Source organism: Perognathus longimembris, chromosome 7, assembly GCF_023159225.1.
Source record: "Perognathus longimembris pacificus isolate PPM17 chromosome 7, ASM2315922v1, whole genome shotgun sequence".
Taxonomy (NCBI): Eukaryota; Metazoa; Chordata; class Mammalia; order Rodentia; family Heteromyidae; genus Perognathus; species Perognathus longimembris.
In genome coordinates this window covers 68,802,561-68,873,927 of record NC_063167.1, presented here as the reverse complement: position 1 = coordinate 68,873,927, position 71,367 = coordinate 68,802,561, and the positions used below count along the sequence as shown (strand labels likewise).

General features: G+C 46.8%; 1 protein-coding gene and 1 pseudogene across 1 annotated transcript; one reads left to right on the top strand and one right to left on the bottom strand.

Moving 5' to 3' along the window:
* Positions 1-2,149: 2,149 nt before the first annotated feature.
* Positions 2,150-2,267, bottom strand: LOC125355833 (annotated as a pseudogene).
* A 9,337-nt stretch (positions 2,268-11,604) lies between these two features.
* On the top strand, positions 11,605-61,707 carry Slc6a17 (solute carrier family 6 member 17). The gene is made up of 12 exons (XM_048349967.1): positions 11,605-11,872; positions 30,028-30,400; positions 37,134-37,291; positions 38,976-39,102; positions 39,784-39,965; positions 41,744-41,854; positions 54,044-54,285; positions 54,483-54,675; positions 56,667-56,859; positions 57,540-57,699; positions 60,500-60,662; positions 61,144-61,707. Exons 2-12 carry the CDS (start codon positions 30,115-30,117, stop codon positions 61,510-61,512), a joined length of 2,184 nt encoding a protein of 727 aa, XP_048205924.1. The 5' UTR covers positions 11,605-11,872; positions 30,028-30,114; the 3' UTR covers positions 61,513-61,707.
* The last annotated feature ends 9,660 nt before the right edge of the window (positions 61,708-71,367 follow it).

Below are 71,367 nucleotides of genomic sequence, written 5' to 3'. Positions count from 1 at the left end.
TAATTTAAACTGGAAGCACTCACCTTTCCTCCTGACCTCCATATTGTAGAACTGTCCTTGCTACCGATCCTGCTGAATCATGTCCCTTCCCCTTTCCCCTGAAAAAATGCACCCAGCAATTTTAGAAGAGAGCTTTAGACCAAGGCCACATCTGATGCTGACACCTTCTATGAACACCTATGACACCTTCTATGTTGCTGTTAGACCTTGAAACTCTTCAGTCAAAATAACACTGCTCTCCCACCCTGTCTCCATTTTTCCCCACTTCCATCTGCCCCACCTGACTTCACTTTTTCAGCCTAATTTTTTAAGGGATCCTAGTTGTAAGGGTGGGGGTGGGGATATGCCATTTCCCCTTCAAATGGACTGAAGGAGTCTTGGTTGCTTTTCCTAGGCTTTTCCACTAAATAAAACCTGTGGGTCTGTTGAGTTTAACCCTTTCTGCTCTTTTCTTTTCTTACACCATCTACTCAGGAGGTTAAGATCTGAGGAAAGGGAAGAAAATTCATGAGACTCTTATCTTCAATTTAGCACCAAAGGGCCTGAAGTGGAACTGTGGCTCAAGTGGTAGAGTGTTAGCCTTGAGCAGAAAAAGCCCAAGGACACAGCAAGGCTCTGAGTTCATACCCTAAGACCAGTACACACAGACACACAGACACAGACACACACACAGACACACACACACATACACATACACACACAGAGAGAGTCTATAGCTACTCATTATTTTGGATATACTTCGGTTTGAACTCAAGACATCACATATGCTAGGCACTTGCTCTACCACCTGCTCTATCACTACCATATCTCCAGTTCCCCCTTAAAAATCTTTTTGCTCTAATTATTTTTGAGATTAGGATTTTTTTCTTGGGGCTGGGGGTGGGGGCAGAGCCTGGGCTACAATCCTACTGTTTACATTTGTTGCCATAGCTGGAATTATATGTACTTCACCATGCCCAGCTTTTTCTTTTGAGACAGGATCTTTATTCTTTTTTAACCTGGGCTGGCCTTGAACCATAATCCTCTTTATCTCTTCCTCTCATGTAGCTAGGATAATAGGCCCATGCCACTGGCACAGGGCTTCTAGTTATTTAAAATATAAGAATTAACATATTCTAAATGATTTTTTATCTGCGTTTATTTCTGGCTTCATTGGCTTGGAAAATCTTTTTCCCTCCTTTCAACCTAAGCCTATGTTTGTTTTTGTCAGTAAGATATGTTTCTTGTAGGCAACAAATGGTTGGGTCTTGCTTTTTGAAAGTTTCCATTCTGTCTTTTATAGGAAAGTTAAAATTATTTACAGTCAATGTTACTATTGAAAGGCACGTTGTATTTCCTGTAATTTTCTTGCTTTTATGATACTTTCTTTTGTTTTTTTAAGATTTTTTTTGCCAGTCCTGGGGCTTGAACTCAGGGCCTGAGTACTGTCCCTGGCTTCTTTTTGCTCAAGACTAGCACTCTACCACTTGAGCCACAGCACCACTCTGGCTTTTTCTATATATGTGGTGCTGAGGAATTGAACCCAGGGCTTCATTTATATGAGGCAAGCACTCTACCAATAGCCCATATTCCCAGCCATTTGTGATACTTTCTCTTTCCTGTTCCTATTTTGCTAATCTCATTTTTTCCTGTATTTTCCTCTTTTTGATTTTTTTCTTTGATGGGTAGGATTCCTTAAAGCATCTTTTGTTTTTAGTACTGGCTTATTTAGTCATGAATTCTATTAGCTTTTGTTTATCATAGAAGGTTTTTTATTTCTCCATCAATTATGAAGGATAGATTTGCTGGATACATTAGTCTATATTGACAATTGCCATCTTTCAGGAATTGAATTATGTCCTTCTATGTTCTCCTTGTACTTTGAGTTTGTGTTGAAAAATCTGTTATTCCACTAGGCTTGCCATTCTAAGATACTTATATCTTTTGTAGCTTTCAACATCTTTATCTGTATGTATAGTGTTTTAACTATAAGATGTCTTAGGATGTTCTTCTCTGATTTTACTTGTTTTCTGTTGGTATTCTTTAAGCCTTTTCCACATGGATGACCTCTTTTTGGAGGTTGGGAAAGTTTCCTACTATTATGTTATTGAATGTTTTTTCAATACCATTAGTTTGTATTTCTTCCCTCTTTTCTATACCTATGATTTGTAAAATATAGTTAAATGCCACAAAGTAGGTAGTGATGCCTTAACTGTATGTGTATTGTCAGGCCCCAGGAGCTCTTCCATCCATGTCCAGAGGAGTGCTAACCTCCTTCCATAAAATGCTATCTGAATTTATTTCTGAACTTTGTGTTTTGTTTCATGTGTTTCTCATGACTAGGACCACAGTAATTCAAATGTATAGCTTTGGAACACCACCTCACCTGGTGAGTTAATTCCTCACATAACAACCACTAATATCTCCATTCATAATTGACCTATTTTAGTTTCTTTTCTATGTGAGTCTCAGAATCGGCTTATCCAGTTAAAGAGAACAAAGGAAAACTTTTATTATTTTTACTGGAATTATTTGTTTATATTGTGATAGTGGCTGGGATTGTACTCAGCTCCTTACTCCAGAGTTAATTTTATTTTTGTCAGTTGTGGGACTTGAACTCAGGGCCTGGGCACTGTCCCTGAGCTTTTTTGCTCAAGGCTAGCACTCTACCACTTTGAGCCACAGCTCCACTTTCAGTTTTCTAATGATTAATTGGAGGTAAGAGTTTCATGGACTTTCCTGCCTGGGCTGGCTTTGAACCATGATCCTCAGATCTCAGCCTTCTGAGTAGTTAGGATTATAGACATGAGTCACTGGCACTAGCCAGAGTTCTTTTTCATTTCTTATTTAATGAGTGTAGGTTCTCAGAGATTAATAAGAATAATTCTTAGAAAGAATTAACATGCTGTTGTGTTTTCCACAAACAGGTCTGCCAAAGAACATGTTACTTTTACGTTAAAACTTCTTTAACATCTGGATAACATATGGAATCTTTCTTCACATCTATTTTCTACCCATCTTTTTTTCATGTGTTTAAAAATGTTGTTGTTATTGTAACTTAGTCATTTCTTGCATCTTATTGCTAATGGTTATATATTTGGAAGTTATAGACTTACGTTGATTTTTGTATCCACTTATGTCACTGAATTATCTTGCTTAGAATTTTCAGTTGTAAACTATTTTCAAGTGAAACTTGCAGCCTTTAAGGGGAGCAACTACATTATATTTTAAAGTTCCCAGGGCAGATGGCTATTTGGTGATTTAATGAGCTAATAAATGTACATCACCCAGAGCTGACTTGAGTTTATGCAATTTCATCTCACACGGTCCTTATAGCAATCACATGAGGTTAGAGAGCAGGTTCTTAGGTCCATTTCTTACATTAAGAATCTGAAGTTCAGAGATACCAAATGATCCGTCAGAGGTCACCTGTTAAGGTAGACTAGAATCAGACCCTAATTTTACCTGGCCAGGCGGCATACTGCCTTGTGTACAATGAAAGGTCACTTAAAGTCACTCCTTTGGAAGGTCTGTCTTGATTTTGGCATTGAATGTTTATCCATGGATGTGTTTAGTTTTGGGAGACCCTGACACTGCTCCAGAAGGTTCTGTAGAGTAACTTCAGGGGCCAAGTTCTTTGTCACTGAATTCCAAGGAAAAAAATAAAAAGGACATCTTTTGGAGTTTGGGCGAAGTGGGCTGATCTATATTTGTGTGGCACTTCTTGCTCCTGTGAAGAACCATATCCATTCATCTTTGTCATCACTAGGCACAATGTCCTTGTGTTGCTAAGGGAGATGAGGAACAAAGCCATTTGGAGGTTTGTGTGAGTCACAGAGGAAGCTAAGGTAGTGGTGGCAGGAAGTAATTAAGAAGCCCCTTTCAAATCTTCCAGGGACTTTCACCCCTCCCTCACTGTCTGTCTCTCTCCTCAATTCTTCTCCATTTGTTCTATCTGCTCCACCCCAACATGCTGCACCAGCCCAAGTTAATGGGGTGAGCTGAAATCTAACCTCCAATACTGAGTCAAAAAGAAACTGTCTTTGTAAATTTTTTATTCCAGGTATTTGTTATAGTGACAAAAACCCAACTAACACTATTTTAGCTGCCATGTCCCCTTGTTGCCTCATTTAAAGAAAAACTTTTAATAAAAAGTTTGGATATTTCTCATATCAATAATGATGTAACTAGGAATTATCTAAAGAGAGAGACAGACACAGGCAGAGAGAGAAAGTTAATTTTTATACCTTTTCTAAGCAGCATCATAGAGCAAGACTTGGCTTAAAAACAAACTCAAGCAAAATCCCTTTTCCACTGATTTGAGAAACATTTACCTTCTCTTATCTTTAGAGGTGTAGCTCAAGTGATCGAGTGCCAGTCTTGAGCAAAAATACTAAAAGATAGTACCCAGGCCCTGAGTTTAAGCCCTAGTACTTTCACAAAAAGAAAAAGAGCTCTAGCCTGAAGCATCTTCTCTCCAAGATCAAGCCCCCACTTCTCGCTGTAACATCATCTCCATCATCTCCTCCTTCTCTATCTTCTCCACCTCCACCGCAGTAGCCTTTCACATGTATTGAGGCCTTACTATGTGCCAGCTGCTGTAACAAATATGGTACTTGGGAAAATATCATTGACCTCTTCACATCCTATGAGTGGGAGGACAATTATGATGGTCATTTCCACAGGCAAAGACTTTCAGGCCCCTGGGCTCTCCACTCCAGGGACCAGGTTTATTGGGCTTTTTAAATTTTGTTTTGTTATAATTTTGTTTTGAGACAGGGGTTCAGTATATTTTCCTGTCTTAGTCTCCTGAATAGCTGGGACTACTATAAGTGTGCTTCCCCACGCCAGGTGTGAGGCCAAGCTTTTCAGCATGCATTTGATGTGCTGTGACACTCTGCTGGCTCCCTGAACACACCTCTGAGAGCTGAGACCCTGTGGCTTCTCCTTTACCATCCCAGGATAGTAAATATGGTTTATTTCTTTGGCAGACTCTGGCTTAGTGAGAAGAAGACGGAAGAAGGCCAAGGACGTTCTCAGTAGAAAAGCACACTAGGTCATGAGGAAAAGTGGTCATGGGCAAGAATAGAAAATGGAGGAAATGGTGGCACTAGTGATCTTGAGGTTAGCCTGGGTGACATGTGTAGCTCAAACTCAAAGTCCCAGTTTTCATTGCCCCTAGAAATTACATTAGCATTTGCCACTTCCCATAGATAAATTGATACATAGCCACAGAAAGTGTTTGTTTGTTTTTCTAATTTGCCAAGGCCACAGCATAATAGCTATCTTCCCAAGCACCATAGGAAGCCTAATATTTAGTCTACAAATACATTTACATAGTAACAATGGTGAGTAGAGATTTTCTTATCAGATGTGTTGTAGATTTTGAACCCTAATTGGGTGAGATTTGCTCATCTTCCTTGCTGATCCAGCATAAACTGGTAGAATGAGGTTCCTACGATGGCTGTGAGTAGGAAGAGGCTCCATTTAGTGTCTAAGTATGAAAAGAAGGAATTCTCCAAGTTAGTAGCAAGTGGGTACTGAAGGATCCATGTAGCTATTACTATACATACTCAGGGATTGCATGGTTCTCCTGGTTATTTATTGCTGTATAACAAATCATTCACAGAATACAGTGGATTTAAAGAACAATCCTTTTTTTCTCATGGTTTCAGTGGGCCAGGCATCTGGGAATGTATTTCTTGGGCAATTATCTCTGTTTTACGTAGCCTTAATGGTAAGTCTTGGTTGAAATCTGAAGGAGTTGCTTCCACAATGACTCACTCACCTGGCTGGCAGGTTGGGGCTGGCTGTAAGTCAGGAAATCAGTTAGGATTGGGGTTGAGACACTTAGTTTTTCTCTATGAGATCTCTCAGTAGTCTGCCAGGGGGTTCTCACAGAAAGCAGTTAGGTTCTAGAGCAAGATCTCAGGACAGACAATGGAAGCTACCATTGTTGTCTTATGGCCTGTGTACAAACACAGGTGTGATATGATGATCTCTCATATTTGATTAGCCACAGAACCCAGAGTCAAGGGGAGAGGATATAGACTTCACTTCTTACAGGAAGTGCTGTCAAAGAATTTAGGCTCCATTATTAGAATATCCACACTAGGGGTAATCAAATAATTTGCCATTCAGAACAATGGAGAGGTTATATCTTAGCATTTGTGTATTTATGCTACTCAGAAACAAGGGCTGAGGGCATGATTCAGGTTGTCAAGAGCTTACCTGAAATGCCCAAGGTCCTGGGCTTAGTTCCCAGTTATCACATATACATACAAAAAGTAACCCTCAAAAATGTGAACACAGGGCTGGGGATATAGCCTAGTGGCAAGAGTGCCTGCCTCGGATACACAAGGCCCTAGGTTCGATTCCCCAGCACCACATATACAGAAAATGGCCAGAAGCGGCGCTGTGGCTCAAGTGGCAAAGTGCTAGCCTTGAGCGGGAAGAAGTCAGGGACAGTGCTCAGGCCCTGAGTCCAAGGCCCAGGACTGGCCAAAAAAAAAAAAAAAATGTAAACACAATGTTGGCTAATTATAACTTGAGAAGTTCCATGTGTCCTGAGAAAAGCCATGGCCAACACGTCCTCCTACATCCTACTTCTTAACTTGTGTGGGAGTTGGATCCCTTATTTTTTGTTGTTGTTTTTTGTGTCAACACTGGGGCTTGAACTCATGGCTTCAAGATCTTACTTTGCTTTTTCATTCAAGGATGGCACTACTCAAGCATCACCTCCAGCTTTTTGCTGGTTAACTGGAGATAAGAGTTTCACAGACTTTTTCTGCTTGGGCTGACTTTGAACCGTCACCCTCAGATCTCAGCCTGTGGAGTAGCTAGGATTACAGGTGTGAGCCACTAATACTTAGCTCTTTTAAGTTTTGTAGACAGAAAAACAGGAGAATCACTTCAGTGTCTCCTCAGGAAGGACTAGGACTTGAACTTGGGGCCTAGGCACTGTGCCTTAGCTGCCAGTGCCTTACTTCACTACAGATCTTGACACTGTGGATTGTCTTTGCCTCTTGAAACTCTTCTGTGACTCATCCTCTCACCTCTGGATTCCTCCTCTCTATATTTTATGCTGTCCCTTCTTGCTCTTCTCATCCTACCAAGTTTCTATGGAGAGCACTGAGGCTTAAGCTCATCGAGGCCTCCCTCAGACTCTCATTAGGCCTTTTCACTCAAGGCTGGAGCTCTACCACTTGTTCACTTGCATATTTTTGTTGGTTAGTTGGAGATTGGAGTCTCTTGAATTTGTTTACCTGGGCTGCCTTTGATCTGTGATCCTCAGATCTCAGCCTCTTGAGTGGCTAGGATGACAGGTGTGAGCCACCGACACCCAGTCTTCTTTATATTTCCTCTTCAGGATCTCACCTTTTCCCACTTCTCAAATGGTCATGACTTCTGAATCTATCTCTAACCCATTTCCCTGGTTTTCTGCCCACATTTGTTTTCTCAAAAAAAAGTTTTAATTGTAATTATAAAGGTGATATACAGAGGGATTGCAGCTACATAAGTCAGGGGAGTACATTTCTTTTTGGACAATGTCACTTCTTCCCTTGCTCTCTACCCACATTTCTAAACACATTAATTATTTCAGAAAATATTTATTGTCATGTTATTGTCATGTATACCAGGTGTTGAGGATAAATATGTTCTGTGCCATTAATTATTTATTGTGAAGATGTGTCCTTTGTAGATACAAAGAGTGAGGGGAGATGTTCACTTGGGAAGCTGATCTAATTCTTCTCCAGTCAGGAGATGGATGGAGGTGAGTAGACAGGAAGTGAGGGAAGAGCAGGAGAGGACTAAATGAATTCCTGGCAGAGAAGGCCTATGGGCTGAAGCCCAAGCCAGGAAGGTGTGGGAGAAAGTGGGAAGAACTGAGAGAAGGCTGGTGGAGTGAGTGGGCAGCAGGAACGCCATGAGGAGAGGAGCGACAGACAAGGCTGGAGACGAGGACCTTGTCTTACCCACACAGGCTTACATGTGGGTAAAATGCTGCAATCTTGGGAGGTATAAATATATTTTTATTTCTTAAAGATTCCTCTTGCAGCTGTGTGGATCCAAGAGGTAGAGATTGGAGTTGGAGTTAGAAGGGAAATAGGAGAATGAGCAGGTGAGCAGTGGTATAGTTTGGATTAGATCACAGTAGCAGAATTAGAGAAGTGGCTAGTCTAGAGGCAAATAGCATTGGAACTCTGCCTCCTCCCCACCCCAGGATTTAGTGATGGACTAATGAAAGGGTGAGAGGGAGAGAGGTCTCAAGGTGATTATTGAGTTTCATTGGCTCATTCATGGAGGCAAGAACTGCTAGAGGAGGAAAGAGAAGCAAAGTGTTGAACATTTTTCAAGGTAGGTCTTTGAATGTTGAGCTTGTATTTTGAGTGACCCAAATAGAAAGGTACAGTGAGTTGAGTATGTGGAGCTCAGCAGACCATGTGGAATGGAGAGGAAGATGTAAATGCGCCAGTTCAGGAAAATTACATAGAGTCAGGAAGGGATAGGACTAAGAGAACACCAGCATGTAAAGATTAGCAGGGGAAACTGAAGGCATGCCAGAGGGCAGAAAGGAAATCAGGAGCAGTGACTCCTAGAAAAGGAGGGAAGAGAGTATTAGAAGGAAAGAGAAGTATCCAAGACAAGCACTACAGAGAGGTCAGCAAGATGAGGAGTAGAAAATGGCCCATGGATTTAGTGACACAGAGGTATTGTTGAGAGCCATTTTGGTAGCACAATCAAACAGAGTAGGCTGAAGAGTGAAATGATAGGGGCAGAGAGTTTGGGGAGAAATGAAGACTGTGGAGGAGAGAGCCTAGTGACTCTTAAAGCCTCTGAAGATGCTTAACAGCTACGGAGAAGGAGAACAGTAGAAAGGAAAGGCTAAGGGGCTGGGAATACGGCCTAGTGGCAAGAGTGCTTGCCTCGTATTCATGAAGCCCTGGGTTCGATTCCCCAGCACCACATATACAGAAAACAGCCCGAAGTGGCACTGTGGTTCAAGTGGCAGAGCACTAGCCTTGAGCAAAAAGAAGCCAGGGACAGTGCTCAGGCCCTGAGTCCAAGGCCCAGGACTGGCAAAAAAAAAAAAAAAAAAAAAGAAAGAAAGGAAAGGCTAAGGAGCCAGGAGAGCATGGAAGAGATGATATTGATTGAGATTTTAAGGCACTGTGGGCCATGGGACCCAGAGGTTAGGTGAGGAGTAGATTTGGATATTAGAAGAAACTCTGTCCTGCTCTCTCAGGAGGAAAGAGGAGAGAGTAGGTGCTCAAGGCCAGGAGATCTTCCAAATGAGTCAGGGCAGTTCCTCAGAGAGTGTAGTGAGGTTGTAAGAAGGGTGCTGGAGGACCATAGAGAAGGCTGGCATGTTCTTGGTGTAGAGAGGAAGTAAGTTGATTAGAGAGTCACAAGAAGGCATAAAGACCCCCAGGAATTTGTTGACCATGAAGGCAGAAGGAGACGATTCCTACTGGTTTTCTCTAGAGACCTTTATTCGTGGAAACTAGATATTGAATTCATTCAAGATTGAGACTTTTGGTGGAGGGACATAATTATCACCTTCCTACTTTGTGTTCCAAATCCATGCTCTCCTTACAATTTCTCCAAAAGCTGTTCTTTTTGCTAGATATCCTGTTTTGGCCAGTAATACAATCATTTAAACAATTATTAAGCACATATGATACCAGGTATTTAAAAATACTCATTTTAAAATCATCACAACAGGTAATGAGTAAATATCACTCATTTTACAGAAGTGAAAACTGAATCTTAGATTATATAACTTGTACATGATCTTCAGATAATGGCAGTCCAGATGAAAAGGTCAGTTTGTCAGATTCCAGAGTCCTTTCCCTACCCATAACTACACCACCTTCAAGTCCCCTTAAAAACTGCCTTTATCTGAGGCTGTCTTTCTTCTCCATACCATCTGAGCTGTATTTGTTCATTTCAGTTACATCTTCTGCATCCCTTGCTACTTCCTTCCTTGTACATGTCTCTGGCTCTGCTTCTCTGGTTAGGTCCACCAGATCTGTCTTTATTTCTCCCATCTTCTCAGGGATACAACAGTGTCAAGTAAACACCAGGCTTGCTAAATCCTTATTGACTGAAGGAAATGTCTAGCAAGAGATACTTTTCACTGGATATCCATCTCCATGCCTCTCATCAGAGGCATGGGCTTTTTGTTTCAGATTGTGGCAAACCATCTAGGAAATGACAGAGGTGGGCAGTTTTGTCTGCTGTCTGTATAAGAAAGATTCTGCCTGGGGCAAATAATAGGCAGATTTGCTTTGTAGCCCATTAGAAAAAAAAACAAAAACAGATTTCTTAAGCTTGCAGTTCCTCGGTGTGTATGGGTATCACCAGGGTTCTAGTCCAGTGTCCCTGGACTACAACTTGGGAATGAAGAGAAACGGATTTGAACGTGAATTGTGTGATACCTGCTGTGCTGAGATGAACAGGTCCTGTGATTCTGGCTCTGGAACCTCATGTGTTCTCCCAACATCTGTGAGGCAGGCTAATTTGGTGGTTGGTAAGAATGAGATCTCAGATCCTTAAGAGTTCTCAGAGACAGTCCTATGGCCTTTCTCTGGGGAAAATGAGACCATTTCGTCTCCCATCCCTCACCTTGGTGGGGAGACAATTCACTCCACACCTCCCAAACAGTTCTCTCAGATAAAGGCAGGGCAGGGCAGTGTCTGATGCTCTATTCAGGAACCCTACCTCAGCACAGCCATGATCCCCAGGCACATCTTCTGCATTCCCTTGTGTCTATGCCCAGGACTGCTGTCTGCCCCACAGCTCCACAAGGGCTGCCCTTCCCCTACTTCTGTCCTTTGAGGACAGCACCTGCTCAGAGCCCAGAGTTGTCCTCTACCTCACCATCCCCTACTTTACTCATATGCTCTTCAGCCTTTCTGTGAGGACCTGGGCAACTCCCCACTTCTGCCTCTCCCAGAGCTTCTCTTCTCTCTTCTGATTTCCCATAAGCCTCTGCAGCCCCTGACACCCAGTACCAACCTAATAAATAAATGATGTATTGAAGCACTGAAGAAGACTGGGGATGGCCTTGCAGGGCGGTAGAGTGAAGGGAAGTCAGCAGTGTAAAATGGCAGCCCAAGGAAAGCTAACCGAGACAACTCAGGCGTGGAGATGGAAAGGTCCAGCAATCTCTCTGGATGAGACTGAGTTCATGAAGAAGGATCGAAAGAGGGGAGCCTGTAAAGAGAGGCCTGGGGCTCGGAGGTCTTTGGCTATGGGGACCCCATTTCCTTCGGAAGACAGAGGCCCTGATGAGAGCACGAGGGTCTGGGTCCCCTTACCAAGGCCCTCAAGCGGCTGCGTCCTAGCTACCCCCTCCCGATCGCGCCCTCCGCCTGCGAGTCTGCCATCAGAGCCTCGCTCGCGGCCCGAGAGCCTCGCATTGACGCGGGCCCGCGCGTGAGTCAAGCCTGCGTCACGGCGCCCCGCCGCCAGGGTGGCCTTTCGGAAAGCGAGGGAACCGTGTGCGCCGCGCTCCGCCCAGCTCCGTTCTGTTCCGCTCCGCAGAGCCGGCGCGGCCAGGGCGCGGGGAGGTGGCACTCGGCCCCAGCCTTCGCATCGCCGCGCGTTCGCTCCGCCGTGGAACCTGGGCCTCCAGGCTATTCCCCCAGAGCCCCGGAGCGCGAAGCAGGCGGGTGCCGGGCTGAGACTGGCGGACGAGGGAGGAAGGCAGCGATCGGAGTCGCGTGCGCCAGCTTGCAGCTCTTGGGGTCCCGAGTCCCGGCCAGGCCCGGTCATCACCACTCTCGGAGTGCCTGTTGGAGGGACTGTGCGCCCGCGAGCCGTCGGGGATCACAGCTACTCGGCTGGAGTCCAGGGCCGAGTCCGCGCGACGGCCCACGCGGGACAGGTGAGTCGCTAGCTATGCCCCAGCAACTATGCCGTCCCAGCCCCGCCCTGCCCAGGGAGGCCTAAGGACGAGGTGCCAGACCACGCTCACGGGTATCAGCCCGCTCCTGCACGGGCGCGGGGCTCCTTCCACCGCTCCTCCCCTGGTTGCTTGGCGACCGAGCTATGGGGCTGTGCCAGTTAGGCACATCAAGGGTGCCCAGCAGCTCACGCACTGGCTGGATTTGGACTTCAGTTTCCGGGGGTCAGAAGAGCCCCAGAACTCCAGAGGTAGAGAGGCAGAGCTGCAGAGGCAACGCCCGCGGAGGGAGCGGGAGGAGGCCCTCCAGCTCCTCGGGTCCCGCCGCTTGGAAACGCGCGCCCAGGGCGCAGTTCCGAGGGGAGCCTTGGACGCAGCCCGGAGACCCCAGCCCCAGACACTCGGCTTCAGGCCCATGACCTTGACAGTAACATTGGCATGAGAAACAGATCGCCCAAACCCGACACGAATATTTAATCTCCAGTTCTGGGGCAGGTCCTTCTAGAATTGAGAGATAGAGTAGAACCCCTTCTCCCTGTAGGGAAGTGCATTTGGGAAGAGATGGGGACGTGCAGGAGGTGCGCTCTGAAGGGGCACCGCCGGGAGAGAAGCCGCAGCCACATTTATACCTGAGAGAGCCCAGCCGGAAAGCGACGCTGTCGGTGCTCCGAGGGGGAGGGGCGAGGCCGCCTAGCACGGGTTCGGGATGTTTCCTTTGAAGACCTAAACTGCCCTGTCAGGGGTCCAAGCTCAAAAGTTTTGAAGCCACTCACCTTACAAGGTCGAGTCGCAGTCAACTGGGCTTCTTAAATTTGATACATTATTAAATTTGATGTCTTTCACATGCAGTCTCTCTAAATATCTGTATCTCGAGATAGATACGTTTACTTATGTATGATATGTCATTCATATATATATATATATAAGCACATGTCTATATGAGTGATGTGTATCATATAGACATATGTATGACTGTATAAATGATCTATGGTCTGTAGATCATATATAATGGCTTGTTGGATTAAGACATTTCTCAGCAGAGCAACCTTTAGAGGACAGTTCGTCTGTGAATGAGAGGCAGACATGGGGCTGGGTTGGAGCAGTGGAGAGGATGAAGAGAAGGAAAATTCTTTTAAAGACATTGGCCTTGTTAATGTGACTTTGAGGAATTGAGAAGATCCTGTAATGGCTTTATACAAATTTAACCAGAATTTGTGTCTCTCTAAAGGGGCATGGAGTGTTCTGACTGACATCTGGAGAAGGTCAGAGTGTATGGAGGTTCCCATGGGGCTTCTTGTGCCTCTCCCTGTGCTTATATTATCCAGGTGGGTCCATCTGCTGGGCAGAAAGGACATTGAGGTCACACCAGGTTGTCCTTGGCCACAGCCCATCCGCGGGACTGTCAGAAGCTCTAACTCCTCTGCTGGCTTTTTCTCTAATGGAGCAGCTGTGGCTAAGTAGGTGGTTGAATTTCAGTGACTCTCTGCAGTTCAGGGTGACTCAGTGCAGGAGGCAAATTGTGCCCACCAGCTCTGATTGAAGTTTGTTTGGCCTGAGTCACATGCAGAGTCGTGTGTCAGCTATTTGTGAGTGCAACAGAGTTCTTTAGCAGGACTTGTGAACAGGAATGGCCAGAGCCCCAAGGGGTTTGGGGCTACTGGCCAGAGATGGTGAAGAATCTTCAGAGTAGAACTCAGACTGTCTGTCTTCTGGTCAAGGGCCTGGGAGCTCTGACCTCAAAGGGAAGGTGAGCAGGACCAGGTGGTAGGGGTTGAGGACGTGTTGAAGGGGAATCTAGAGAGTGTAATTGTGGTTGCAACTGGGCCCAGTGCTCTGCCATGTGCCAGCAGGGTGCCCTCAGGCAACTTACAACACTTCTGGAGCCTCTTGGTTGTAAAGTGAGGATGCCATTTCCTCAGGCTTATTTTAGGTCTAGTGTTGGGAACATAGCCAGTTTCCCTGTTTCTTTTCTTATAGGTCTTAACCAGAGACAATTCTTTTTTTTCCCTGCCCTGCTCCTGAATAGGAAAGGGGTGTTGGAGCCAATGAAGGTTTTCCATGTGATTCATCTTCTTGAAACCCTTAAGCCTCCACTGTGAGACTCTGGATGGGGAAGGTTGAGCAGGAGCAGGACTATTGTTGCTCCTTGGAATAATTTGTGACTCTAGCCTGTCCAAAGCTGTGGAACCTGCTGGATAGTTTCAGGCTCCTTTCTCTTGCAACAGGTCTTGCTATTCCCTTCCCCACTGTCCTATCTACAATAGAGTTGACAGTTGTAAGCAAGAGGTAAGGCTGGCCTTCAGGAGAGGCAAGGCTGGTCTTTTCTGGAGAAGAGTGGAGTGGGCCTTTTAATTCCCTGAGGTTCTTGAATGTCTTGTAATGTGTCTAGACTTGTGGCTGAGCTCAAATGTATGTACCTCAAGAATGAAAGAAATAAGAATATCCCTGAATGCAGCAAGGATGAGGCTAGACTGCTACTGGAAGTAAATATGTATGTGTGTGTGTGTGTGTGGTCATATTCACTCGAGTGCATGCCCTCTCCATTGGATCTGGGAGTACATTTCACAGATGATGGAGACAGAGGTGAGAGAATCCTAGAGCAGCAGCTCCCTTCTGTGGGTGCACCCCTCCTCCCATCATCCTCCGCTCCCGTCTAGCTTTGCTGCAGCGGGACAATTCATCATTAATCCTTTTAAACTGCTAAGATAAGCATCAGCAGCATTTAAGGAAAGGTAGATTGGAGCTTTTCTCCTAGACAGGGACTGAATTATCACTTGCCTCCAGGCTGGGCTGCAAGAAATCCTCAATACCAAGCATCTGGAGTGCCAGGATGGCAACAACAACACACCCTGACATCACAACCCTATGCTAGGCTCCCTGACCAATGTCCTAGGCTACCAGAGGTCAGAAGTCTAATTAGGCAGTGCTCTCAGGGAAATTCCTTATGTGTAAGCTTTTAACAGAAGAGAATGCTGTTCTGGGTTCTAAGTGCTTATGCCATGCTTGGCATACAATAATAATATCCAGCTTTTCATTGAGGCTCTTGTGCGCCACTAAGTGCTTTATTCAAAGACTGTCTTGTTTAATCTTCACTACAATCCCAGAGGACAAATACTGTAATCTGTATAGAATTTGAGGTTCAGAGAGGTCAAATAAGTTGATCATGGCCACACAGGTAAGTGAGTAGCAACTTGAGAATCAGTACCAGTTCTGTCAGATTCCAGACTTTATTATCTTCACCACATGGTGTGATATGTTTCCATAATAAATTCTTACTAAATGTTTGCCAACAATCTAGGCTTTTATAGAATGGACTTGGCTAAACCTCTCAGTTTTTCAGGCTGGTGTCCTGAGAAAGGGGAAATGGGCCTTCAGCAGTGGGAAATGGCATAGAGATTGAACAGAATCAACCTTCCAAGTTCTGGGGAATGTGCCATTTGGTTTCAAGTGGATCAGGATCCAGCCAGGGATCCCAGGCTCTGTTGTGGTGCTCTGTCACCCTGTCCTTGTCTTTTTCTTTCTGATATTTACCACCCTGGGCTTTATTCCCTTAAAGTTTGCCCAGGTAGGAGTTGTTGACTGAAGCAGGAAAAAAAGGGTCAGAGCAAGTTGGATGGTTCCTGAGGATTTCTGCGTCTGCAGAATCAGAGACAGCCAGTCACTAATGGGAGCTTTGATGTGTCAGGTTTCTCTGCTGGACAGTGTGCCAGCAATCCACAGCAGTTTCTGATGAGGCCCTAGACCCCAGACAAAAACTGCTAACACACCAAGGTTATTTACAGCAGCTGCTGGTGGGGCCGCTCAGATGAATGCTGCTTGCTTCCTGATCTTGCCCCATGGAGACCCTGATTTCCTCAGCCCTAGGGAGCCACTGTTCTGGCAAATGTGACATCTGACTCTTCTTGCTGCCTGTCTACTCCCTCTGAGAATCATTTATCTCTGGAGGGATTAGCCCATGCAGTCCTATCTCGCCTGCTACCTCTAAACCAACTGAGATCTCAGTGGATAAGTTCCTGAGAGTGAGGGTGAGTAACTGGAATAGAAGAACGAATACTCCCCACCCACAAGAGGACAAAAAGGAGTCCCCAGAAACCCTTGCTTCAGGAGCAGCCATTGTGTGGAAATCCAATTCATTGGAATTTCATTTTTCCTCCCATGAGCAAATTTTTATTAAGACATTCACATATGGGAAAATTTAGTTATTTTAAAAGACATAATTAGATATTCATTGTGTACAGAAAACTCACATGTGAGAACATAAGCTCAGATGCTGCATGAATACCTACTAAATTATTCTCATGCTCAGTCTCAGAGAACAATTCTGGGTCAAGTGAGTCTTAGGCTGCCTCAGTCCCCAACCTGGGAGTTGAGGCTTAAAGCCCTGCTGTTCAATGGCTCTTGTGGAGTGGCAGTAGGGTCCATCAAGAGCCAGAGGAGCAAATGATCTTGGGGTCATCTCAACATCTGTGCCTGTCCCCCCAGCTGCCATGCTGCCTTCTAGAGTCCCTTTACCAGTCCATCCGAAGGCAAGTAGCCTGGTGCTCTACTCCATCATTTCTAATTACTGGTTTAATTGCAATTTCTGCTGGATTCTGTATACTACAAATTTACTACTCATTCCTTTGTTTGCAAAGAGAATTCATTGGTTCACACCCCCAAATCCTGCTGGTTGCATTTTTTTTCCTCTAAGATATTTTATGTGTTTGAACTCAGGCCATGAGTACTATTCCTTAACTTTTTCATTCAAAGCTAGTACTCTACTACCTGAGCCACACCCCCCACTTCTGGCTTTTTGCTAGTTAATTGGAGAAAAGAGACTCATAAACTTTTCTTCCTGGCCTGGCTTGGAGCCATGCTCCTCAGATCTCAGCTTCCTGAGTAGCTAGGATCACAGGCACGAGCCACTGGCACCCAGCTTCTATTTATACAATTCTTGGAACCCTGTGGTTGTTAAACCCCACTTGAACTGTACACAGGGCAGGAAGTCTGCTTACAATTGCTGCTTTGTGAGAGATGTGAATGTCACCTGGCAAGGTGGTTCCAGCAGGGTAGCTGGAATTCTTTTCCCTGCATCTGAGGTAAGGAGGGCAGATGGTCCCATGCTGAGTGGCCAAGGCACTGACTCCCAGAATGGCCGATCGGTGCTGTCCATGGTCCTGCCCCAATACCCAAATGATCAGCCTGCTAGTAATTTGGGGACTCCTTAGAACAGCCAGAAGCAATCTGTTTGACCAGTGCCCCAAATTATATTATGTTATTTTTCTTAGAAAAAGCCCCATCTAACTGAAGAAACATGATCACAGGGAAGTGGTGATAGATGGGCTTGTTCTTCTGCTGACTTGTTCAGTGAGACACATTGCAGAACTTCCTACCAGTATGGGAAGGGTAGCTTGTGGTTCAGAAAATGATAGCTGGGGTGGCCTAGGGTAGTACAGCCTCCTCCACTTACTCAAGTATGCCAGACTATTTTCTGTGAGTGTTAAGATAGGCAAAAGATTGAAGAAAGAATACAGGGATGAGTGCCAGAGACTCATGCCTATAATCTTAGCTACTCAGGAGGCTGAGATCTGAGGATGGTGGTATGGAGTTAGTCTGAGCAGACAAATCTGAGAGACTTATCTCCAGTTAACCAGCAAAAGTAGAGAAGTAGAAGTGTGCCTCAAGTGGTTGAGTGCCAGCCTTGAGAGAAAAAGCTAAGGGAGAGTGCCAGGTCCTGAGTTCTAGCCCTAGTACTGACACACACACACACACACACACACACACACACACACACACACACACGAAAAAAGAAAAACTATAGATCACAGTTTGAATCTCTCCTCTTATACTTCATGTCTATGCTATCTTGACATTGGATTATCTTAGGCTAGGCTTCTTTACTCCTAACATGAGGATTACATTTTATCTCAAGTTGTTGGGAGGATAATAACATGCAGAAGGTGTTTGTGGTGTCTTGTTCCCAGGATTAGGGCTCTCCTGCCCGGCCCTTCGCAAAGCTGCATTGAGTGCTGCAATGGAAGAGACACAGCTTCGTTTGGTCCTCAGGAAAGAGACATCATGTGGGGACTGTAATGAAGGGGTTCTCAATCACTATTGCTTCAAGTGTTCTTCAGAAGCCCATTAGTAATTCAGGTAATTGGACACCCTTGGTCCCTTCTGTGATTCTCTGAGATGATAAGGGAAAAAACTAGTGGCTTTAAGAAAATCCAGGTCAGAGCATCTGTCATCAGCTTTGGCCTCTTATAAATACAGAAAGGAGTCAGGTCTTCAGATGTTTTCACATTGGATTTTATATTTTTTCTTTTTAAAAATAATTGACTCTCCTGGGTCCTCTACCTGTCTGAAACCTGAGATGCCCTTCATCACTCTGGGACCCTGTTTCTGCCTCTCTTCAAAATCCAAGCCTCATACAGGCCACCATCTTTCACCGACCCTTCCAGATTCCTGGCTTGTTGATCTGCAAGGCAGCTAGTGACACCTTTAAACTATTTGGGTCACATTCTACCTTTTGCTTGAAGACCTCTAAGAGCTTCATGTGATTCTAGAGAGAAAACCCAGATTGCTGTTCATGTTCATGAATCTTGCCTGCTCTGCCTACTGTCCATGTTTCTGTCTCAGCTCCTCTCATCTTCCAACCCTCAGGATATTCTAGGCACATAACCTTTCTGTTTCTTTCCCTCACCAAACATGCACAACCTGCCCTAGGGCCTTTGCACTTTCTGTTTCACCTTCTCTTCTTCAAATGCTTTCCTGTATAGCCATATGGCTCATTGTCTTACTCTGCTCAGATAATTGTGTCATCTTATCACCTTCTTTCTTCTTTTCCTATGGTACCATGGATTTAACCCAGAATGTTGGGAAAGCACTCTGCTATGGAATGACACCCCCAGCCCTACTGGGTGCTTTCTTAACTCCTCTCTATCTTCTCACAATCCTGCCCCACTCCATCCCTTTGACCTCTGTTATATATTATATATTTATTTTCACCTCTGCACTAGAATATAAATCCATGGGGTAGGAATCTTGTTTATTCTGCTTTCTGCTGTCCTAGAACATGGCCTATCTGGCACAGAGCATGTAGTAAATATATGTTGAAGAAAGGAAAGGAAGGTGCAGAAAGTAGAGGAGTATTTGAAATACCTTATTCTAGCAGTGCCTGTAATTTACACAAGGCTGGGTTCCATTCTGCTTTCAGCCCAAAAAAACAGCAGGAGCATTTTGAGTACCAAGCACCTGCCTCTCCCATCAGCTCACTGAGTCTTTGGGCTTCTATGTGTTTGGTCTTCATCAGTCCTGAGGCATTGTGAGAGACTGGATGGATATGCCTGGTTGAGCCCAGTCCCTCCATGTCTCACCTGAAGGGGGGCTGACACTCATAGGTTAGGAACCCTCACCCTAGCTTGTCAGCTCCAAAAACCAACAAGTTGCATGCTTTCCCAAAGGCTTGTTGCTGAAAAGTTGCAGATCACGGGGGCTCAACTTGAGGTTTTCTTGGCACGAAATCCCATGATGCCTTTCTACAATAGCACCAGGATCCAGAGGCAGGCCATGACAGTGCAGACCCAGGGCCTCTCTCTATTGAGTTCACGGACTTGTTGCATGTCAGGGATTTGAAAATACATGCTTCTATACATTGTTGCATCTTAACTAGGACATAACGTAGCATCAATGGCCATTTAAAATACCTATTAGTTTGAGGTAGGGGTGATGTTACATGAGTGAGAACCTTCCATTGATGTGACCTAAAGGGTAAGTTCAAGAAAAGTACCAACATCGAGATCTTGAGTTCAGTGAAATATAGGCAATGGATCCCTTGAAGCCTCCATTTCTTTGTTTGTAAAATGGGAATAACAGTGGCACTTACTTTCCTATTCTAATTATTGGAGTGATTGAAGGAGATTGTGGCAGTAGGGCTCTGTATAGTGGAGTGGGTGCTACAGGAAGTGCTACTCAGTGTGGCCTGTGTGCTGTTGTCATGATCATTGCTACATATTGTTTTTATGATCATAGCTGCATACTACTTAGCCCTTGGAAGTTCCCATAAGTGCTTAATTCTATCACAAGATCGAATACACTGGCGGCCGGGTTGCGGGGGGGAGGGAAAGGGGGACTGTGCAGCCCTTGTTTAGGTACTGAGCATGCATTCTCCTCTCATGAAAGAGCAACATGGAACCAAAAGATCTTGTTTGCGCTGGCCACACCCACGTTTTCCAGTGCCAGTTCCTCCCCTTCTGGACCATCTGCCCCTTCTCTGCTGCTTTTTCCTCCTGACTAAGAAAACAAAATATCAAGTGCACACAGCACACTGGGAAAAAAGACAGGAAAGTGAAAGGAGGCTGCAGAAGGTCCAGTTGGCTTGTTGGCCTGATTTGTTGTTGGGAACTGTCCCACCAGTTCCCTGGCATACTCTGAACTAGATTGTGCCCACCCAATTTATTTTTGGGGGAAGAAGATGGATCCTATCTATACGGTAAGCAAGTCAGAATACAAATATAGACTCCTTCAAAAGAGGCAGAAAGCCACTGAATTATGGCCAGATCTCTTTCTTTGTGTACCTTTTAAACGATCACTTGAGCAATCCTTAGGACATACTCTAGGAATTAGACTATTGCAAGCCAGGTGCCAGTGGCTCATGCCCGTAATCCTAACTGCTCAGAAGGCTGAGATCTGAGGATCACAGTTTGAAGCCAGCCCAAGCAGAAAAGTCCATGAGACCTTTATCTTCAATTAACCAGCAAAAAGCCAGAAGTGGCAATGTGGCCAAAGTGGTAAAATATCAAGCCAGGGCACAAGGCCCTAAGTTCAAGCCCCAGTACAAGCACAGACACACACATACAAAAATATTACATCAGAAAACAGGACAAATTAATATCTCAGATTGTGGACATTTTGAGGGCTTTAAAATGCACTAGTTTTTTTTAAAAATAGGAAGTCATTCATTTTATGAATATTATGTTCATTGAGAAATATAATCAGAATTTGTCCTTGTCCTTGACAGTTGAGAGATGAAGTGGGAGACCACAATATAAACTCAAAAGGCCTGTGAAATGGAGTACCAAAAAAAAAGATCAGTTCTGGGTATTTGAGTTTTCAATGAGCTTCTCATTCTTTCTCCTTCTACCCTTGTGGTAACCTGATGTAGTTGGTAGGTAAGCCATGATCCCTATTTTACAAACAAGTAAGGAACAGGACATTGTCTTTGAGAGGCTGGGGTCCTTCCTAAATGCATGGAGAGCTGCCCTTCACTAGAGCCCCAGCCAAGGCATGCAGAGTTCTGGTAGTCCCAGAGACTCTCTGCTCAGCTGGCTCACTTTTCTCACCTGCCTCCTGTGTCACCCATGAATATGTCAGTTGGGATTTCAGTATGGGGAAAGTATTGTTTTTTGCCAGGGCTTGAACTTAGGGTCTGGATGCTATCCCCTTAATTTTCTTGCTCAAGGATAGCACATTTGAGCCACACCTCCACTTCTGGCTTTTTGGTGGTTCATTGGTAATAAGAGTCTCAAGGACCTTTTTTCAGGATTGGCTTTGAATGGAGACCCTCAGATCTCAGTCTCCAAAGTCACCATGATTATAGGCATGAGTCACTGGCACTGGAAACTTCCAGGTTTTTTTGAACTGGACCCTTAAACCACAGTGCAAAGGTTTCTCTTTATGATGGCTAGATTACAGTGCTCTTCCCAGAGCTGCAGACCCGAGGGTGGCAGAGTTCAGCACATCTCAGAGAGGGCTGCTGTGGGGTCCTCATGGTACCTGCTTTCCCAAAGATGACAGCTTTTCCACTCATCTCCTCTGGGGAGTTTGTCCTTTGAGTGCCCTGATACAATCTTCTTGGGTACAAGATACCCTAGAATCAGAGGTGGGGTTTCAAAGGGGCTGATTTCAGCATCTCAGAATGGCTTGTTCATCTCCGGCAGCTCTGCGGTGGGGAATCCAGGCATGCCCTCTCTCAAGGTGAGAGCAGCCACCTCTCCCTCCTAAGCTATTTTTCTTTTTTGATGCTGTGCCTGAAAAAAATTGTTGTGGAGCCCTCAGCACTCTGGAGATATTTTTACCTGTCTTTCTCCTAGTCGCTCTAATTTTTTTTCTCTCTCATTTTAAGAAGATTCAGTTGACTGCTTAGTCCTGATTCTCTCCCATGAGCTATTCTGAGCTGTGAGCCGCCTGGGTTGCTAAGTGACAAGATGGCACCCAGACTCGCTCAGCACTCGAGCCCCTCTCGCCATTGTGCTTTCAGGTAATTGAGGCATTCCTTTCAGAAAGTATCATGTAACTCCATCGTCTGACACACAGCTTGTGAAAGCAAATTTACAACCCACCCCAGCTACTACAGGGGGATAATTAGACTATGACTGAGATGGCTGTCAACACCTCCCCCCAGTGGTGCCCCAGCAAGCTCTCTGCTGACAGAGGGTGGCAGGACAGACTGCCTACAGACCCTGCTTGCTGTACCCAGTGCTGGGGGTCAGAGCCACATACGGGAGGGGCACTCGCTGGATATGTAGTGCAGCCATGGAGGTCATCCAGATCTACCCATGTACACCTGGGAAAACTGAGGTCCAGGGAAGTGAAGGCAGTGGTGCAAGTTTGTACAGTTGGTTGATGCCTGGATCATGGTTGGCTCCATGAGATTCTAAGGCAAGGCAGAGAGGAATCTCCCTTTTCAGGTCCTTCTCTGATCCTGGTGCTTATCACAGGGATCATTGTGGGGTAGAGTTTGGATTTTCAGCCCTGGTCTGAAAGCTGGTCTTTCACTAGCTCGTGGAGTCCAGGTTTTAGGAACCTTGACTTGAGGGATGGGGAGCAAGAGGGTTATTCCAAGTCACTGCCACCACCTGCCCTTTAAAGGGGCCACTCAGCCTACAGAATTATAGGGCACACAAGCAGACATGCATGGTGTGAGCTGTAGCCTCCCCCCACCTTGGGTCTGAGCATTTCCCTCTCTATGTTGGAGTGACGGCAGCTTCCTGTTGGTCCCCTGGGTCTGGGTTCCCTGGGTCCAGGAGTATTGGTAAAATGACTCCTGAGGACCTTCAGGCCTGAGACTGCATGACTATCTTCAGTGTTGTAAGGGGCCATCGTTAGCATCCTCCTGTGACAGATGAGGAAACTGAAGCCCAGGAAGTGGTAGACGGTGAAACTGGATTTCAGTGGAGGCTGAATGACTCTGGAGCAAAATCCCTACCCCATATGATACCATCAGAGAATATAGAAAGTGTTATTAAGCTGGGTGCTGGTGGCTCACACCTATAATCCTAGCTACTGAGGAGGCTGAGATTGGAAGATGGTGCTTAGAAGTTAGCCAGACAGACACATCTGAGAAACTCTTGCCTTCAACTAATCAGCCAAAAAAAAACAAAAAACAAAACACAAAAAAGTAGAGGTGTGGTTCAAGTGGTAGAGAACCATCCCTGGGCAAAAAAGCCAAGGGAGAGAGCCAGGCCGAGTGCCCCCCCTCACAAACATATGCACTAGCATTATTAAACAATTTCAATTAATTATGAGCACTATGTATGGGATGTGTTTTTCATTAATAAAACGCTAATCTTTTAAATGATGCTCTATTTTTATTATTCATAATATTGCTGATCTTTTGGGCCCAAATTGGGCCAACCTTGACCAGGTTGTTTTGAGCTCTGGAGTGTAGCGAGTGGCAGGACTTTGTGGGATGCTGGGTAGCAGCCTCAGGAGAGAATCCAGTTTTTCCGAACAAAAGTGAGTGTTTCTGGGATGGAGGTGTAGCTCAGTGGTAGGGTGCAATGCTTGCTTGCCTAACTTGTATAAGGTCTTGAGTTCACTCCCCAGCTCCATAAACAAACATAAAGGTAGACTTTTTTTGTAAATGTGCCACCATTAGGCTTGAACTTGGCTTAAGTTTTTTTTGAACTTGGCTTAGTTTTGTTTTTGTTTTTGTTTTTTCCACTCATGGCTGAAGTTCTACCACTTGAGCCATACTTCTACTTCTGGCCTTTTGATTAATTGGAGATAAGAGTCTCAGACTTTCCTGCCCAGTCTGGCTTCAAAACATGATCCTCAGATCCCGGCTTCCTGAGTAGTCTTGATTATAGGTGTGAGCTACCAGTGCCTGGCACTAGACATTTTTAAGGTGAGCCAATATGCTTTCTCTTGCCTACCTCTACTCCCACTTTGAGCTCACTTTGCCCCTTCCTGAGGAGAAAGAAGGGATTTTTTGACCAAATATAAACTTGAGGATGTACATATTTAGTAGATAGGTAAACAATAGGCTTCCAGGCCACAGCCACTACCACTTGGTTCCTTTGTGTATGAGGAGCTCTGAGCCAGGTACTTCCCTCCCAGCAGCCTACTGGCTCCTCATATCAGCCTTCCTGGGAGAAGGGACACTAAACTGAGACACATAGCTAGAATGTAGCCAAGGCCTCCAGCAGCTGGCCCTTTCACTCCAAGAGCTACCCAAACCCTCTCCCTACCACACTTCTCACACTTTGCTCCTCTTATCTCTCTGTCTCTGTGTCTCTGTCTCTGTCTGTCTGTCTGTCTCTCTCCATTCTGGCTGCTCTGCCCACCTTACTGTTCCTGGAATTCCTAATGCTTCCTTTCAGGATTATGTGTCTGTCTTCCCCTCTGCCTTCACTCTCTCTCATCATACAGGCTTTTATTCCAGTGTCTCCGGGCTGTCTGCCTTGACTATCCCTTTCCCCAGCATGAAGCACCAGCTTGCTCCCCTCTCCTGTTACTTCTCTCTGGATCACACATCACCTTTAGTCCATACTTATCTCTTATCTATCTCTCCCATGAGGAAAGTGAACTTCTGGACATGGGACACATGGCCTGTTTTGCTCACTTTCTCTTAGAACAGATCCTGTATACAAGGGACATTCAGGAAATGCACGTCATACAAGTAAGTGAATGAATTGCCTAGTGACCCAGGCCTGACCTTACAGCCCTTTCCACACACTCCTCACACCCACTGCCTTCTCCTTATATCCCCTTACTCTGCTGAGCCACTCACCAAATGAGACTCTCTGGATGATATTCTGGATAAAGTCCTAAGAGGGACCTGAGTAGCTGTCTGTGTGCCTCAGTTTCCACAAATATCAAATGAAAAATTTTGAATTGGGCAATTCTTAGGATCCCTTAAAAGTTAAATCTCTCAGAATTGGGTTCTGCTGTCACTTGGGCCCAGAACTCTCCAGATGTGGCCACAGCCCAGTACTTCAGTTTTCACACCAACTGTTTGTATTCTGCAAAGCTGAGGGCACAGGGGCTCCTGGCCCTGATCCTACAGTGCAAATATGCATCATTGGCATCTGGGGAGAAGAAGAAACTTATGCCATATGGAACATGGCCCTGTAGTTTGCCAGGCTGCTGCTGTAGGTGGTCTTCTCTGGCTCTCCCAAGATGTGCAATAGTTTTGTCTGTGAGTCCTTCTATCTTAAAAATAATGCTTTAAAAATACAAGCCCTAGGCCAGGAACCAGTGGTTCATACTTAAAATACTAGCTGCTTAGGAGGCTAAGATCTGAGGGTCAAGGTTCAAAGGCAGGCAGAGCAGGAAAGTCCATGAGACTCTTATCTCCAATAAATCAGCAAAAAGTCAGATGTGGGGCTGTGGTTCAAATGGTAGAGCACCAACCTTGAGCTTAAAAGCTAAGGGACAGCACCCAGGTCCTGAGTTCAAGCCCTAGTACCAACACACACACACACACACACACACACACACACACACACTTTCTCTCTCTCTCTCTTTCTCTCTCTCTCACACACACACACACACACACACACACACACACAATCTCAGCTTTTTCTCATGTTGGTGACCAAAGCTGCCACTCTTCCAAGCTATTTTGGGGGAAATGTGTTCCAGTTGGTCACTTAAAAAATGATTCTGGGGCTGGGGATATAGCCTAGTGGCAAGAGCGCTTGCCTCGTATACATGAAGCCCTGGGTTCGATTCCCCAGCACCACATATACAGAAAACGGCCAGAAGTGGCGCTGTGACTCAAGTGGCAGAGTGCTAGCCTTGAGCAAAAAGAAGCCAGGGACAGTGCTCAGGCCCTGAGTCCAAGGCCCAGGACTGGCAAAAAAAAAAAAAGAAATGTATCCAATGCCTAACGTATGAAAGTGTAACCTCTCTGTACCTCAGTTTGGCAATAAAAATTAAAAAAAATGATTCTGCAAACTGGTGGGATTCCTCCTTGGCTTATCCCATTTGTAATTTGATGATCAGTAAAGCAGACAATGCATTGCAGACCGTTCTGATCAAATCCTGTTGTGAGCACAATAGCTAGAGTCTTTGAGTCTAGCCTCTTCCCTCCCACTACAGTGATTACAGTCCCTAGAGGGACCTCAGTCATTCTCCCCTGCTCTAGTCTTTAGTAAAAGCTCTCAGTACGAGTTGCCCAGACAAGCAGTCATTGCTGTTTCCTCTATTTGAGATCTATGGGGTCAGGGACCTGCTGGGATTGGAGGACTCATCCTGACAAGCAGGCCACGACACAGACCTCTTCATTACATAACTCCTCTATTTATATAGCATGGAAAATACAGCAGCTTCCCAGGTGCAGGTGAAGGCTGAAGCAGACACAGACACACAGTGCTACCTTGGGCACCCTGCAGGACACAGTGTGATCTCCAGGAGCTGCCTCACTGTGGAGTCCCAACAGAGAGCTCCTTCTGGGGAATTCTGAAGTCTTTTAGGCAGGTTGCTTCTGTCTCAGTTCTTCCAAAGACCTGAGATACCAGGGTCCTTTAAAAAATTATCTTTTTTTTTTTTGAGACAGGGTCTTGCTATTTTTTGGAGACGGGTGCAGGCTGGCCTCAAACTCATGATTTTCCTACCTCAACCCTATGCATGCTAGGATTATAAGCATGTACTACCACATCCAGCTGACCCTGGAATCTTGTTCCTGGATGGAAAGCGGCAGTTGCAAAAGACTCACTGTTGTTGCTGCTGCTGCTGTGTGTGTGTATGCACACGCACGTGCGAGTGCTTGTACAGGTTCTGGTGCTTGAACTCAGGGCCTGAGCACTGTCCTTGAGCTTTTTATGCTCAAATCTAGTGCTTTGCCACATGAACCACAGCCTCACTTCTGGCTTTTTGGTAGTTAATTAGAGATAAAACTCTTATGGGCTTTCCTGCCTGGGCTGGCTTTCAAACCATGATCCTCAAACGTCAGCCCCCTGAGTAACTAGGATTAGAGGCGCGAGCCACTGTTACTTAGCTTCACTGCAGTTCTTGAATGAGAAAGGGAGGTGTCACCTGCTTGGGTGGTCCATGGCCTGGTCTAGGGAAGGCTAGCCAATCCATACACTCACATGGACAGGGGTCCCCATCTAGAGGCCTTGTGGCTTTATCACATGTGTAACAGCTAGCTAGTCAAGTCCACTCAAAGGCCAGATACTTGTTAGGATCAGTCAGAAGGTCTGGGAAAAGCTTAGTAGCAAGAATGGCCTTAGACCCCTTGGCTGCACAGCAACCTTGCCTGTGCTGTTCAGGTGGTACATCATTTAAGAAGAACAAACTGCGCCCAGCTGCCAGAGACAGCTCATTCTCTTAATAAAGTGATTACAGAGCTGGATAATTTACATCCCTAGAAAGATGCAGGGTAACTATAGGCAGGGCGGGGTTCAGGGAGGGTGTTTAATTTTAAACCCTCAAGCCTCCCCTTAATGAGGAGGCGCCTTGAAATGTAACAGAATGTTCAGGTTCTTCAAAGGACTCATTTTCTTGGTGCTTTGTTTCTTTAAGAAAAGGCAGAAAAGATAAATGAGGACTGGCAGGAGCAGGGGAGGGTTCTATCTCCCCCGCCCATGTTGTGCCGACATTATCTGTTGTAAAAATGTCGCTGAAGGATGGACAACCAGCTCTTGGCTGCAGTGGCCCTCAGATAATGTCACTGCTGAGCAATGACCTGGGAATTGTTGGCAAGGAGCAGACACTTCTAGGTCTTTGGTGCCAGAATCCTTAGCTGAGCTTGCTTCGCCGCTCCTGCCCAGGGAGATGAAGAGGCCATGGTAGCTGGTAGCCAGGGGCTCCATAGTAATAACTCACCTAGAGCTTTGCTTGGTGGGAGGGATACATGTTCATGTCCTATTGACTTATCTGGGGATCCTGTAAAGATGCAGGGAGTGATTCTGTAGGTTCAAAATGGGCCTGAGAGTCAGAGGGGGGAGTGTAAAGGGGTTTGACATCAGGGTGCCTCAGACTTTTTGTTTTTAGTTTGTTTTTCAGATAGTGTCTCCTGCTTTTGCCTAGGCTGGCCTCAGACTTTCTCCTACCTGTGCTTCCTAAGTGGCTGGGATTATAGGCATACATCACTACACCTAGTTTATGGACTACATTTTTTGTGTGTGATCATTTGCTTACATTGAATTGCTATGAATAATTTCTACTTAAAGAATACAGCGGGGTGGGAATATGGCCTAGTGGCAAGAGTGCTTGCCTCCTACACATGAAGCTCTTGGTTCGATTCCCCAGCACCACATACATGGAAAACGGCCAGAAGGGGCGCTGTGGCTCAGGTGGCAGAGTGCTAGCCTTGAGCGGGAAGAAGCCAGGGACGGTGCTCAGGCACTGAGTCCAAGGCCCAGGACTGGCCAAAAAAATAAATAAATAAAAGAATACAGCATATTATTCAGCCATTAAAAAGGGATGAAATCGTGGTAGTGTGATAACATACAGGAAACTAGACATCATTATGTTAAGTCTAATAAACCAGGCACAGAAAGATACTGTCCTGTGACAGTCTCATTCACATGTGAATCTAAAAAGTTCTTCTGCTAGAAGTTGAGAGTATGGTTTGGACCAGATACCTAGAAGAGTAGGGGAAGTGAGGGATGAGAACAGATCGATCAGTGGGCACCAAGATACAGTTAGAGTGAATATAATAGCTATAAATAATAGTAATGTACTATATATTAAAAAAGAAACTCCAATGAAAGGGTTTGAAAGCTTTCACCATAAGGAAAAAATGAGAGAATTATGTTTTTATTTTTTGTTTTTTGTTTTTTTGGCCAGTCCTGGGCCTTGGACTCAGGGCCTGAGCACTGTCCCTGGCTTCTTCCTGCTCAAGGCCAGCACTCTGCCACTTGAGCCACAGCGCCGCTTCTGGCCGTTTTCTGTATATGTGGTGCTGGGGAATCGAACCTAGGGCCTCGTGTATCTGAGGCAGGCACTCTTGCCACTAGGCTATATCCCCAGCCCGAGAATTATGTTTAAATAATGCTTAAACATGACACCATCAACATATGTATTGATACATTACATGATTCTCCACTGGTGCAGTAATGGCTCTAGGAGGAGGTAATGGAGTTTGAATAGAAAGACCCTTGGGAAGGCAGACTCTGGCTTCCCAGGGTCCCACCAGATGGTTTGGGCTAACCAGAATACAAGAGCTATGGCTTTTGCTGGGAATATGGCCTAGTGGCAAGAGTGCTTGCCTCATATACATGAAGCCCTAGGTTCGATTCCTCAGCACCACATATATAGAAAAAGCGAGAAGTGGCGCTTTGGCTCAAGTTGGAAGAGTGCTAGCCTTGATAAAAAAAAGAATCCAGGGGCAGTGCTTAGGCCCTGAGTTCAAGGCTGAGGACTGGCAAAAAAAAAAAAAAAAGAGCTATGGCTTTCAGCCACCGTCATGGCTACCTGCAAAGGAAAGACTGAGAGGAACTCTAAAGAGACTTGAACCACTGCAGTATGAAAGAAAGTAATGTCATGATGGATAATCCTTTATGTGGGTTCTGGTGTATGGAGTTGCCTATTTTGAATCTTGCTTATGTGCTCAGGTAAGATCTCTGGGACACTTGGCATAGGCCCTGAGCTCCTCAGCAGGCCTCTGTTGGGGAGGAAGGCACACTTGTGACCCCCGATGAACCTTGAGGGTGTTATGAGGACTTGTTTTTTGTTTTTTTTTGGCCAGTCCTGGGGCTTGGACTCAGGGCCTGAGCACTGTCCCTGGCTTCTTCCAGCTCAAGGCCAGCACTCTGCCACTTGAGCCACAGCGCCACTTCTGGCCATTTTCTATATATGTGGTGCTGGGTAGGCCATATCCCCAGCCCTGTTATGGGGACTTGATTTGGGTTGTCTCCACTGTCATCTCCCTGTCACCCTGCCCTGATGTGGTTAGCTAATACTCCCCTGCTCACATGGTTGCACAGGTCTCTGGATGAGAAGAAGCTGACGGCAACGGGGCCCCACCTTCTCTGTGTGTGGAGGAGCAGGGCTACACAGCCCCTGTGGCACCCATGCCGAAGAACAGCAAAGTGACCCAGCGTGAGCACAGCAACGAGCATGTCACCGAGTCAGTGGCCGACCTGCTGGCCCTTGAGGAGCCTGTGGATTATAAACAGAGTGTCCTGAACGTGGCTGGAGAGACAGGTGCCAAGCAGAAGGTGGTGGAGGAGGAGCTGGATGCAGAGGACCGGCCAGCCTGGAATAGCAAGCTTCAGTACATCCTGGCCCAGATCGGCTTCTCTGTGGGCCTTGGCAACATTTGGAGATTCCCCTACCTGTGCCAGAAAAATGGAGGAGGTAAGAGGCAGCCTTGTTTCACCAGAGTTCTCTGAAAATGGTCCGGGCTGAGGGGCACAAGGACAGCCACTTCACTGAAGGCACAACCAGAGCCCTTGCAGATAGGCGAGTCAGATTCCTTGTGATCCAAGGGCTCTGGCCCCAGATGGATCCCAAGCTGGCTGCTCAGCCCTGGCATCTAGTACAAGCTGCGGAACCTCTCTTTGTTTCTGTAAATTGAGGATTGCAGTGGTTCTCTCCTTACAGGATAGCAGGAAGGATTCAATGAGCTTGACACACTACCAGATCTTGGAGAAAAGAGCAACTGTTGGCCATTATCATTATTATCAAATGCTTACTAGGAGTTAAGTACTGTTATAAGCACTTACAGGGTAATAGCATCAAGTGCCTGAAACTTCTGATAGCTGAGCACCTTGGAGCAACCAAAACCAAGTTCATATGGTAACTTTATATGAGGAAGGAGTTATCATGGTCCCCGTTTTAGCGCAAAATCTAGGCACAGATTTGTTAGGTGACTTATTCAAGGTCATGGTTAACTTACTTAGTGATCTAAGTAAGTGATCTAACTTACTGATCAAAGTTTCAGCTAGGGACAGAGTGAGGATGAACTGGATAGCCTGTCCCCAGATCAGGTACTTCATTCCATACCTGCTACCTCCCTGCAGAGGGGACATGTTCTGGTTTGGGGTATGTGTCAACCCCCCAACACACACACACACACACACACACACACACACACACACACACACACACACACACACACACACACACACACTGCTCCCATGGCAGATAGAAGCCCCAGGCATTGTTCATCAAGATTCTGGCAGTAGCCAGGGACTGGTGGCTCATACCTGTATCATACCTGTAACTCTAGCCACTCCAGTGGCTGAAATCTGAGGATCAAGGTTTGAAGCCAGCCCAGGAAGAAAAGTACAGGAGACTTTTATCTCCAGATAACCATAAAAAAGCTGAAAGTGGAGCCATGGCTCAAGTGCTAGCCTTGACTGAAAAAGCTAATGGAAAGTATCCAGACCCTGAGTTCAAGCCTTAGTCATCACACGCACACACACACACACACACACATACACACACACACACACATACACACACATACACACACACACACACACAGAGTAAACTAAAATTTTCCAAAAGCTGCCTGCTCTGAAACCATGGGGTAACTTACTGAAAACGAACAAAGAAGCCACTAGTAGGCTGGCAATATTCCCAAGCCTAGCCTTTGCTCCTGAGCAAAACCAGCTAGTAGAGAGCATAAAGGCTTTTGAGTTTCCTGCCCTTGGGACCACCACACTCTAGACTCCTGGGTGGCCACATCTTTGCGGGCATTTCCACTCAGCTTCTTCCCTGATGTTCTGAGGGATTTCTACCACGTAGCCTCTCCAAAAACTGCAGCTCCATTCAGAGACCTTTCCCTCCTTTCTAGGACATAGTTTGGTTAAGAAGACAAACTTAAGTCAGGTGCTAGTGCCTCACACCTGTAATCCTATCTACTCAGGAGTCTGTCTAAGATCTCAGGACTGTGGTTCAAAGCCAGCCCAGGCAGAAGAGTTTGTGACTCTTACCTCCAACTGACCAGCAAAAAGAAGAAACAAAGGTGTGACTCCAGTGGTAGAGAGCCAGCCTTGAGCGGAAAAGGCAAATGAGAGCTTGAGGTTCTGAGTTCAAGCCTGCATTCAAAAAAAAAAAAAGCCAAAGTCTGGTGGTGTCCCTCTCATTCTTCCCAATTTTTATTGAAGGGCAGGTGTGTGTGTCCATAGCCTGCAGGATAATTAGGCCTTCCATTCTGCACCCTTGTATAACATATTCACTATATATAAAAAATGTAATTATAACATATATAATTATGTAATTTTAATTATAATTTTAATTTATATAATTATACATCATATAATTATAATATATTCACAAAGCCTTGCATAAAAGGCTTTAAAAATTATGTGAGGAAGTAGCTGCCAGTTAGAGCTTTTGGCTTTGCATAGCATGATCACCATATTAATATAAGATGAGACCAAAGCAAGCTACAAACCTAAGTGCATGCTTTCCTTATGCTCTGATAGATGCTGAGAAGAGCTTACCCAAATGGTAAGCTCGTGGTCTGTGAGGACTTAATTGGGAATTTCTAACTTTGACTTTTTGTTAGGGTAGTTGGTGGTGGTTGGTTTTTTGCTCTTTTTTGTACTTTAGGTTAAACTCAGGGCCTCATGCTTATTAGACAGGAACTTTCTACTTGAGCCATGCCTCCAGTCCCTTTATGTACGTGTTGTTTTTGAGATGAGGTCTTACTTTATGTCAAAGCTGGCCTGGACTGTGATCTTCCTACTTTGGCTTATGTGTGTCACTGGGGACGGCATGTGTGCACTACTGAGCCCAGCTATGGTGCAATCCCTATACCTGGGATAATAGGTGCATGCCAGCATGCTCAGGCATTCACTGAGGTAGAGTCTTTTCAACGTTTATGTCCAGTCCAGGCTGGCCTCACTTTTGATCCCTCACTTTCTGCCTCCCAAAGAGCTAGGATAATATGCTTAAGCCACCATACTCAGTTGTTCTGTTTTTTTTTTTTTTTTTTTTTTTTTTTTTTTTTTTTACAGTACTGGAGTTTGAACTCAGGGCTTGCTCAGCTGATACTCCACCACTTGAGTCACACTTCCAGCCCTGTTTGTTGTTGTTGTTGTTGTTGTTGTTGTTGTTGTTTTGCCAATCCTGGGGCTTGAACGTAATGCCTGGGAACTGTCCCTGATCATCTTTTGCTCAAGGCTAGCACTCTACCACTTGAGCCACAGCGCCTCTTCTGACTTTTTCTGTTTATGTGGTACTGAGGAATTGAACCCAGGGCTTCATGCATGCTAGACAAGCACTCTACCACTAAGCCACACTCCTAGGCCTTGTTCTGTTTTTTTTTTTTTGAAACAAGATTTTATTATGTAGTCTTAATTGGCTTTGAACTCTGGATCCTCATTCTTCAGCCTCCTGAGTACTGGAATTAGACAGGACATCTCCAGACTCTGCTCACATTGTCCTATCTAGCTTTGATGGTCAGTTCTGCCTTGATAGTTGGTGTTGAATCAGAGTCTCTTTAGCTTTTGTACACATAAACATGTACATGCATGCACATGTATCCACACACATGCACACATGAAGACAGGGAACTATTCTTGCTTACTCTGTCTCTTGGCAGTAACTCGTTTTTAATTTACAACAGACCTATGAGATAGGTTCAGAGTCAAGGTGCATAAACTGGCAATTTTGTAAGGTCAAAATGGTAAAATATTAGCAATTTCATAGAGTACTATCTAATGTTTTTTTTGTTTGTTTGTTTGTTTTTTTGGCCAGTCCTGGGGCTTGGACTCAGGGCCTGAGCACTGTCCCTGGCTTCTTTCTGCTCAAGGCTAGCACTCTGCCACTTGAGCCACAGCGCCACTTCTGGCCATTTTCTGTATATGTGGTGTTGGGGAATCGAACCCAGGGCCTCATGTATACAAGGCAAGCACTCTTGCCACTAGGCCATATCCCCAGCCCTATCTAATGTTTTTAATCCTTTTTTTTTCTTTTGTCAGTCATGGGGCTTGAACTTAGGGCCTTGGCACTGTCCCTGAGCCCTTTGTGCTCAAGGCTAGTGCCCCACCACTTTGAGCCACAGTATTACTTTTAGTTTTCTGGTGGTTAATTGGAGATAAGAGTCTCAAGGACTTTGGCCCAAATTGGCAGATCTCAGATCTCAGATCTTCAGCTGCCTGAGGAGCTAGGATGACAGGCATGAGCCACCAAACCCTGGCTGTTTCTGTCCTTTGTGCTGATGATAAAATAATAACACATTACATCACACAAGAAGTAGCAGAGCCAGGATTCTGACTCCAGGATTTCAATCTTGTTTCCTTCTCAATCCATATCTCAATGTGTTAGGGATGGATTTTTTTTTTTGCCAGTCCTGGGGCTTGAACTCAGGGCCTAAGCATTGTCCCTGGCTTCTTTTAGCTCAAGGCTAGCACCACTTGAGCCACAGTGCTACTTCTGCCTTTTTCTGTTTATGTGGTGCTAAGGAATCGAACCCAGGGCTTCATGCATCCTAGGCAAGCACTTTATCACTAAGCCACATTCCCAGACCTAGGGCTGGATGTTTTTCAAGCCCTAGGAATAAACTCAAAGTTTGTCAAAAGTGAGACACAGGCTATGGACTGTGACATATACAGTTAGAAATCCAGTGAACCTCGGAGAACCCCAAATATACTTGCCTATGCTCTTGTTTTTCTTAGTTTCCTAATACCCTGAACTTCAAGTTGTATAGAATTGAACCTCCGGAAAGCTGCAGAAAACATCAAAGGAAATCCAGTTGTGACCCAAGCTGAATTTTCTAAGGGAAGAAATCATTCCCAAATGATTTCAACCGAGCTTGATGTATAAAAGAATCTCTGGGGCTGCGAATATGGCCTAGTGGTAAAGTGCTTGTCTCGTATACATGAAGCCCTGGGTTCGATTCCTCAGCACCACATGTATAGAAAAAAAAGCCAGAAGTGGCACTGTAGCTCAAGTGGTAGAGTGCTAGCCTTGAGCAAAAAGAAGCCAGGGACAGTGCTCAGGCCCTGAGTTCAAGCCCCTGGACTGGCAACAAAAAACAAAACTAAGCAAGAAAAAGTATCTCTGGTGAACTATAAATTGTACACATCTAGACTGTACCCAGAAATTTGAGCATTCTGGTCAACTAAGCCTCAGCACAGTCGAAAAAACTATAGTCATCTCTGTGCCTTGTGACCTAGCTGGAGAGAGTGGGGGTAGACAGGGCTGGGGTGGACAGGGATGGGGCGTGTCAGGCTAGTCTCTGGTCTTTGCCACAGGATCACTTTTGGAGGCTTATCCCAGGAGAAAAGCATCCATAGAAGATTCTAAACTTCCAGCGCTAGGAGGTCCTGCATGTAATCTAGCTACTCAGGAGGCCAAGATCTGAGAATCATAATTCAACGCCAACCAGGACAGGAAAGTCTGTGAGACTCTTATCTCTAATTAACCACCAGAAATCTGGACGTGGAGCTGTGGCTCAAAGTGGTAGAGCACTAGCCTTGAGTAAAATAGCTCAGGAACAGTGCCCAGGCTCTGAGTTCAAGCCCCCACAACTGACAAAAAAATTTCTAACCTACTTTGCCCACATCTTGAAACCCATCTGTCTGTATATCTTGCTGCACCCAGAGGTCACTGGGGCAAATTACAAAACTAGTGGCACTGTCTCCCTTTGTCCCTCAGCAGGTTGCCCTTTTCTGCTTTTTCTGCCTTTTTCCACTTCACTGGACCTGACATCAAGAGGCTGAGTTAAAGACTGACCTGGGGTCTGCTCTTTTGAGCACTGGAATGGGGCTGCTTGTTGGTGACACATTGAACATGTGTGTGTGCACATGCATGCGTGTGTGGGAGGAGGGTAATGAGTTAGGTGCTGCTGTATGAGGTTTGGTGTGTTGTGCCCCATAGAGGCTTTCCTGATTAGCTCCATTGCACCTGGCCGCTCCATCAGCGTGTGTATGTGCTCAGTTGGGGCTGTGTGTGTAGATGTATGCACATGTGACATTGCCCATGGGATTCTACAATTCCTGCCTCCCCAGCAGACTGCAAGCTCCTCCAGGCTGATATCTGTGCCTTCTGTCACTCTAGGATCCCCCCACGTTTGGGTCTGGCCCTGAGGAGACCTGCAGGAAACAGCTGACTGTTGCCAAGTGCCAGGTTTTATACCCGGTGTTCACTAGCAGATTGGGCATTTATGGGGGAGCATGTGGGATTCTGACTGGGCTGGGGGTGGGGTGGGGTGGAGCAGAGCCTGACTGCAGGGCAGGCGGGGGAGGGATGCAGAGCCAGTGTAGTGGAGGGACTTTGGGGATTCTTCTCTTATGAGGTTTGGTTTGGAGGGCCCTGGTTGCTGGGGCATTATTTGACAGACAGGCCTGGCTGACAGTGCTGCTCAACAGGACTAGGGTATTGTTACAGCGCTCAGCAAGGTGCACTCGTCCATGTCCGGATGTTGCTTTAACTCTCCTGCTAAATGCCTTGTCACTTGGAATTGAGGCTGTGTCTGCGGCTAAATTTAGGACAGCAAGATTCATTTGTTATCTGGAATCTTTGGCAAGATCCATTCTCTCCTTTATGATACTTCCAACCACGCTTTCCTAAACAGCTAATTTCTCTCTCATTCCTCTCAATTAGCCATGGATTAATGGCGATGCTGGTCACACCCTCGCTCCCTGGAGAGCTTCCAATACCTTTTTTCTCAGAGCTGCCCAGTGTGTTATGGCAGCTGTTGTTCAGACAAGAACAGACTGGACCACTGGGGGCTGGGCCACGGCGGGGGGGGGGGTGGGGGAAATGAGCAGGGCCCACACTGTCCTGCTGTCCTGTGGGTGGGAGCGGTGTGGGCAGGTGTCCACAGAGTGTCTGTCTGATTGTGATTTTGACACATGGATCCCAAGAGGCAGCATGGAGTCTTTTTGAGCTGAGCTTCTGAGTGGAAGGCAATGACATATACAACATGGTCCCTCTCTTAGCATTTCAGGCCAGGGGAGTCAAGGAGAGGAACATGGCAAAGGTTACATCCTTACAGAGGAGCTCCAGCACTGGTGACAGTGTGCAGAAGATCTGAGATGTGACTGGGGCTTCAGGACAAGGCTGCCAGCTCTTCCCTTATTTTGTCATCATGCTCTAAACCCTTGCTGACCCCCCTCCCCTTCTCCCACAGGTGCCTACTTGGTGCCTTACCTGGTGCTGCTGATCATTATTGGCATCCCGCTTTTCTTTCTGGAGCTGGCTGTGGGCCAGAGGATCCGTCGTGGCAGCATTGGTGTATGGCACTACGTGTGCCCCCGCCTGGGGGGAATCGGCTTTTCCAGCTGTATTGTGAGTCCTGGGCTTGGGGGGGTGGGGCGTGCAGCAGGCACTAAGTGGGAGGCAGAGGGGCACTTTCAGGTACTGGGAGCAGGAGAGGTCATCAGGCTGATAGGCTTGAGTCCTGGGCCAGGATCCTCCATATGAGAACAGCCTTCAGCTGCTGTCTCGGGGACCCAGTCACCATATTTCCTAAACTGAACATTGTCTCAGGCACATTGAAACAGCAGTGCTATCTGAAATTGGTACAAAGGAGGAAAAGTTGAATATGATCATAAACAAGGGCCTGGGAAATCCCAGCCAGGGTTCTCTGGGCACATAGGGACCATCCCAGATCCTCATCCCTGTTTACCAGCCATCAGAAGCCCACAGGAGCAGTCCTTCCCTTTCCATGGGCAAAATGTGTTTCAATTAGCAAATCAGAGGCACAAGAAAAGGCAGGTCTGGGACTCAGGGTTCCCTTGAATCCATGCTGTATAGATAAGCAGTTGGAGGTCTCAGAGATGAGCCTGAATATCCATCTATGAGGTTTTGGAACGCAGGGGATCTTTACTGATCCTACATGAGACTCCATTAAACCTCCAAGTTCATCCAGAGGGGGTCCTGCTAAGAGATCTTAAGTAAGGACACTGAATGTCTTCTAAAGGGTAAAGCCCACTGGGATACAAACTGGAATCTATTGGTTGCCAGAGTTCACTCTTGCACACAGGTGCTGCAGTGGGATGTATTAAAAAAAAGGGGGGGGGGTCTCTGACTCTCGGGCTGAGCAGCAAATCTCACTACAACCTGGAAGCAGCCAGAGTAGATGCCCATAAAACATGAGCAGAACTTTCACCAAAGTCCCTGACTCCTATTTCAAGTAGAATTCTCCCAAGTCAGTTATTGGCTGTCCAAGAATTGAAAAGCAGTGTCTTTCTAAAGATGAGCTGCTAACAGTTCCAGTCAGAATAGTAGTAAAAAAAAAAAAAAAAAAGAATAGTAGTCCAGTGCTGGTGGCTCACACCTGTAATCCTAGCTATTCAGAAGACTAAGATCTGAGGATCAAGGTTCAAAGCCAGCATGGGCAGAAAAGTCTGTGAGATTTCCAATAAACAAGCAATAAGCCAGAGTGGTGCTATGGCTCAAGTGATAGAGTGCCAACCTTGAGCAAAAAAGCCAAGCGAGCTCTCAAGCTCAAGGTTTTGAGTTCAAGCTCCAATACTGGCATAAAACAAAACAAAACAAAACAGTCAGAATAGTGTCCTGAGAGCAGGGAAGACATAGGAAACCAGTTATCCACAAAAATCTCAAAATGCACACAACCCTCTAGGGCTGCTTTGATTAAGGGAAACGCTGGGTATATACTTCCCTGGTCCTGGAAGGTATCTTTAATTAGAATTCTTTGTCATCAGGAAATGATGGGAGGGGCTTCAAGTATTTCAGAGGAATGTTGAACTGGAATGGATTAACTTTTTAAGAGCTCATTGCTTAAAGGAGAAAATGTTAATATTGCAAGAATTCCTTTGTGGATTGCTTGAGTAGCAGATGAAGGGAGCATTGCAACAGGCTCAGCTGTTGCACCTTATCCTCATCTTCTTCCTTGGGGTCAGGCAGCTGGGTTCTTGTTGGCTTGTGCTGCTGGGCCTTGGGTAGAGTGTGGGACCTGGATAGCATTGCCTGAAGCCTTGGTGACACTGCCCTGGACCCTTATCCTCAGGTTTGCCTCTTTGTTGGGCTGTATTATAATGTGATCATTGGATGGAGTATCTTCTACTTCTTCAAGTCCTTCCAGTACCCACTACCCTGGAGCGAATGTCCTGTCATCAGGAATGGGACCACGGCAGGCAAGTATGGGCCCCTGAGAGACCCCAGTTGGGGATTCCAGTCAATCCTGCCCTAGAACAGAGTCTAACAGGCTTTGCACTGAGATTTGGGATGTCATCAGCTCATTGTGTCACCTTGGACAAGTCACAACACCCTGATCCACATTTCCCCAAATGATCCCTCTTTAACCTAGCCTACAGGGTTCTAGGGAATTGAATAAAATGAGTGCAGGTAAAACTCTAGAAAGTGTTGCTTTAGTTTAGTTGTTATGAATGGTTATGTGTTATCCTAATTCTCTGAGTCCGAAAATAATCTTAGTTGTGTACCAGTCCTGCAAAGGGCAGAATGATCATCCCACCTCACAGATGGAAAACAGAGGCCCAAAAGCCATTTTTCTATGTTCTAACTAACCATTTAGCCAATTATTTGGGATGAAAGTCCAAGTCCAGGACATCCCCCCCACCACATTCCCCAGTGATTTTTTAGGCCAATTCAGCCCATCTCTTCTTTACCTTCCCTGAGTGGACATGAGAGGGAAGTAGCATGGGTGGCAGTTTATCCAGGTCAGTGTACCCTGAAGCCTCCCAGGCCCAAGGATTCCCCAGGGTCTGCCAGATCACTGCATACAATCCCTCTGGTCACCCACCTTCAGTCACTCCCACCCATACCCCAACACGGGGTGGCCTTTGCTACGGTTTCAGTGGTGGAAGCAGAGTGTGAGAAGAGCTCAGCCACTACGTACTTCTGGTATCGAGAGGCCTTGGACATCTCCAACTCCATCTCAGAGAGTGGAGGCCTCAACTGGAAGATGACATTGTGCCTCCTGGTGGCCTGGAGCATCGTGGGCATGGCTGTCGTCAAAGGCATCCAGTCCTCAGGCAAGGTGAGTTAAGGGAAGGCAGGAGCTGAGGAGTTCAGATGATTGAAGCAGGGCCTTCCTGTGGCCTTAGAGGAGAGGAGAGAATGTTACTGCCACATGATTCTTTGCTATGAGGTATTGCCCATCAGGAATGTGCTTGCTGGAAAATCACTGATCTAACCTGTACCTGCCTCTGCTCAGGTAACTGAGCCCTGCTCACCATGTACTGACCCAGTAAAGTCTGTCTAGATTCCATCTCCCCCAGTCTCCTAGCAGGTTACTCTAAGCAATTCTTGGCAAAAGCCAGCAGCTTACTTCAACTACAGTTGAAGGGCTTTTTGAGCAGGGCCAGAATATGGTTCTCTGACTGAAAGGCCTCAGAGTCCCCTGAAGACAGCTGTTCAGCAGTCCATTCTCCAAGTGTGCCCACCAAACATGTCTTACACCTTTACAGTGGCTCATACTCCTTTCCTTCAAAGTGGGGCGTGTGTGTGTGTGTGTGTGTGTGTGTGTGTGTGTGTGTGTGTATGTGTGTGTGTGCTTGAATTCAGGACCTAAGCACTGTCTTTTAGCTTTTTCACTCAAGTCTGAAGGCTGACATTCTACTACTTGAGCCTTCTCCACTTCCATCTTTTGGGTGATTAATTGGAGCTAAGAGTCTCATGGACTTTGCTGCCTGGGCTTTTGGCTTTCAACCATGATCATCAGATCTCAGCTTTCTTAGTAGAAATATAATTATAGGCTTGAGCCATAGGTACTCAGTTTAAGGCTATTCTCTATTTGTCACTTACTAGTATTCATGGACTGACAGGGATAAAAAGGATGTTAGGTATCTCACAACCTCATCTATTCATTTGACACATGAGGAAACTGAGGCTCAGGCAAGGAAAAGCACCTGGCTTAAATGCAGCTGGTTAGACTCAGAGCTGGACCTAGAGGCCTGGTGGGAAGCTCTAGGAAGGGGTCCTCATTCCATTAACTGACTTCCTTCCCTCTCTAAGTGCCAAAATAGTAGCTGGCACTTCCTGGCACTCATCATTATTGCCTCATGCATGAGGACACTTCGTCCGCAATAATCTTAAGAGTTAGGAATTACTGCCCTCTTTAGAGATGGGGATATGGAGACACTTAGGCCAGGTAAATGGCCTGCAGCCCTATGATTGGTAAATGGTCAGCTGTGTGAAACACCCTGTTGGTCTTTGTACCACTCTGCCCTTGCTGCCCCAGGGCTTGTTTCAGTGCTGCTGGCATTCTGTGGGCGTGTCCTCTGTGTATGTCCATGTGCCTAGGCAGTGGAAATACATAAGACACACATGTGATGGAAAAGTACACACCACTGAGGATGGCCAGGAGCTAGGCCTTCTTCTGATGGCTCTTCTTGGGAGCCATGTCTGGCTTCCTGAATGTCATCTCTGAAAGCTCTGAGAGCAGGAGTTATCCTGGACAGGCTCTCTCAGGTCAGGGGACTTGGGAAGATGAGGAATGTGGATAAGGAGAGAGAACTCAGCTTTCCTCATCCTTCAGCAGTCCTAGGAGTAGGGACCACTAGCCTGGGCTCCAGACCTTGAGAGGCAAACAAAACCCAGACACAGCCATGTGGATCTCAGCTTCATGCTCCTGTTTCTGCTTGGGCTTAGGGCCAAGATGGGTGGTGGGTTTGGCCCTGTGCCAAGGGGCTCTGGGGCTCTTCTTTGTGCCTCCTGATATCAGAGGAGGCTCATGGGCCCCAGCTGTGAGCAGGAAGGGGGGTGCCTGCTGTTGGAGGGACTCTGCCTGACAGTGGGTCTCTGTCTTCTCTGCAGGTGATGTACTTCAGCTCTCTCTTCCCCTATGTGGTGCTGGCCTGCTTCCTGGTCCGGGGACTGCTGCTGCGAGGAGCAGTTGATGGTATCCTGCACATGTTCACTCCTAAAGTAAGCATTTGGGACTCCTGTGTGCTAGGGAACATGGCCAGGTCCACTGGCCTGGTCAGCTTCATGCAATTGAACACATATGCAAAGCACCTGCTGTATGTTGTGCTGGAAGGATCCAGGGAGAAAAGGAACCCTGGTTCCTGTCCTCAACGTTCCAAGTTGATGCTGGGCACTGATGGCTCATACCTGTGGTCCTACCTATTCAGGAGGCTGAGATCTTAGGGTCATGGTTTGAAGCCAGCCCCAGGGAAGGAAAGTCGTGAGACTCTTATCTCCAATAAGCTACTCAGAAAGAGCTGGAAGTGGTGCAGTGGTTCAAGTGGTAGAGTACTAGCTTTGAACAAAAAGAAGCTCAGGGATAGTGCCCAGGCCCTGCATTCAAGCCCCAGGACCAACACCAAAAACCAAACCAAACCAAAACAAAAACACAAAAAAGTTCCAAGGAGAAGGACACTCCATCAGTTTGGGTAAAATCAGGAAAAGCTTTAGATTAGGAAGTAACCTCTGAAATGAGCCATGAGATGCTTATGGGATTGGTGAGAACCAGGAGGACTTTGTAACCAAGGGAACACCCGAGCGAGGGTGTGGGAAAGCATTGGGCAGATGTGAGAGCATGGTGGGGAATCAGCTTGGCTAGGACAAGGAGAAGGCTGTGAGCTTCATCCATTCATGGGAAGAAACTTCATTTTGTGGATCTGTGACAGTAGCAACCAAAAAGATGCCTAAGAGAAGAGACCCTGGGGAATCTTAAATTAAGGGAGGAAGGAATTCATTCATACACACACCCCACACACACTTAGTCCTTTCAGCCCCCAAAGACTGGAGCAGGATATTAGTTCTCATTCCACAGGGGCTGTGGCTGAGATGCATGGTCTGAAGATATACAGAGTTTTCCTGAAGGTGGTCTGTCCCCCACCCCATGGCCTTGTCCCTCTATGAGTCTAGGCACAGCTGGCATGAGAATTTCAAATGCAGAATGACCTAAGCAGTGTGCATTAGCAATCTCAGCTGGTCAGGCTGAGAAGTTATCTCCCAGTGCCAGCTGATGCATCCTCTAGCATGGCCTTGCTGGGACTCAGCCAGAACTAGGCCCCAGTGTTCAGCAGTGCCACCTGGCACACACGCGCACACACACATACACACACACACACACACACACACACACAGATATTTCACATAGAATGCCATAGAGAGACAAATTCAGACTCAATAGAGTGTGAAATCCTCTCCCCAGCCCCTCCTGACTCCCAGCTTCTGCTACTGCGGTTTGGAGGATGGCTGTTTCTCACATCACCCCACAATCACCAGACAATGCACAAACTGGCCCTAGGCAGCATGGAATCAGACTTCTAAGGTCTCTAGTAGAGCACCATAAAGGCCCCCTTTGTGTGGACACATGATGAGTCTCCTGAGGCTGAATGTGAATCCCCAGAGAGGTGAACACATACTGTCTTTGATAAAGCAAACAAACTGCCAGCCTGGTTTCTAAAAGATAATGATCAGGAGAAGAAAGCCAATTTTATTTGTTTGTTTTTGTGCCAGTACCAGGCTTAAAGTCAGGGTTTAAGTTTAAACTCAAGGCTTAAACTTGAACTCTCTCTTGTCATTTCCACTCTCATGAATGGGGTTAGTGTCTTTATAAATGAAGTCAAGGAAATCCTTGGTTAATCTACCACATGATGAGTGGGGGAAAGAAAGCGCCATCTGTAGAGTAGAGAATGATGTATAAGATCTGCTCATAGGTATGGGATCTGCTGACCGCTTCACTTTGACCTTCCCAGATTCTAGAACTGTGAGCAATAAAGTTCTATTATTAATAAATTACCTAGTTTAAGGGTGTTTGTTTGTCATAGCAGCAGGGATGAATTAAGACTGATTGAACTAGCTACCTTTGGGGAAGGATAGAAATGAGATTAGGGACAATTAGTTATACAGGCACTTTAATGACATCTATAATATTTAATTTCTTAAGAAAGTCTATTATATTATTAGATATGTATTTTTTTCACTGAAAAAGGTGTGTGTGTGTGTGTGTGTGTGTGTGTGTGTGTGTGTGTGTACCAGGCTTGAACTCAGGGTCTCAAACTCAGCGCTTTTTGCTCACTACTGGCACTCTATCACTTGAACCACAGCACTAGTCCAGCTTTTTTTCTGGTTAAGTAGAAATAGAGTCTTAAGGACTTTTCTCCCTGGGCTGGCTTAAAACCATGATTCTCAGATCTCAGCCTTCTGCATAGTTAGAATTACAGGTGTGAGCCATTTGCTATTTTGGAAAGAAAAGCATGAAATGTACTCTTTACCTGGCTTGTGTAACTGTGACCCCTATGTAAGCACCTTTATAATTACAATAAAAATAGCACAAATTTCTTGTACAAGGGATTTCATTGTGATATTTACATACATGCGTATAATGTACTTCAGTCAAACTTACCCATCTATATTACTTTTTAAAACTTCTCTCCTCACTCTTCCTTTCCTTTTACTGTTTTTAGTATGCTTCATTATGCTGCTCTTACATATACTTTTAATGTACTTCTATCATGTAATGTATTTCCATCATATTTATCTCTCACCTTTTATTTTTCTTTGTGCCAGTACTGGGGCATGTACTCAGGGTCTGGGCACTGTCCCTTAGCTTGTTTACTCAGGGCTGGCATCCTACCACTTGAGCCACAGCTCCACTTCCATCTTTTTGATGGTTCATATATTTTTTTTGCTAGCTTTGAACTGGGATCCTCAAATATCAGCCTCCTGAATAACAGAGATTACAGACATGATCCACTAGTGCCCAGAGGTGTTAAGTTTCAAGGTATGAATTTAGGAAGACACCAACATTCACACCCTAGCCATCACTCCTCTGAATTTAGGGTTTATCTTACGAATGCATTCTTTGAAATTCGTTGTACATATATGTGTTTCCGTAAATAACATTTGTGCATACTTTTAAACTTTCCACAAATGGCTCATATTAGTGTCTTTCTGTGATTTGCTTTCAGTTTTGCTTAGTATTATTTTGTGAGATTTGTCTATATTGATTTTTCGCTGCTGTATCATATTCCAACATAGGACTAAGCTAAGATTTGCTTATTCATTCTCTACTTGATGACCATGTAAGTAGTTTCCAGTTTTCACCATGGCTAATAAGGCTATAAGACACATACAGGTCTTCATGTACACAAGTTCCTCTAGGGTATGCATGTCTAAGAATGGGATTTCTGTCTCACCCAGTGGACATATCTTCAGTCAATATGTTTTCCAAAGTGGTTGTAGCCATTATGATTCCCATCAGTACTGGAGAGTCTCCATTTCTCCACATTTGTCAGGCTTCATTTTTACCAATTGGAAGGATACAGAATGGCTGATGTGGGCTTTAAACAGAAGTCATTGGGGCTGAGAATGTGGCCTAGTGGTAGAGTGATTGCCTAGCATGCATGAAGCCTTGGGTTCGATTCCTCAGCACCACATATACAGAAAAAGCCGGAAGTGGCACTGTGACTCAAGTGGTAGAATGCTAACCTTGAGCAAAAAGAAGCCAGGGACAGTGCTCAGGCCCTGAATCCAAGCCCCAGGACTAGCCCCCCCATCCCCCCAAAAAAGAAGCCAGGACAGTGCTCAGGCCCTGAGTTCAAGCCCCAGGACTGGCAAAAATAAACAAACAGAAGTCGTTGCATCCTTCCCAAACCTTTTCCTCCGTGATCAGGAAGTCATTTGCAGTTGCCAGTGTTTACATGAGACTGAGATTTTTAAAAATCACACCCAAAAGATTCTAAAGGAATCAGGTACTCCAAGATCCAGCACAGAAGCCAGGCACTGGTGGCTCATGCCTGTAATCCTCGCTACTCAGAAGGCTGAGATCTGAGGATCATGGTTCAAAGCCAGCTCCAGCAGGAAAGTCAATGAGATTCTTATCTCCAATTAACCACTCAAAAACTGGAAGTGGCATTTAGTTCAAAGTGATAAAGTGCTAGCCTTGAGTGAAAGAACTCAGGGACAGCTCCCAGGCCCTGAGTTCAAGGCCCACAAACAACCACAACAACCACCATCAACACAACAACAAAAAACCAGCACAGTGCAGTCTCCAGCCTGTGTGATTTGTGGGGTTGGTCTTCACAAAAAGTCCACTGAGCTGTTCAGTGGAATAGCCCCTACCCTTGACCCTGAGGCTGTATTGAGCAGGAAGAGAAAGCATGGAAGGTCTCAGAGACCTAACTCCTCCAACAAGGGCCCTGGGACAGTCTGTTCCCCTGTTTCCTTGAGCCAAGTGAGACCCACTGGGGTGAGATTCTTACTTTCTTTTTTATGCACTATTTTAATTTGAAAACTCTACAGGGGTTGCAGTTACATGAGTCAGGCAAAGAGTATATTTTCTTTTGGACAATGTCACCCCTTTCCTTACTTTCTCACAGTATGTCACTAAAGTGGAACATTATCCAGCCTGAAATAGGAATGAAGTACTGAAGCATGCTGCAATTTGAAAAGGCTTTGAGGGCATTAATCCAAGTGAAAGAAACCAGTTGTATAATTACAACTATGTAACAGAACCTTAGATGAGTGGCCAGGATCCTTGTGGTCCCTAGCTAGATACTCTTCCCACCAGCTGATGGTGACGGGGACAGCTGCTCATCCCCTGCTCTTTATTTACTCAATGGTACACAGGGAGGGGTTGATGTGAGGGTAGGCTGAGGGCCAGAGTACAACAGCCACTGGGTGAGCTGTGAACGGTTTTATACTATTGTTTACTCTTCTGTGATTAAAGTGCTTCAACCTCCTGTAAAAAAAAAAAAAAACAAAAACTATGTGAAATGCACAAAACAGGCAAATCCTAAGAGACAGAGAATAGATGAGTGCTTAGGGCTAGACTTGAGAGGGCATTGAGGAGACACAGGGAACAACTGCTTCCTTTTGAAGTGAAGAGGTTCTACATTTATTTTGATAACTGGCAACTCTATATGTTATATTAAGAATTATTGAGCTGATGGCTCATACCTGTAATCCTAGTTACTCAGGAGGCTGAGATCTGGGGAGTATGGTTTGAAGTCAGCCTGGGCAGGAAAGTCCATGAGACTCTAATCATCCAAAAGATGCGAGTAGAGCTGTGACTCAAGTGGTGGATAATTTTGAGTAAAAAAAAAAAAAGCTTAGGGACAGTGACCAGGCCCTGAGATCAATTTCTGAGACTGGCACACACACACACACACAAAAGAAAGGCGAAAGTAAAGAAAATTATTTTGCTAGGTGCTGGTAGCTCACACCCACAATCCTAGCTACTCAGGAGGCTAAGATCTGAGGATCAGGGTTCAAAGCCAGCGTGGGCAGAAAAGCTCGTGAGTTGTTGTTTTTTTTGTGTTTTTTTTTTACAAAACTCCAATTAACCAACAAAAAGCCAGAAATGGAGCTGTGGCTCAAGTGGTAGAGTGCTAGCCCTGAGCAAAAAAAGCTAAGTGAGAGTTCCCTGGTTCTGAGTTCATGCATGATCCTGAGTTCACATGTGTATGCACACACACACAATCATTGAATTGTGTATATTTAAAAATCCTTAAAGACGGGGGGTGGGGGACAGGCATTACTGGGGAGGTAGCAGCAGGGACAGGCTGAGAGCCCGCATGGAGTAGTTGGACTTAGTGGAAAGTGAGAGCCTGCACTGCCACAGGAGGGAGGGGGCAGGCCAGTGAGGGGCTGTTGGGAGGGATCTGGTGACCAGAGACCTCTCCTGATTCCATCTTCCTTCTCAGCAGTGAGGGAAGTGAGGTGCTGACTGTCCGTGGGGATGGAGGAGAAGGAAGCTGTGATTCTAGGAAGTGCATGTGGGCAGACCTTGTGTGAGAGCATGGGGGGGGGGGGGTGGCGGGGTGGCAGTGCAGATGCAGCACTAGGGCCTGCTGGTGTTCAGGGCTTGGGAGGACACATGGACTTAGGCTGCATGCCCAGTACCAGGATGCAGCTTCTCCCTCTCCAACTTTTCTGACAGCAGGCTGCTTCCCACCATCAGTGAGGAGTTTTGTTTGCTTGTTTGCGCCAGGACTGGGACTTGAACTCAGGGCCTGCACGCTGTCTCTTAGCTTTTTCACTCAAAGTCTGGTTTAGGTCCCAGCTCATCGTGCAGCAGCAGTTTCCACAGCTGTGAGGTGGGGGTGGAGGAAGGTACTCAGTGTGGGTCCAGGAGAGCTGGCAGGACTGCTGTGGACACATAGGACCATTAGCTAACCTTGTCCTTGTCTCTTGTGAAGGTGACATTGTTCTTGAGCAGCGCAAGCTTGGCACTCCAGTGCCATCTGCTGTCTTGTAGCCTGTCTGGCTTTGTGCAGGAGGTGCCACAGCGGTGCCAGAGCAGGGTGTGCTTAGCAGCTGTTTGTGGATTTGAAAAGCATCTTCATGTCCATGAGTCACAAGCTGAGAAACACCTTGTTCCCTGGATGTGAGAGTGACTCAGCCATTGTGCCAAAGAACAGTGAGAAGCCATTGCTGTTTTAGGAGTGGGGAAAGAAGCACTGAATGGGGAGAACTGATTCCCATCTCAACTCTTGCAGTTGTGTCCTCATGTATGGAAAGGATGTGGGGCACCCTGAGTCTGGACAGGGGTTTATCTTTGGTTGACACTTTTTTGTGTGTGGGTGCGTTGGTAGTGAGGCTTGAACTCAGAGCCTAAGTGCTTGTCCCTTAGCTTTTTCACTCAAACTTGGCACTCTCCCACTAGAGCCACAACTCCATTTCTGATTTTTTTTTTTCTGGCTAGTTGGAGATAAAAGTTTCACAGACTTTTCTGCCTGGGCTGGCTTTGAACTGTGATTCTTAGATTTCAGCCTTCTGAGTAGCTAGGGTTACAGGTATGAGCGACTGGTCCCCAGCCATTATTGAACTTGCTGAAATTATGCACTATCCCTCAAGAGTCCTTTTATTTGGTCAGTCGTGGGGTATGAACTCAGGGCCTAGGTGCTGTCCATGAGCTCTTTTGCTCAAGGCTAGTTCTCTACCACTTTGAGCTACAGCACCACTTCTGGCTTTTTCTATATATGTGGTGCTGAGGAATCGAACCCGGGGCTTCATGTATATGAGGCAAGCACTCTTGCCACTAGGCCATATTCCCAGTCCCCACTTCTGATTTTTGAAGGGTTAATTGGAGATAAGAGTCTCACAGGGACTTTTCAGCCCAGGCTGGCTTCCAACCTTAATCCTCAGCCCTCAGCCTTCTGAGTAGTGGCTAGGATTATGGACATGCACCACCAGTGCCCAGCTAAGTCTTTTAAAATTCAAGGAACATCAAACATTCCATACTGAAGGAGCCTGGCTCAGTTTACCTCTAGATTCACATTGTATATCTGTTCATCTCTATCAGTGAGAGAGCCTCTCCATAGGCATGCTGGAAGCAGAGCTACTAAGGGAATTTACACAAGACACATTCCTTTCAAAGGTCAAGTGTTGGCTGCAGGTGATTTTAGGGGCTCAATGATGAACCTTGGATCCATCAATTTCTCTCAAAATAGTCTCAGGAGCAGGAACTAGCTTCAATGGAGAAGGGCAAGGTTGGCCAGGTGTTGATAATTGTTGAAGTGGGTATGGTGGGAATTCATTATATTATCCTCCCAACTTCTTGTTTTATAATAGTTCATAATTGTTTTGTGTGCCAGTACTGGGACTTGAGCTCAGATCCTGGGAACTATCTCTTAGCTTTTTTGCTCAAGGCTGGTGTTCTTCCAGTTGAGTGATAGCTCTACTTCTGGCTTTTTGGTGGTCAATTAGAGATAAGAGTCTCATAACTTTTCTTCTGGGACTGGCTTCAAAGTGAGATCCTCTTGAGTAGCTAGGATTATAAGCATGAGTGCTGAGCTTCTAAAATGTCTAATGAAAGAGCAATAGTAAATAGATACAGTCTTTGGAGGGAAGATGGTACTAGGGTTTGATCTTCTAGCCTTAACCTTGTTAGGCTGCCTCTACCATTTGGACTATGCCTCCACCCTCCCCCAGTCCCCCACCTCTTACCTACAACCTCTCAGGTGTCTGGGACTACTACAAGCATAAGCCATTAAGCCTGGAACTAATGGGTACAATCTTAACAGACACTGAAACAATTTTGTTTTTGTCTAAAATCATGCTATAGCCCACATCTCTGAGAAGTGCCCAAGCTGTGCTGTCAGTTTGGGACTGTGATGTCTTACTGGACATAAGGTATAAGCCTATTCTTATGAAATGGCCTCTGAATGGTGACTAGGAATTTACACCCTTATTTAATGGCATTGAGTTGTGAGAGTCCTAAGGATAGTATGTGTTTGGGTGTCACAATCTGAACCTTTTTGTAAAAACTGAAGTAATGTCTTATTCCTTCATCATTTGTTTTTGAAGCAAGCTCTCCTTATGTAGCCTGGGCTGGCCTCAAACTCCTACCTCAGCCTCGGAGTGCTAGAATTACAAGTGTGTATCAACATGCCAGGCTTAAGATTGTGTTTAATGTAGATTAGAAATATAATAATTACAAGGAAGGAAGGGCACAAAAGAGGAGAGGAGTCAGTATGAAAATAGCTATGCTTAGCTAGGCTCTGGTGGCTCACACCTGTAATCCTAGCCACTCAGGAGGCTGAGATCTGAGAATCACAGTTTGAAACCAGCCCTGGCAGGAAAGTCTGTGAAACTAATCATCCAAAAGCTGATAGCAGAGCTGTGGCTAAAGTTGTAGAGTGCTAGCAAACAAACTTAAGGACAACCCAGGCCCTGAGTTTAAGTCATGACCACCAACAAAACAAAACAAAAACCCTATTTTTACAAAGCAGAAGTTTGAAGTCCCAAGAATCTAGCTTAGGAGATGGCACCTTAGCCCAAAAAGGCAGATCCAACCTCATAGTCCCTTGTCTGGTCCTTCCTGAAGGCTTCAGGTCAGCTTTTGTTTGTCTGTTCATCTCTTTCTGTCTCTCCATGTCTTTTCCATGTATCAGGCTCTGTTCACACAGATATGAATAGAAGTTTGTATTTCTGGAAAGATGACAGTCACATATGCCTGTGATGTGGATATTGGCAAGAGCCGTGAGAGCCCAAAACCTAGCTCTGCCACCAGCAATCAGAATAAGCTTCAAAGAGGGCTATTTGTGCTGAGTTTTGAGAAATAAACAAGAGTTCACCAGGAAGTTAGTAGGAGGAAGGGAATTCAAGGCAGAGGGAACAGCCAATGACCAAGATGAGAAGCATGGAGTGCTTTGGTAAGAGTAGTAAGGTAGAAAATGATTTCCAAAAGACAATGGGGAGCCACTGAGGATCTTTCATCACTCAAGGGACATGATCAGAGCATGTCCACTGATAATGCCTGCTCTCACAAAGTCCTGTACTGGCTCTCACAGGCTGCTTAGAGCTCTCCCAGGTCTGGATGCTAGTCTGAGAGAAGTAGCTCAGCTCTATGGGTTGGTAGCACTTGTCATGATGGGCAGCCATTAGGGACACAGTGAAGGCCAGCATACCTGTCAGGTGTATGTAACATCCACCTGTCCTGTAGCCTTTTGGGACAATCATTTTATTTTGTGCCAATACTGGGCCTTGAACTTGGGGTCTTGGCATATGTCCTTTAGCTTTTTTTCTCAAGGATGGTACTCTACCACTTGAGCCACAGCTCCACTTCCAGCTTTTCGCTGGCTAATTGGAGAGTCTCAGACTTTCCTGCTCAGGCTGACTTCAAACCCTGATCCTCAGAGCTTACCCTCATGAATAGCTATAGGTATGAGCCACTAGTGCTTGGCTAGGGAGTATCATTTAAACCTCACCCAAGAGAAAGAGAGGTGTTACACAAGTTCTTTTTCAGGGGAACTATGACGATTTCCTTCTTTTCTGTAAACTCTGTGTGTGTGTATGTGTCTGTGTGTGCGCTCGTGCACACACGCACACATGCACCCACATGTGTGTATGTGTGCACATGCCAGTACTGGGACTTGAACTCTGTCTGTCTGTCTGTCTGTCTGTCTGTCTGTCTCTCTCTCTCTCTCTCTCTCTCTCTCTCTCTCTCTCTCACACACACACACACACACACTGGTATCAGACTCAAACTTGGGCTTAGAGCTCTTGCTCAGCTTTTTCACTCATAGCTGGTATGCTACCATTTGGGCAACACCTCCAATCTAATATCTTTCTGGTTATTGGAGATGGAGTCTTGTGTACTTTCCTGCTGGGCTGCCTTTGAACCTCCACCCTCAGATCTCAACCTTCTTAGTAACTAGAATTACAGATGTGAGCCATCAGCAGCTAGTATATTATTATTTATTTTGTGTGTGTGCTGATTCTGGGGTTTGTACTTTCACTGATTTTCTTTTTTTCTGGTCTTGAGGCTTGAACTCAGAGTGTGAGGAACTCAGAGTGCAGGAAACATTGGGGGTGGACTTGGTCAGGGCTCCAGCCTCTCCTCACCCTCTAACCTCAGCCATAGCTTTACCTCCTTCCAGGCCACTGCTGCTCACGCCTCCTCCTCCAGCTCTACTGTCTCCTCTAAATTCCAGATTCTATGTCCAGCTGCCTACCTGACTTCTCCTCTGGATGCTAAAAGGCGCACTTCATGCGGTCTCTGCAGAGCTCTCATCTTGATCTTGATCTGCCCTTTCCAACCACACCAACCCATTCCTCCTCCTCTGTTCCCACCACCATGTATTCAGCATACAAGCCAGAAACAGGACCTCACCTGTACCACTCTACCTGTACCCCTCAGCTGTACCATCTTACTTGTGCCATTTCACCTGTATGCCTCACCTGTACCATCTCACCTGTACCACCTCACCTGTATCTCCCCTACACCCTCTTCCTTGGGTGCCTCACCTGTGCCACCCCACCTGCACATCCCAGCTGTATCCATGTATCACGTCCTCTGCTATCGCATCTGCACTCCCCCACCTGTCCTCATGCTTCCGCCCTGGCCACTTCCATTCCATTTACCCACCATCCTCTCTCCCATTTTGATCATTTATGCACTTTGGTTTCTCTGCCCTCACCACCACCTGTCAGATCTCAGCTCCAGGATTCCTTCTCTTGGGAAGGCTAGCTGCCTCCTGACTTTCTCAGATCCCCTTACAAGGGCTCTGAACATTGACGGTCTGGCTGTCATAGCCCTTGTCATATTTTCAATTTAGCATCACTTGAAATCATTTGCTCAACACTCACCTCTCCTATTAGAAATAAACTCCAGAAGGGCTGGAACCCTGCCTCAAGGAACCAACAGTGAAAGAGAAATAGATATGGAAAGGGCTTTGGAAATTGTGTCATGCCATCAAATGCTGGGGTGACCAGGCCGCTGTAAGGTCTGAAGACAGATGAGGCCACAGCAGGGGCTGCCACTATCCAGAAAGGTGTATGTGTGTTGGAGTGTTAATTATGCGATTTGAAGTATGTAGATTTGTGTGGCTTTTTTTTTGCAGGGGGGAGGGGAGAGAAAAGACTGAGCAGGGAGGAAGAAGCAGAAGGTTTATTCTATTTGGGGTGGAGGGAATGTCACTGAGACATTGGTGTTCCCATCTCTCTTATTCTGATGTGCAGGCTGTTCACTGCATGGCTCTAGGAGGTATCATTCACACCCTAGTCTAAGTGAATGACACTCCCAAGACTTGTGCATGATACAGCCCCTTGACCTTGGTCATGTTCCTTGGTCTGACTGCTCCATGGTAAGCAATGACAGCAGTTAAAATAAACAGAATTTACTATGTAAGCACCTGGCATTTGTTTTTTTATTTTACTAGGCCTCACAATGATCCTCTGAAATTGACATATGTGTTTTGCACTTGGAGAAACTAAGGCCCAGATGAATTAGGTGGATTGTCCTGGGTCATTCAGCCCACAGCTTCTTACTATGATACCATGTTGCTTCTTATCTCCATTGAGGGGGTGGGTAAAAGGGGTGTAGGGAACCCCAAAATACCTGACTATAAATTCTTTGTTCTCATACTGGGGCTTGAACTCAGGGTCTGGATGCTATTCCTGAACTTTTTGCTTGAGGCTGGTGCTCCACCATTTGAACCACAGCTCCACTTCTGGTTTTTTTTGGTGATTGATTGGAGATAAGAGTTTCACAGACTTTTCTGCCCAGGCTAGCTTCGAAGTGGGATCCTCAGTTGAGACTCCTGAGTAGTTAGGCTTATAGGCATGAGCCACCAGTGCCCAGCTCTGAGTATAATTATTATCTCCATGTGTGTGTCTCTCCACCCACCCTCCCCCCACCATGGCTCTCCCTCACAGTTGGACAAGATGCTGGATCCACAGGTATGGCGAGAGGCAGCCACACAGGTCTTCTTCGCCCTGGGACTGGGCTTTGGTGGTGTCATTGCCTTCTCCAGCTACAACAAGCAGGACAACAACTGCCACTTTGACGCCGCTCTGGTGTCCTTCATCAATTTCTTCACTTCGGTGTTGGCTACCCTGGTGGTGTTCGCTGTGCTGGGCTTCAAGGCCAACATCATGAACGAGAAATGTGTGGTGGAGTAGGTGGCCTGTCCCCCTGGTCCCTCCTTCCCTAGGTGGGCAGGTGTACTGTGTGGGGCAAGAGGACTGGGATCGGGAGAGCATCCTGTATCCCCAGCTCTGGCCCACAGGACAGGCTTAGAGATGTTTCAGGGGCCCATAGTGTCCTGCCTGGGTGTCTGCCTTCTTAGCCAACCCTCTCCCCTCTGTGCTGTAGGAATGCCGAGAAAATCCTTGGGTACCTCAACTCCAATGTCCTAAGCCGGGACCTCATTCCACCCCATGTCAACTTCTCCCACCTGACCACCAAGGACTACGCGGAGATGTACAACGTCATCATGACTGTGAAGGAAGAACACTTCTCAGACCTGGGCCTAGATGCGTGCCTCCTAGAAGATGAGCTGAACAAGGTGAGAGGCAGGCTGTTCTACCCAGGACGACAGGCAGTGTGGCTGGAACTTAGCCTCAGAAAGCCCATGGGGACTCCATAGTGTATGTCATGGGAAGGACCCTCTATGTGTCCACACAGGGAGATAATGAGGACGTGTCAGCAAAGCCCTTGCCATGAAGTAGCTTCACTAGACCAGTGGCCAAAGCAGTCAGTCTCAGAGAAAGTCGATTGGCTGTCTTCCCTATTTATTGAGGGAACTTGCATAGTATCTGGTTCTGACACACACACACACACACACACACACACACACACACACACACACACACACACTGCACTTAAAACAGAGGCTGTCCATGATGCATGAGACATGGGTGCTCATGTGTGTCCTTTGTTCTCCATCTCTAGCTCTAGGAGTTGAATATTAATATCATCTTTGGTTTTAATGATGAGTAGCCAGCCCATGGGAAGCGGTTTAGTCAAGGTCTCACAGCTACTAAGGGGACAAATACAAAGATGAATTAGACAAATCATCCACTAATGGCTCACACCTGTCATCCTAGCTACTCAGGAGGCTGAGATCTGAGGATAATGGTTCAATGCCAGCTCAGGCAAGAAAGTCTGTGAGACTCTTATCTCCAATTAACCACCAAAAAGCTGGAAGTGGAACTGTGGCTCAAGTGGTAGAGCCTTGAACAAAAAGCTCAGGGACAGCACCCAGGTCCTGAGTTCAAGCCCCAGGACTATCACCAAAAATGAAAATTTTTTTTAAAAGACTGTTACGTTAAGTCATAGGGGTAACAGGTCAGAGAAACCCACGGGGTCCCAGTTGTATCAGGCTCCCATAGCTTGGCCCAAACTTGCCCTTCTTCATGGGACCAGAAGCTACTACTAGCAATGTCTGAGCTCCATGGAACAGAAGGAGCCACATCCCACATCCCGACCCTTCCCAGGTGATCAAGACCAAAGGAGCCAGGCACTGGTGGCTCACGCCTGTAATCCTAGCTATGCAGGAAGCTGGAATCTGAGAATCATAGTTTGAAGCCAACTAGGCAGAATAATTTGAGGTACTCTTATCTACAATTAACCAGCAAGAACTGAAAGTGGAGGTGCAGCTCAAGTGGTAGAGGACCAGCCTTGAATAAGAAAGAGAAGGACTTAAGTCCCTGAGTTCAAGGTTCAGTACTGGTACGGAAAATAAAAATAGCAAAGGGGCTCAATTTGGGAATCCATAGCCTGGGTTCTTTCCTAGGTTCCCAGAAGCATTAAGAGCCTGTCCTTTCTGTGTTCCATAAATACTCCGCACCCTCTTTGGTGTGGCCTGCTCCTCTGAATAAAACTAGACTTACAGTAGATTTTTCACATAATACAACCTTGATCAAATCCAAATGACAAGAATTACACACTCAGGTGGAGGTGTGTGTTCTCTCGAAGTCACAGGACAGTGGGTAAGGCAGCATGTGTTGTGGCCAGGTGTCCTGTCTGCAGGACCCAGGCATTCAAGTTGTTCTTGAGCTATCTGGTGACTTCATTAAACCCTAGATCTGCTTCACCACAGGGCAGTCAAATCTCTGTGACGGAGCGCTAAGAGCTGCCATAGGGCAGCAGAGCCTGAGGCCACCATGTAAACGTATGCAAGGTATGCAAGTCAGAATTTCAGAGCTGGGATGGCCAGTGAGGTTGGAGCAATCTAGGAAGACATCTTAGAGGAGGCAGTAGCACTGGGAATTTCTAGACATGAGCCTCTTCCATTGAATCCCCAGAGCCTGGCACCACCTGTAGATCCTAGGCTCCCCGGGGGAATTCCTGGTGCTTCTACTCTACCTTCAGATTCAGGTGCCCATAGAATCCCAACCAACAAGTTGACACCCAGTCAACAGGATCCAGGTGGTGGTGGGGCTCTCAAGGAAATAGAGAACAGTGATTCCTAAAAGCCCTAAGGGCAGAGGGAAGGAAGCAGGGGCTTCCGAGGTGTGGGTGGCTTGGAACCCTCACTCTCCACTCTGCCCTCAGTCTGTACAGGGCACAGGCCTGGCCTTCATCGCCTTCACAGAGGCCATGACACACTTCCCTGCCTCACCATTCTGGTCTGTCATGTTCTTCCTGATGCTCATCAACCTGGGCCTGGGCAGCATGATCGGGACCATGGCAGGCATCACCACACCCATCATCGACACCTTCAAGGTGCCCAAGGAGATGTTCACAGGTAAGACCTGTGGCTGCCCACATATCGGATAGTCAGGTGGACTGTGGAAAGGTAGAGTTCTCACCGGGTCCTTTAGGATCCCATTTCCGGAAGGCTCTGCCTTCTCTCTGGGGACACAGCTGGGACCTGTCTGTGACCCTGGGCCATGGAACATATACTTTTTGGAAACTGGAATCAAACGTGAGTCAGGAGGTGGGCCTGTTTCTGGGTTCACTTACCCTTCTGGCTGAGGCCCTGTTGGCTCATCTTGGGCAGGGGGCCCCTTCTCAGCGCTGGCTCAAACTCCGTGCCACCCTCTTACCTCCAGCCACAGGTCCCTCAGACCCTGCTAAGTGTATCTTGGGCCCCATGCAAAACTTCTTCCCACTTTATCTTATGGTTCTCAATGGGGAAATGGAGGAGGAGACAGGGACCCAGAGAATAATCAGATAATCATTTCATTTCGATGCTGTAATTAAGTGGAGTTGAGCCAGGGATGGGGGGACATAGGAGAATCTAGGCCTTCTTTAAGAATCTCTCCCACCGGGAAGGGAGGTTCAGATCCCCAGCATTGAGCACCCTCCAGCAGAGCTGTCTCCAAAGGAGAGTGGAATACCAGACTGTTGGAGGAGTGGTATGATGGGGGGGGCCCCACCCACCCTGCATCTTTGCCCCCACACTGGCCTCCTGGCTCTCTGTAGTGGGCTGCTGTGTCTTTGCATTCTTCGTGGGGCTGTTGTTCGTCCAGCGCTCCGGAAACTACTTTGTCACCATGTTTGATGACTACTCGGCCACCCTGCCACTCACTGTCATCGTCATCCTTGAGAACATTGCTGTGGCCTGGATCTATGGAACCAAGAAGTAAGGAGACATGGGGGGGGGGGGGGGCGAAGGCAGGAGGAGGGCTGTTTCCGCATGACATCCTGGGGAGTCCTGTGTACTAGACCTACTAGCTAATGGCTAGCAAAACAAATGTGTTGAGGATCTACAAGTCCTGAATTCAAGTCCTGGTCCCAGCCTAAATTGCCAAAGCAAACAAAAAAACCCGGCCTCAGTCCTAGGCACCAGCTCTCCAGAATCCAGTTCAACTTGTTAAGCATTTGGTGGGAACACCAGAATCCTCTGCTCTCAAGAACTTATAGAGTAGCTGGCGCCAGTGGCTCACGCCTGTAATCCTCGCTATTCAGGAGGTTGAGATTTTGAGACTCTTATCTCCAATAAACTACCCAAAATACTGGCCATTGAGCTGTGGCTCAGGCAGTACAGTGCTAGCCTTAAGAAGGAAAAAGAAATAAGCTCAGGGACAGCACCCAGGCCAGCACTCAGGCCCTGAGTTCAAGCCCCAGGACCAGAAAAATAATAATAATAATAACTTTAAAATAAATAACTTGTCCCTTAATGGCTACAATTTCAAAGGGTGTTTTGGCTCCGAGTTTGGAGTCAGGCAGGGTAAGATGATTCAGTGATGAGAAAGGGCCTGGTCTTCTGGCCTGCCTGAGGAAAGACTTCATTTGCAGTCAGTGCTCAGCCTCGTCCTTTCTTTAAGGACAAATCCATGTTCCCACAAAGCTCCCAGAGGAAGCTCTTCCCACCTGCTGGGTTCAGCTCAGCATGGCCTGTGGCCACTCAGTTCTTGTCCTCAGCGGAACCTGGGACTTCCAGTAACCCTTCCACCGTGACCCTTCCTGATGTCTAGATAGTCTTGGAACTGGGGCACTCTCACAGGAGCCACTTGCATAAGAAAAGGGGACTGTCCTGTGTCTACCTTGTGAATCAGGGCTGGAAGACACTGCTAGAAGAGTTCTAACTCTGGGTGCAAAGGACTCCATTCTGTGCCATTCTCAGAATATCTTTTTTAAATGTGTGTGCCAATACTGGGACTTGAACTCAGGGCCTGAGAATCGTCTTTCACATTTTTTTTGCTCAAGGATCGCACTCTACCACTTGAGCCACAGCTTCAGAAACTTCCAGCTTTTTGCTGGTTTATCGGAGATGAGAATCTCACACATTTTTCTTCCTGGGCTGGCTTTGAACCACAATCCTCAGATCTTAGCCTGCTGAGTAAGCTAGGATTACAGGTGTGCAAAACTAGTGTTCTTCAGACTATCATTTTTGCTTGTTTGTTTTTGGCTGGTCATTGGGCTAGTGAGTACTCTACCACTTTAAGCCACAGCTCCACTTCTGGTTTTCTGGTGGTTAATTGGAGAAAAGAGTCTCACAGATTTTCCTGCCTGGGCTGGCTTTGAACAGTGATCCTTAGGTCTCAGCTTCCTGAATTACTAAGATTACAAGTGTGAGCCACCAGGACCTGGCAAGAGTATCATTTTTATTGACTGACTAATTAGTGGTATTGAGGTTTAAACTCAAGACTGAATATTCAAGGAAAGCTCTCTACCTCTTAAGCCACACCTCCGACCAACAATATAATTTTTAAATGTGTAACAAAATAAACTAAAAAATATTGTTTAATTTGCAGAATAATAAAGTACATGTAGTTAATTTTTATTGCATTAAGTTATAAGATCTACTTGTGGATCTAGTACCAAATGTGATTTCAAAGAAGTGATGAATATAAAGAATGTTTTAGGTACCTCCTATAACTATAATGCAATATGAAAATATGTGATTTCATCTACTGGTGACAAAGTCACAGTATTGTTAACACTCATGATTTCTTTCATCTGTAATAGAATGAACTGCCAGATTCCAGGTAGTATAACTTAGGGAAAGATGAGTGGTCTGCTACACAATCTGCTTGTCTCCTACAATTCTAGCAATCCTAGACCCTGAGGTGAGAAACTTGGATGCTAAGGAGGTGCATTGCTGCATCTTCTCCAGCAGGGGGAGGCGCGAGCCATGCACAGGTGCTCCTGTGAACCCGACTGGTGCCTGTACACACTTAGCCATCCTCCACCCAGGGCAGGCCTGCTGGGCTGTATCATGTCCTTGGATGAAACACGATGTGAGGTAGAGCAGAGCCTCCAAGAGTCCACCCAGGCATCGCACCATGAGCACAGAAGGCGAGCCCTACACAAGGGCCTGGGAAGAGCCAGGGGCAGCTGGTTCACATCTGCAAACCTAGCTATTCAGAAGGCTGAGCTCTGAGGACTGAGGTTTGGAGCTAGTCCAGGCAGGAAAGTCTGAGAAACTTTTATCTCCAGCTAATCACTAAAAAAAAAAAAAAAAGTGTGGCTTAAATGGTACCACATCAGCCTTGAGTGAAAAGAGAAGGGACAATGCCCCAGTACTGGCACAATAAAAAGAAAAAAGAATAAAATAAAATATAGTAGAGTGTCAGCCTTGAAGGAAAAACCTAGAAAGGGTGTTGGTGGCTCATACTTGTAATCCTAGCTACTGAAAGGGCTGAGATCCGAAGATCGTAATTCAAAGCCAGCCCAGGCAGGAAAGTCTGTGAAACTTATGTCTAACTAATCAGCAAAAAGCCAGAAGTGGAAGGGTGGCTCAAGTCGTAGAATGTCAGAGTGAAAAAGACAAGTGAGAGCAGAAGGCCCTGAGTTCAAGCCCCAATAAGAATAGATTAGAATAGCCTAGAATGGAATGGAAAAGCCTAGAAGGAACTATTTACCGAAGGCTTTTTGGAAGAGGTGGCTGAGGGCAAGGGGGGAACAGTGGTGAAGGTGCCCTCTTTGATGCCTGGCAGGTTCATGCAGGAGCTGACGGAGATGCTGGGATTCCAACCCTACCGCTTCTACTTCTACATGTGGAAGTTTGTGTCTCCCCTGTGCATGGCCGTGCTTACCACAGCCAGCATCATCCAGCTGGGGGTGACCCCCCCGGGCTACAGTGCCTGGATCAAGGAGGAGGTAAGTGGTGGGCCCTGGAGACCCCAGGGAAGCACGGGCCTCCTCAGGCCTTCAGTGCAACCAGATAAACCTCTCAAGGGCATCAGCTCTACGCCAGACTCTGTCAGGCGTTGTGCCATACCAAATCTGCCATCTGTACGATAACCCTGAGCACTGGCATTATCCCTGAGGCACACACGGGGATACTGAGACTCACTAAGATGAACACATTTGTCTGGGTCTTTCTAACCCTTAGTTTCTCTCCATATCTATGGAGATGACTGAGACACCTAAACCAAGATGGTGAGTTCAAGTCCAGCCGTGCCCCTGGTGATTGCTCCCTTGGCTGATGCCTGCTCAGGGTGGTGGGAGGGGAGAGGAGGGGCGGACAGTGAGTGAGGGCAGAAAGATGGCTGTCTTGCAGGCCTGGGTGGGGGGGGAGAACAGGGAGGTGTTTGCCGCCACCGTTCCCCCAGCAGCCCTTCCCGCTCACCGCCTCCAGGCTGCAGAGCGCTACCTGTATTTCCCTAACTGGGCCATGGCACTGCTGGTCACCCTCATCGTTGTGGCAACCCTGCCCATCCCCGTGGTGTTCATCCTGAGACATTTCCACCTGCTGTCTGATGGCTCCAACACCCTCTCCGTGTCCTACAAGAAGGGCCGCATGATGAAGGACATCTCGAACCTGGAAGAGAACGACGAGACCCGCTTTATCCTCAGCAAGGTGCCCAGTGAGGCGCCCTCCCCCATGCCCACCCACCGCTCCTATCTGGGACCCGGCAGCACATCGCCCCTAGATACCAGCGGCAACCCCAATGGACGCTATGGAAGCGGCTACCTCCTGGCCAGCACCCCTGAGTCAGAGCTGTGACCACGACCCCCATGCTGCCCTTTTCCCCCCTGCCTACCCGCTCCTCCCACTTGTCTGGGCCTACCCTCTTCATCCATGGTGGCCATCAGGTCTAGGCCAGGCCCTCTGCCAAGCACAGAGGGTCCACCTGGCCGCACTCCCCACCCATGCCCCCGGCATTCTGCTCCCTCATTTTGAGCAGGAAGCTGGGCACAGCCCTGTGCCCCCACATCTCACCCTTGAGAACTTCTCAACAAATTGCAGCCATGTCACCAGAACAACCCACAAGTCCAGATTCCCGGGGCGGGGGGGGGAGTCCAAGCAGCCACTTTGAGAGTCACCCCACCCTCCTATAACCTGCCACCTGCAGTCCTGAGGTCTGAGGACCGGTCCTCTGGAGGGGTCACATGATGGTGGGGAGAAGAACCACCAAAACCAGACTGGGAAGCTTCTGAACCAGGGGACTGCCTGGTTAGGTGGAGGGAAGGGGGGAGCCTCAGGGCCAGGACTTAGGGTGCAGACTTGGCAGAAGGCATAGAGAAGCTTCCTAATGCTGTCTGGTGAGGTAGGTGGTACCCTGTGGCTTGAACAGCCATCTTGGCTGCCGAGGGGGCTCCTTGGCCTCCTGGCTTTGGGCGGGATATTTGGGTGTCATTGCCCTTATTGGGGTGGCTAGGGTATGCTCCTTCATCCTACCTGGAAAGACAACAACTAGGCCCCAAACCTTCCCACCTACACTAGGGTTTAGCCATCTCCTGGCCCCCCCTCCACCCAGCCTGGACCCCTCTTTCTCAAGAGAAAAGGGGACAGTGCAAAGCAAAGTTTCCAGAGCACAACTTGACTGTTTCCAGCACAATCTTGATGGTTTGGAGCACAACCGAAGCACACTTCCCTCTCCCACCCAGGGCCTTGTTTTCTCTCTAGTGGTGGATTCTCCCTTAAATGTTCAGGGGCTCTTCACCAGGAAACCTTGTTTCTGGAGAAAGACAGGTTATTCTGGCGCTCCTCTGGGCTGCCATTCCCTCTCCCCGTGGCACCCACACATCTTGTGCAAACACCCTGGAAATCTTTCCCAAGCTCCCCTGGCTAGTGGTGGGCCACGCCACACACAGTGCTGCAGGGCGGAGCCTCTGACATGTACCCCCCAGCCCCCACCGTCAGGATCTCCCCCCAGATAGGGACTATTCTCAGAGTGCAGGACCTGACCAGAGAAGAAGTGTCTGTGGTTGGGTGAAAGGATGAATGGGTAGATGGGTGGGTGGGTGGGTAGATGGATAGAAGTCTTGTTCCATCTTTGAGCACTCTGGTTTTCAGGGCAGATACAGGCCTGGGGCACCTTCAGAGAGGGGCCTGAGTCATTTTAGTGACCCCCCCCCAACTGCTCGTAGTATTAGGAGGAACAGAGAAGGCTCAGGTCCCCTCTTTAGCCATGGGTCCTCGGGTTATCTCCCTCCTTAGGTGGGGAAGGGGCATCCTCCCAACCAGCCCTCCCCCACACCTCTTATTTCTAGCTCTCCTTAATCCCACCTATCCCAGTATTTGAGTGGAGCGCAGATCTCCCAAAAAGATGAGTTTTGGGGTACAGCAGCCTACCATCAGAACCCTCCCCCACCCCCAACAAAGCCTTCTACCGGGCCGCATGCCTAGTCCTAAGCAGAATTAGCAGCAGGAAAACCAGGCCCCAGGAGAAGACTCCACTATCTATCCTCTTCTCTCTATGCTATTTCTATTGTACATTCAATCTGTATATGTGGGTGTAAATGCTGTGAAATGACAAACCCCATATTATACTGTGGCTGGTGGACTATTTTCATCCTCAGTGCTGTACAGATCTATTTTCATTGTATATTTGATATATTTTTAATTTTGTAGCGTGGCTGGTCTAAAGCCCCAGCCTGGGAGTCTGCAAGAGTGGGCTGAGCTGGGGCTGTCCGCTTTGTCGTGGGCTTGGTAGTGTTCATTGTAGCCTTTTGCTGTAGGCCAGGCTCTGTCCTGACTGAGTCTTTACTGTGTGTTCGTAGGGCTCAGATTTGTGTGTGTGTGTGTGTGTGTGTGTGTGTGTGTGTGTGTGTGTTGTGTACATACACGAGTGTGAGTGTGTGTAGGGTGTTGACTTGTGACCCTCCCAGTGTTTACCACCTCTTGGAGGCCCAGGCTGCCTCCCCCCGCCCTCCCCGCTCCCTCAGCTTTATGGGTAAGGCACATGTCTTGCTGGTGATTCCTAGTCTTTACACCTCTTGTGAGAAGGAGGGCCTTGGGAAGAGAGAAGCCCCCTCAAAATTCATTTTCTAGCCAACCATTTGCTTTTCCCACTGTGGTCACAAGCTCTTGGGCAGGAAAAGTACTGCATGTCTTCAGATGGTTTCGTACAACGCCTCTGCCCTACACCTGTCCTTGTGATGGTTCTCACAGCTCAGAAAGGAGCAGCTGCCCTAGTTGTACTGTGAAACCTCTGCTGCCCCCACAGGCCATCAAGGGCAGGTAGGGTCACCTGGCAAGCTAGACCCCAGTCCAGCTTCCCTGCAGGAAAGAGAAGGGATTGGTGCCCAAGTCCCAGTACAAGGCCCCCACGTCCACTGCTCTGGGGACTGTGAGTGGAGATTTGGGGCAGGGCAGAGGAATGCCTGTAAGACTTCCCTACACTCTCTGTCCTCCACCTCAATTACCAGCTTCTTGCTCAGGGAGCCTTTCACCCTCTCTACTGAGGAACCATGATGCCTGAAGCCCAGATATGAGGGACAGACAGGTGGGGCACACAAGGTGAGGTTGGTGTGGTTGGTGTCTGCCCCAAAGCAATAAATCTGCAGGGTCTGCTGCTTGCTTAGTGTAGGAAGAGGCCCTGAGTCCGCCTGCAGAGGCCATGAGGCTGGGAGCTTCAGGGCCCATGCAGGCCTGCAGTATTACCAGGCCGGGGGGGGGGGGTTCCCTCTGCCCCCCTCCTCACAGTTACACATTCCCTGCTAGAGTCCTCCCCACTGTGAAAAAGAAGCGAGACCGAGCAGGTTGTAATGCACCTGACAACTCTGCACACCCCTGGGTCTCTTCACTAGGCCCTGAAATGTGGGAGATGTGGTCCCGTCACAGGGCCCAGTGACTGAGGCTGAGGGCGGAGGGCCCAGGGTTCCTTCTCACAGAAAACCCTGCTTTGTACAGACCCAAGCACACATGCCAGGCAGTCACTTCCAGTCCTGGTACAAATTCAGAACAGCACAAGTCCACGTGTCCCATGGCTGGTCAGAGCCCTGGGCCCAAGACCTCTCAGCCCAGGGGAGGCATGAGACATTGTCAACCCCCTTGGGCACTCCTTCCTTTTTCTCCAACCCTGGTGTACAATAAAGTGTCTGTTCTTACCACATATCCTCTTTTATCTTTGTGTGTGTGTGTGTGTGTGTTGATATTGGGACTTGAACTCAGGGCTTGGGAAATCCAGCTTTCCGCTCAAGGATGGTACTATACCACTTGAGCTGTACCTTCACTTTCTTTTTTTTTTTCTTTTTGCTGGTTATTTGGAAATAAGAATCTCGTGGACTTTTCTTTCCCAAGCCGGCTTCAAACCACAATCCTCAGATTTTTATCCTCCTGAGTAAGATCTAGAGTTATAGCTATAAGCCACCTGAGTAGCTAGAGTTATAGGTATAAGCCACCAGTGTCTAGCTCCTTCTCCATATCGTATCCACTATTGGGATTGAGAAGAGAGGAGGGGGTGAGGCAAAAATCCTGAGCAAAACTTTGGGGCAAAATCTTGATCTGGGATAGGTGGCTATCATCCTAAGGGTGATGGCTGCCTGGCTGAGAAGTTTGGAAATGTATATATGTATATAGATATAGATAACGGATATAGTTATTTCCTTAGGAAATGCCCTTAGATAAGCACATATTTGTGAGGGGCCTCATCGGGTTCCAACTTCTCCACATGCGTAACCTTCTGCTGTCTTTACAACCATTCTCTCAGGAAGCTATTTCTGGCCTGGACTTTTCCAGGTGAGGACGATGAGTCCCCATCTGATGTGAAGGGGGTGTATGCTAGTCTCTCCCAGGGCTGTGCAGGGGACATTCCTGTCCTGCCCAGATGCTATCCCTGTCCACTCTGTGAGGCTGGGGTGCTGAAGGCACCAGTGTCTAGAGGTCTAAGAATATGCGCAGGGAGGCAGAAGCCTTGCTGGTATAGTCAGGGTCGGAGAGGTGGGGAGTAGGCAGGTGCAAGTCTACGTTCTAAGTTCTGAGAATCACTCTTCAATTCTGGTTAGCTATCGCTATTAGAATCTTTGGGATGAAATATAGGACATGATACCACTTTCTGAAATTTCAATCACAAATATTTATTAAGCACCCACTGAATGCTAAGCTCCTTAAGAGTGGAATGGACTACTTCCTGCCTACCACAAGAACAGCCACCCGAAGAGGCAAGATGTCTGGATCCTGAGGAAGCCTCGCTCCCACCCAATCCCATTCCAGTCTGGAAGGATGCTGCATGCTGTGTGATCTTAGACACAACTAAGGACCCCAAAGGATTCTTTGAGGGTTTCCCTTTTTCCTTGCCACCCAGAGGAAATTGTTGTTCCAGGCATGGCCACCAGATGGCAGAAAAACCCTTTCTGTTCTGAGCTCAGTGCCCCAACCCCCACTCCCAGCCTCTCCCACTCTGTCACTCCTTAGAGGGTTATTCATTCAACGCTTGTGGTAGATGCTAGAAGATAAGCAAATCCTCCCCACTGTCCTGAATTTTGCTGAGTTTTGCCCTGCCCTATGACTCCAACTCTTGCCACTTACCAAACTGCTCCAGTACTTAAAAAAAAAAAAAAAAGTAATTCATTGTACAGCCATTCTTTGGCAAAAGGTAATGTTTATGGTTGAAATGCAAGCTCCCCTCCAAGGAAGGGCACGTGGACCCTCTAAGACGCAGCATAATAAAAGGCTTCAGTGGGGAGCTCTGGAGTCAGACTCCCCAAGTACAAGTTCGGGTAAAAATGCAAGCTGAGTCTTGTGCTTCCTAGGAGACCTTGGGTAAATCACAGAATCGCTCTATTTAAATGTCCAAGTCTATCAGATAGTGCTCACAGGATGATTGTATGAAAACATGCATGTTTTCCCATGCTGTGTTCCGAGTCAACCCAGATTCTAGTGGCTAAAATAACCATGATTTTATTTTATGGGTGAGGAACTCAGGCTTGGATAGTTTGAGCAACTCTCTGGCAGCACCCGAGGTCGCTCAGTGATATTCAACAGTGGACAAGCTGCTCTGGAGACATGAGGACTGTGATTCAAAGCCAGCCTGGGCACAAAAGTCCACGAGTCTTTTACCTCCAATTAGCCAGCAAAAAGCTGGAAATGGAGATGTGGCTCCAATCATAGAACAACAGCCCTGAGCAAAAAAGTTAAGCAAGAGCTTGAGGACCTGAGTTCAAGCTCTAGTATCAACACCGGCGGGAAGGGGAAGAGACCAAGAGAGAGACCGAGAGAGACATGAGAAAGACTGAGAAAAAGTAGAAGCCCTGGTTTCTTAGGGCCTGGTCCTAGAAAATAACACAGTACCACATTAGATTCTGTGGGTCACAGAAATTTTCCAGAACTAAGGAGAGGACACACTGACTTGGTTTGTCCATTGAGAAGAGGGAATTGTGGCTGCCTTGGTAAGGAGCCTATCCTAGGGTCTTCCTCATCCATCACCGACACCCGTGTGGAAGTTTTCCCCCAGGACCTGCCAGCAGGTCAGTTCTGAGAGGTGGTGAGTGGCTAACTGTGGCCCTCTGGGTGGAGGAAGTAGATGGGGAGGGAGAGGAGATGGACATGCAGAAAGATATGCAAGACAGCTGCTTCGGCCTCGTGCTTACTGCAGTGACAGTGACATGATGTCATGTTGGTCATTTGAATCGTGAGTCTGTCACTTACCTTGGGCAACCCAACCCTGCATTTCCTAATCTGTAAAAGGAAGATGTCAATAAAATCTTTTTCCCTGAGGAGATTCTATAAGGGATAAATGAACTGTTCTTGCTAGAATACAGTAAAGAATTATTGCCACGTAGGAATGTGTATGCTCATTAACTATATTACCTTCTTCTCTCTTGTTACCCTGGTTGAGGCCATGGGCCTGCTTTGCTCTGAAGGCTTCATCTTTCCATCACCCATGCAATGAGCTAGCCAGCTCCTACAGCTTGCTTATTTATTTATTTATTTTTATACCAATACTGGGGCTTGAACTCAGGGCCTAAGTACTATGCCTTGGTGTTTTTTCATGAAGGCTGGTGCTCTGCCACTTGAGCCACAGCTTCAGTTTGGGCTTCTTGTAATCTGAGATAAAGAGTCTCATGGACTTTCCTGCTCAGGCTAGCTATGAACCCTGATTTTCAGATCTCAGCCTCGTAAGCCACTAAAATGACAGGTATGAGCCACTGGTGCCTGGTTTTCAAGAAAAGGTTCCAATCTCTCTACTAGTTCTCTCATCAGGAAATGGGATACGTGCCTCTCCACTTGGTTCCGAATGAGCACGTGGCTCTTCAGAATGGCACAATATGGCAGTGGTGATGGCACCGCTTCCAGGGCTGGGTTAGCCAGGGCCTTGACCCTGCACGCAGTGTTCTAGCGATACCGAGTCAGGGGGGAAGCCAGTTTTGGTGTAAGATGCCCCACCACTCTTCAGTGCCATGCTAGGGGCTCTGTGCTTGCAGGTGCGGGAGTTGAAAGCTTTAGCCGAGCCCCCAGCCAGCAGTCAGTGTCAATGCCAGCCACATCAACACGCCATCTGAAACAGTCAGAACGGCAGAGCTTTGGGTGTGTGCAGCCCTCACTGACATGCGAGTACAGCCGCCCGAGGGACTCTAAGCAAGAGCTGTCAGAGTGAGTTAGCTTTCCCCGGCTGTGATCAACATTCCTCAGAGGACAACGAAAGAGGGGGGAAATACCTGCTTTGCTTATGGTTTCAGAAGGATCTGTCCCTGGCCAGTTGGTTGCATGTTTCTGGGCTGTCATGAGGCAAACCATAGCGGTGCAGGAGTGCAGAGCATAGGCTGACCACTCTAGAATGCCCAGGAAGAGAGAGGGGAAAGGCCAAGGGACAAGGCTCAACCTTGAGAAGCATTCCTCTGGGCCCTAGTTCCTCCATCTGGTCTCAAAATGGTGTCACCAGCTTCAGCCCATGAGACTGTGGGAAATCCTTCCTATTCAAACTATAGGGCTGGGAATATGGCCTAGTGGTAGAGTGCTTGCCTTTACATGAAGCTCTGGGTTCGATTCCTCAGCACCACATACATAGAAAAAGCCGGAAGTGGTGCTGTGGCTCAAGTGGTAGAGTGCTAGCCTTGAGCAAAGAGAAGCCAGGGACAGTGCTCAGGCCCGGAGTTCAAGCCCCAGGACTGGCAAAAAAAAAATTTAAAAATCAAACTATAGCATGCCATTCCTGCCCCCAAAACTCATGGCTATCTCACAACACAAAATATATTTAGTCCATTTCCAGGAGTCTCTAAATCATTCACAATTCCACCACTGTTCAAAAATCTTCTAAGACTCAAGGCAGTGTGTGTGTGTGTGTGTGTGTGTGTGTGTGTGTGTGTGTGTGTGTGTGTCTATGTGTGCTGGTCCTGGGGCTTAAACTCAGGGTCTGGGCACTGTCCCTGAGCTTTTGTGCTTAAGCCCAGTGCTCTATCACTTGAGCCACAGCTCCACCTCTGGCTTTTTTTGGGTGGGGGTGATTAATTGAAGGTCCCACAGGCTTTCCTGGTGGGGCTGGCTTAGAACCACAATCCTCAGCTCTCAGCTACTGATGAACTAGGATTACAGGAGTGAGCCACCAGCACCCTGCTCAAGACATTTTTTTTAAAGCTATGGTCTTCCTATAGAATAAAACAGACAAGGTAAGATGGCACGGAGTAAAAGATTTCCATTCTACACGGGGAAAATTGAGTATTGAAAGCAGGAATGAGATTTTTTTTAAAAGGTGGAAACCCAGGAGGGCAAATATTCACTCTGTGCCTTGGCGCCTGGCCTCTGGGGCACGTGAGGGTATGACTGCGCTCCAGTGGCCCTGGGCAGCAGCACCTAGGAGCTTGCTGTTTTCAATCCACAGACCCTCTCTCTCTCTCAGGCTGGATGTCTAGCTTCTCCAGGCACACATTCCACATTGCTGGCATTGCCCATATTCTGGGGTCTTTGTGTACTGCCCTCTTAGAGGTTGTCTGCAGGGCTACAGATCCTGCTGTACAACGCCTGGTCTCTCAAGCCTTCCTTTGAAACCTTGCTGGAAGCCTCCATGACCCTTAACTCTTGCATGTTGCATGCCTGCAAATCAGCACCATGTAAATGCTATCAAGGACTGCTGTCAGTCAGCTCAAGCAGTATTCAGGCCTCCTTGGTCCATAACTGCAGTGTCCTAAGTGCCTGGGTGGTGAGTAGATAGTGAAGGAAATCCTGGAGAGACAACTTCCTAGCCAGCCATATGTCAGCAGGGCCTGAAAACACAGTCTTCTTAGGGCGAAGCCTTTCCAATGAGTTTTACTCTTTCATTACCCTTGAGCCAGTGACAGGTAGCATCTGGCCAACTCCTGAGATACCAAAAAGCATCTTTTCTACTATACCAAGGCAAAGTATTGGCTTTTTTTAACTGTATTTTTTTTTGTATTTTACTTTTGGTACTGGGGATTGAACCCAGGACATTGCACTTGCTAGACAAGTGCTTTGCCACTGTGCTACATCCCAGCCCAGTCTTTTGATTTTGTTTTGTTGAAAGGCACTAATCTTTTCAGAAACCAAGACTTCCTTACCCCCGACTTTATACTGGAATTTTCTGACCAAACCTCAAGTTTTCCAAGTCTTTCTGGTTTGCTTTTTCTTGCTTCTCACTGTAAAAGGAGTTAGCAACAACCATGCCATACCCCAAATGCTGCATTGTCTTGAAATTTCCTCCAGTAGATTAACTCGTCTTTAAACTCTGCCTCCCACAAAATCTCAAGATGTGGACAAAATAAAGACAAGTTCTTTGCCAGAATGCAACATGAATGGCCTCTAGTCTGATTCCCAATAAAGTCCTGTTCCCATCTGAAACCTCATGAGCAGTCTGCACTGTCTGCATTCCTGTTAGCATTCTGGTCTTCTGAATCCCCACAGAACCATCCATTACACTAAGCAGACAGCATGCTAGGACTTTTCTAGCTTGCACCTCCAAACTCTTCCAAATTCCTCCCACAAAGGCTGCTGAACCCTACTTCTCTGGAACCAATTTTCTGTGTTAGATATTTTTTTGTCACAATGACAAAATAGCTGACATAAATCTCAAGGGAATAAGGTATTTTATTTTTTTGTGTGTAGGTCCTAGGGCTTGAACTCTGGGTATAGGCATTTGTCCCCGAACTCTTTTGCTCAGGGCTAGCATTCTACCAATTGAGCCACAGCTCTACTTCCAGCTTTTTTGGTAACTAATTGGAGATGAGAGTCTCATGGATCTTCTTGCCAGGGCTGGCTTGAATGGTGGGTCTCATATCTCAGCCTCCTAAGTAGCTAGGATTGTAGTCATGAGCCATTGGTGCCCAACTAGAAGGGTTCATTTGATCAATATTAATGAATTAATTTGTTACTAGCCTAGAGCTTGAACTCAGGGCTTGGGTGCTGTCCTTTAGCTTTTTTGTTCAAAGCTTGCACTGTGCCACTTGAGCCACAGCTTCTTCATTTCTGGCTTTCTAGTGGTTCATTGGAGATAAGAGACTCATAGGCTTTCCTGCCTAGGCTGGCTTCAAACTGTGACCCCCCCCCCCCAGCCTCCTGAGAGGATTGCCTGTGTAAGCCACTGGCACCTGGCGTGGGGTTGTCTTTCTAAAAGGCTCAGGTCAGACAAGTGTCTCTGCCTTGTGGAGACAGTCAGGATGTGACTCAGAGTGTCCCTGTCACCAC

Bases quoted from the DNA above. Each gene is read 5' to 3' on its own strand.
- Slc6a17 (XM_048349967.1), top strand. From the start codon at position 30,115: ATGCCGAAGAACAGCAAAGTGACCCAGCGTGAGCACAGCAACGAGCAT. The intron at 39,966-41,743 runs GTGAGTTAAGGG...TCTTCTCTGCAG, and splicing joins GCATCCAGTCCTCAGGCAAG to GTGATGTACTTCAGCTCTCT. The intron at 54,286-54,482 runs GTAGGTGGCCTG...TCTGTGCTGTAG, and splicing joins AACGAGAAATGTGTGGTGGA to GAATGCCGAGAAAATCCTTG.